At 39.4% G+C, this 72,089-nt stretch overlaps 3 protein-coding genes, 1 long non-coding RNA gene and 1 pseudogene across 5 annotated transcripts; 2 read left to right on the forward strand and 3 right to left on the reverse strand.

Annotated features, from left to right (window-relative positions):
- Positions 1 to 2,000: 2,000 nt before the first annotated feature.
- Positions 2,001 to 5,269, reverse strand: LOC145484728 (uncharacterized). The gene is made up of 3 exons (XR_014049066.1): positions 4,565 to 5,269; positions 4,010 to 4,045; positions 2,001 to 3,452 (listed from the first exon to the last, which is right to left on the reverse strand). It is a non-coding gene; the product is annotated as an uncharacterized LOC145484728 (long non-coding RNA).
- Positions 5,270 to 8,845: 3,576 nt separating this feature from the next.
- LOC145460296 (uncharacterized) lies at positions 8,846 to 9,508 on the forward strand. The gene has a single exon (XM_081445088.1). The coding sequence runs from the start codon at positions 8,846 to 8,848 to the stop codon at positions 9,506 to 9,508; it is 663 nt and encodes a 220-aa protein (XP_081301214.1).
- A 34,075-nt stretch (positions 9,509 to 43,583) lies between these two features.
- LOC145484737 (forkhead box protein A4-A-like) lies at positions 43,584 to 46,408 on the reverse strand. Its single transcript, XM_081463374.1, has one exon. It carries the CDS (start codon positions 45,800 to 45,802, stop codon positions 44,825 to 44,827), a length of 978 nt encoding a protein of 325 aa, XP_081319500.1. The 5' UTR covers positions 45,803 to 46,408; the 3' UTR covers positions 43,584 to 44,824.
- A 14,905-nt stretch (positions 46,409 to 61,313) lies between these two features.
- LOC145463115 (synaptotagmin-1-like) lies at positions 61,314 to 68,005 on the reverse strand. 2 transcript variants are annotated; one of them, XM_081446839.1, is made up of 4 exons: positions 67,974 to 68,005; positions 64,745 to 65,916; positions 64,009 to 64,129; positions 61,314 to 63,746 (listed from the first exon to the last, which is right to left on the reverse strand). In XM_081446839.1, the coding sequence occupies exons 1-4, from the start codon at positions 67,993 to 67,995 to the stop codon at positions 63,430 to 63,432; spliced, it is 1,632 nt and encodes a 543-aa protein (XP_081302965.1). In that variant the 5' UTR covers positions 67,996 to 68,005; the 3' UTR covers positions 61,314 to 63,429. The 2 variants fall into 2 exon arrangements, with proteins under 2 accessions (XP_081302965.1, XP_081302956.1); XM_081446830.1 differs by lacking the exon at positions 67,974 to 68,005 and adding an exon at positions 66,353 to 66,631.
- A 1,962-nt stretch (positions 68,006 to 69,967) lies between these two features.
- LOC145484746 (uncharacterized) overlaps positions 69,968 to 72,089 on the forward strand; it is a 3,724-nt pseudogene continuing 1,602 nt past the window's right edge.

The following is a 72,089-nucleotide window of genomic DNA, read 5'->3' on the forward strand; positions in this document are numbered from 1 at the left end:
TTCTTCGGTTCCTTTGACGCACCATGATTCGAGAGATCTTGGATTGATCTGTTTAGTAAAGAAACGCAAAATCTGTTTTCGGATTCTTTCAGATTTAAGAATCCAATCTTGGATTTTCTTAAAGAAACGCACTCTAAATGATTTATAACACTCGTTATTTTGCAGGTTGAGCCAACAAAACCTCTTGGGCCATAGAATTGTTGCTCTCTACCTATGCCCGTGCCGGTTCGAGAGGCATTGCAGTCTAGCCTGTCGCAAACAAAAAATAAAATAAAATGAAATAAAATAAATCCTGGCTCGAGCTCAGAGAGAAAATGAAAATGCGCGCAATATGCTCAGACTAAAGAATACGACAAAACTGACGTTTTTTTCTTTTTTCAGAAAGAATCAATAAGTCAACAAATTTTTCATTAAAATACTTATTTTGAAACCGGTTCATTTCTTCCCAAGCACGTGCGCATGAACTTAGACACGAACCCCACCCTCCTGAGAAGACTGTAACGTTTTACTGGAAGCATGCAGCTTAGAGTCCAGCTGAATTTGTGGATAAACAAACGTCTGAGTAAAAAGAAAACAAAACAAAACAAACCGGAAAAAAAACCGCTATTGGACGTTTTCCACATAATTGGAGATTGGTTTTTGAAAAGTCAAAATATTCTACACTGTATTACGCTTTTCGCTCAGTTTAGAGACAAAGTTTCATCTTTAACGATATACACAGATATTGTCTAGTTTGTTCATCGAAAATACAGATTCTAAGTCAATGATGCATTTCTCAAGTGATACTGATTCTACTGTAACGCATGTTATCACGGTCAATGCAATGTAAAACAGAGACAGACATCATTATATTGTCGGGTCATAAATAGGGTGTTTATCAAATCAACACGTTTCAAATAGCTAAATTTATGTACCATCATCATAACAACCTTTTGCCTCCATTGTTTTTCAACCTGTTTTTTTACAAACAGTCAAATTCACGTCTTTAGCACCAGAACAGCCATTAATTATCGCGTGCATCATTGCCGGACTGATCTAAAAAAATTCACAATTCTTTACCAAGGTCCAAAGATCTGGAATTCCCTTCCTGTTACAATCACTTCATTGTCAAGTTTTCCCAATTTTAAGAAAAAATGAAACTGCTAGAGTTTTTAATAAAATAATTACTGAACTGGAAGAGCCGCACACTGTTGCAATATTTATGTAATCATATTGTTACGTACAAGGCGGCCTCAACTAAAAGCCTGATGGTTTCTAGAGGTCACCTCGCCTCATATTAAAATATTTATAAATACTGGACATCAAGTAAAAAGGCAAAATAAACAGAATGAATGAAGGAATGAAAAGGATGGCAAAAATCAAAGATTTTGTTCACAGATAGGGTAAGGGTTTGGGAAGTGGGCCGCACACCCTCACCCAACTTTTCTGGAGTACCCCCCCCCCCCCCCCCCGCGCCCGGGCGTCGATACTTGCCAGATAGTCAAGACACAGATTAACAACTCAAAAATACGTGAAGTAACAATGGCATCGAAAGGGTTTAGCCGATAGTCGTAGAACCAATCGGTCAGAAAATCCTACCAGTGCGCCTATCACAGAAGTTTCACCGGCGCCCCCTAGGGTCCAACTCTGTTGCTATTGCTGCAGCCGGTTTCCTGCAAAGCTACTAAAACCAAGCACACAGTAGAAACAGAAGAAAATGGCGATAAGTTGTAGAGGAATCGCTAATATAATGCTACTGCAATCTACAGCGGAGTAGCGGTAAAATCGTCGTTGTGGATAAATCTGCATATGCCATTTCCATTTTGTGCTCGACGCTCAGCATTCTTGCCTAATATAAACCATGGGAAGTCTAATAGCTGAGGTGATGACAACGAAAAGAAAAATATAACATTTCAAAGTGTTCTCCATGTTCAACTCAGTGTTACTTCGGCGTCGCTAAGTGAGCCCAGCGTTCTTTGCTTACAATAAAAAGAAAGTTATATGTGCCTTCGACAGTCGACAAACTCCAGGTTTTGGCTGGTTTTAAAGGCAAGTTTCCGAGACTGATAGACAAGTTGTGGGTGTCAAAGTGATTTGGGTATCCCTGTGTTTTGGGAACTCATTGTTAACAGCTTAAACGAGATCTAAATACTATAATGGGCTTGATTATCAGCTCTGTTGTTCTTAGAAATCAGTGATCCTGATAAGTTTTCACCGACTTCTTGCTTCTTTGTTTCACTTTGTTTCACTGTCAGCTGCGCCAGGCCCTGAGAAACAAAAGTGTTTACATAGGCAGAAAATAAGTTGAACTGATCCAAAACCGTACGCACTCTTGTATATAAGGTAATTTTAATTTCAATTTTATATCCAGCCTGCAGATTCAACAGTTATAAATGCAGTGGACTAACTCAATGAAACCCTGCGATGATCCTACATAACTTTCATCACCCGTAAATTCCTACAGTTGCATATTTCAATAACTATAATTTTCATATATATTGGTTTAGTATAATATTATCGTTATTGTGGTTTAGCCCAATTAGTCTGAAGTTGCTATTTAAGTGGCATGATTTCTTTGCTCAATTTAAGCTTTACTTACAAAAACCATCTTACATTAAACACGGAAATTATCTTCTGAAACAAACATAGGTACTCAAGACCTGCAAAAGTCAATTTCTGAGTGAGGGTGGGGGGAGATGCAAAAGAAAATACTGGATGTTTGAACTTTACAGAAAAAGAGATTCACACGACTGAGTTGAAATTGTTGTGAAGTGGACAACAACAGAGGAAATAGTGAACTAATCTGTATTTTTAACACGGAATTAAGGAAGTGTAAACGGTCACCCTATCTATTTTCCTTACTGAGGAACCGCTAGGCGGGCAGTTCTTTTTGCTCACCCTTCAGTCCATGGCTTACATTTGCATTTCAGAAAAAAAAAAAAGAATGGTGCTACATTGTCAGGTATTCATTAGCGCTGCATTTAACTTGATTCCAAGTCAGGAATTTTGTCTTCCTTCGAATGGTGTTAATAAATTCGTTCACGCTGTTAATCTCAGAGTTCGTCTCTCTTAGACCTGACACAAGTTTGGCTTGTTCTTCTGTATGTCTTGTTTCACCATCACCCTTTTGACTCTTTCCTACTTTGGCTTTTCTCTGTAAGTCCTGCATATCCTCCATTGACGGCAGTTGAACTCTGGTATAACCACTTCACGATTTCACTCACTGTTCTCAGCTCGTTTTTGTTCAGAAGTCTCTCACATCAAATTCGACATAAATGAAAGCTAATCTTACCATCTTTTGTCTGTGCGGTCATTTTGAATTCTAAATAACGTAGTCAGTTAGCGAGAGACCGTCAGCGCTAGCTGTTTTTTAAGTTCCAGAAGTTCGGATGAGGATTAAGCCAAATGTCCATCTTCAGTAATTCCTTCTTGATCTCTCTTTGATCTGTATCGGGTGCCGGGTCACGCGTTTTCTCAGGCCCAGTTCATACGTCGCATTTCTGCCGTGTCGAATTTAATTCAATTAAGTGCGGCAGAAATGCGACTGTGGATTCATACGTCGCACTTGTGTCGCACTTAATTCAGAATTTATACTCTCGGGTATGTTGGCCAGCGGAAAATGTTTTAAACGTAGAGTATTCAATGTGGCGGACGAAATTACTGAGCGACGAAGGACTTTAATTTTGCGAAAAATTGTCCGCCTATGGAACGAGAAGGAGAAGACTGACAACGGAGCAGTATGTGTTGCAATATGTTCAGGTTGCATTGGGTCGAGAATGGCCAAGTTTCTCCTTTTTCTTTGGCGGGAAAACATGTACCCATGCTCAATACATTAACATAATGTGTGCATTAGATTCGATACGGCAGAAATTCGACGTCTGAATCGGTGTCGCATTTCTGTCGGATAATGCGACAAGACCAGTCGAGCGTGCGGCAGAAATGCGGCAGCCGATTTAGACGTTGAGTTTCTGTCGAATTTAATTCAATGAACTGAATTCGACACGGTAGAAATGCGACGTATGAATCGGACCTCACAAAGAGTCTGGGATTTCATCCCTCAGTAGCGCTACAAATTAAAGAAAGCCAAAATATAAATCTTTAACTTAGTACTGAACTCTTTAACAAATTTAACTTTAACTTTACAAATTATTATAACTTTAAACAGGTTCCAAGTATGCGGAACTTATTAAGCACGGTTAGACCTCGTTATGTCAAAGTCGGTTATTCGATCGAATTCCATGCTTTCTCGAATTCAGATCATCACCCTGGGTATACTTTCGTCAGTCATTTTCTATCGATAGGCTAGTGTGAACCCCGTCCTGTTGAACAATTTTTCGTTTCTCCCATTAGTGCTGGAGAAATTCATTGGAGAAGTAGTCAGCATGCATACTATACCTACATGGCATGCATGCTGGGTCGATGCAGGTTTTTTTTTATACCAGTTTCTTAGATTTCTCTTGCCGTCACCATTACGCATTTCTACAACTGGACGGATACATGTTTTCAGTTTGCAATAGCAAATAACATGCTTAATTAATACACCTAGTCAAGAATTTTCTCTTGACCTAGTACAGTCATCACTTACCGGGTGGGTTTATATCGTCATCATCGGTAACAGCAGCGTGCAGCAGCAGCAGCAGCAGCAGCAGCAGCAGCAACAGCAACAGCAACAGCAACAGCAGCATCAGCAGCACCAGTAGCAGGAGCAGCAGTAGCAGCAACAGCAACAGCAACAGCAGCATCAGCAGCACCAGTAGCAGCATTAGCATTAGCATTAGCATCATCATCATCATCATCATCATCATCATCGCTTCTTTGTAAGGTATTGTATGGAACGTTTACAGTGATGCGTTAAATAATAGAAAACAAAAATACAAATAAGTACCGCTCCGTGTTGAAGATAAGATGGTAGTAACGACCCTTGATTTATTTTTGCTCAAAAGGTCTTTTTAGTGGCGTCATGAGCTACAGCTCCAACAAACGGTCTAACTTAATATTGTGCGCAATCAGGTTGCTGTATTTCATTGGGTTTCAACTCCAACTCTGAGATTGTTGCGCGTAACGTCAGTGCGCGCTGTGTTGGAGGACTAGAATCCTTCCGGGGAGGGGAAGCGGTGACAGACTCCAATATAAAAAGGTCGCGGATGCTTGTCGGGACATTTGAATTAAACGCCCAGTGTTTCAGCCAGAAAATTTTCCTTGAGGGCCAAAATGACCCCTGAAGACCTTTTTTAGGGGCCAATTTTTTAGGAAAGGGGCCAATAAATTGAAAGCTACAGAAGGAAAAATGCGTCAGGGTACCAAGGGAAAATAAAGCAGTTTATTAGGATTTAGAATAAAATTTAATATTAAATGCTTTTTGCTTCTACTCAATAAATTTCTTTTGAATCAGATACTATGATCCGTGCATTACAAGATAACAGTCCTTAGGCATACATGACATAGTCAATGATCAAGGGTTTGCAATGCATTATAGGCGATTTCAAACTTGGAAGTTTTCCGATGTGAGATAATCAATACAGCAGAGCAAAAAGATGGATTGACTTCTTTCCTTATCTTGAATGTTTTAGAAGCAAAGATCTTTCAATATGATTGTCTAGAAGGACATAATGTGTGACAAAATAACCGGATTGATCGTCAACACAGAGAAGTGTAGTCGCCATTATGGTGACTAAACCAGAATTTTTGCCGAATTTTGGTCACCAATGATGAAATGTTAGTTACATTGGTGACCGTATCAGTCGCAATTTCGAGCCCTGGGATGGCTTTTAAAATACTACGCCTGGTTAAGCCTGTAGTCTTGTAAAAGGAAAGGGCCAAATTGGTCCTTTCTTCGTTTTTCTGGGGGCCATCTCTGATTGCAACGCGGGATTCCCGCAATGGCGCGCTCTTGCGCAAACACTGACGCCTAAAGAAGACCAACATAACGGGATCAATTACCAGTCGCTGGTCAGGAAAGGAGCGCGCGCTAGTGGACCTGACTTGAGAGAGAGCGATGGAAATCGAGCCTAAAAACGGAAATGAAAACGTTTTTAGTATCGTTTCTCCGAGTGCCCTCACAAGGATAGATACTTTGACAGCTAAAATTAGTGGCGTTCCGTCATAAACACCCCAAGTGAGACCAGAATTCTTGATTCATATCCCTAAGCGAGACGACGAGAATCAACGACCTTTCCACTTGAGACTACTTCTGTAACATTGCGGGCGATGACATAATTTAACGGGTATCCATAGGCCCATGCTTCGATTAAAATGGTCTTTCACAAGCACAGTTGGCGATCTCAGAATCCTTCGAATCTCATTAATGTGACGTCATGCATGTTCTACCGACAACACTGACGCGAGGGTTCGCGGGAGTGTTTCTAGTCCAAGAGAGTGGAAAAAGAATTTCAATGGCCACGGATAAAGGAATGATCATGGGAGCATGAGAATAATCCCTTGGTCACGTCACTTCCGCCGGAGAGTGTAGGCGTTCTTGCCGGGTTGTTTGCCTCATAGTGAGCTGACAGCACACAAAAATGGCAGTCATCAAAGTTGAAGTGAACGACATTAGTTTAAGCTGTGCTATGCGTCTAGATTGATCACTTGATGATTAATGGCACATGGCGACGCTCACTTCTGGATGTTAAGGTGAGAAGAGGAGCTGATGTTGGCAGTGACCATCATCTTGTCACGGCGTATGTTAAGCTGAAGCTAAGAAGCACTGGTCGAAAGTCATCTTGCAACCAGCACTTCAACACAGACGACTTGAAAGAGTCATCAGTGAAGAATGCCCTCATCACTCAACTCAGAAATCGATTTCAATCCTTGGCGGTTCTGTCTGATGAGCCCGAACCTGATGAAGTCAACAATATATGGAAGCAAGTGTCTTTCACTTTCACAGAGAGCAGCAAGGCATGTCTAGGTTTTAAGAAGGCAGTAAGGAAGAAGAAGTGGATAAAGCCAGCAACCTTAAGAGCCATCGAGGGCAGACGAAATCTGAAGAAGAAACTACTTGACACCAAATTAGAAAGGTTGCTGGAACGCTATAAGATCCAGTACAGAAAGGCTGACCGAAGTGTTAAGAGAATGGCAAGAGCCGACAAACGCGCAAATATTGATGAGCTTGCTAGCCAGGCAGAGAATGCAGCTAACAGAGGAGAGCAGGGAAAGGTTTACAAAATCACAAAACTGGTATGTGGCAAGTATGGGGGCAGAAAGGTAGCCCCTGTTAAGTATTTACAGGGTAGACTGCTTACCACCGAAAGAGAGCAGGAAGCTCGTTGGGCAGAGCACTTTATGGATGTCCTCAACACACGCCCACCCACAGTTGAAGCTGACATTCAAGAGGCTGAGACCGACCTGGATGTGAACACAGATCCTCCAAGCAAGCAGGAAATCATTGCAGCCATAAAAACCTTAAAAAAAAACAAAGCCCCTGGCCAAGACAACCTGAATGCGGAGCTTTTCAAGGCTGGCCCTGAACTTTCAGCAATGATTCTACAGCCCCTGTTTACTGCAGTATGGGAGCAGGAGAGAGTGCCAGATGACTGGACCAAAGATACCATCATAAAGATCCACAAAAAAGGTCCGTTAAGCGACTGCAATAACTGTCGTGGCGTCACCCTCCTATCCACCCCAAGTAAAATCCTGGCAAAGATTATCATCCAACGAATCTCCAGTGCAGTAGATCAGCAGCTCAGGCAAGAACAGGCTGGATTCCGCAGGGGTAGGGGTTGTGTAGATCAGCTATTCACACTGCGTGACATCATTGAGCAATGTACCGAATGGCAGAGGCAACTGTACATAAGCCTTTTAGATTTCCAAAAGGCTTTCGACAGTATACACAGAGACAGCTTGTGGCACATACTTCGAGCCTATGGTGTTCCTCAGAAGATTGTCCAACTTATACAGAGCTTCTATGAAGCCTTCACTTGTAGCGTAGAGAACAGTGATATCAGTTTTGAGGTAAAGACGGGCGCCAGACAGGGCTGCGTGATGTCTGCACTGCTATTCAACTTAGCTATCGACTGGGTGATGCGCCGTACTACGGAAGACCATCCCAGGGGCATCAGGTGGACCCTCTTCTCCAACTTAGAGGATCTAGATTTTGCGGATGATTTAGCTCTGCTTTCTCACACCCACAACCTATATTCCACATTGTGTGGTAAAAGAACAATTCTACCTATTTTAGACTATGGTTGCACCGTATGGGGATTTTGCAGCAAGAAGAACTCTGATTTTTTAGAAAGGCTGCAAAATAAGGCGATGAGAATAATTTTGAGAACAAATCGCTTAACGTGCACACAGTTTATGAGAGAGAAGCTTGGTCTGTTAACCTTATTCAATAGGCGGCGTTATATACGTCTACAGTTAGTTTATAGAATCGTGAACGATCATAACTGTCCCAGGCAACTACAAGGCTATTTTGTATTACGATCCGACGTCCGTGGTAAGGTCTTGAGAGACAACAGAGAACTTCATCTCCCTAGAACTAAAACTGCTACGGGCCAGTCCTCATTCATGTACGCTGCTGCCAAGGAATGGAATGAGCTCCCAAACGACCATCGAAACTGCAGTAGTCTGAAAATTTTTAAAACTAAACTTTTTAAATTTTTTAGTGATTTAGACAAGACTGATCATAAATGTAGTGTTTAGATTTTTTTTTTTAGTATTGTTTGATTGATTATCGTTTTTTACCATGTAATTTATAGATACTGATCATCGGTTTATACCAGCGTCTTCCTCCTGGACTTCGCTGATCGGTCTTTCAGTTTTAAATAAAGCGGCTTTTATTGTTATTATTATTATGCAAGAGAAGACCAGCTTTTTAAGTAAATATGCACACCAGGTGGGACTAAACATCAGCCTCACCAAAACAGAGGTCATGGCCCTTAACATCTCTAACCCTCAGCCCATCAAGGTGAATGGAAAGGACCTCCCAATGACCGATCAGTTTAAATACTTGGGCAGCATCGTCAGGCAAGATGGTGGTGCAGGCTTAGACATCCAGAGCCGGCTAAACAAAGCCAGAAACACCTTCAGGATGCTGAACAATGTGTGGCGGTCGTCACAGTACAGTACACATACCAAGCTCAAGATCTATCAGAGGTGTGTTCTTTCTACCCTTTTGTATGGGTCAGAATGTTGGCGAATGTTTGAAAGTGATCTGGGAAAGCTGCCAACCTTTCACAACAAAAGTCTGCGAAAAATACTCCGCATCTTCTGGCCTCAGACCATTTCCAACAAGGATCTGCTTTCGCGGTGCAAACAGGAGGACATGGGTACTATTATTATGCAACGACGCTGGAGGTGGATTGGCCATGTCATTCGAAAGGATAATGAATCCGTCACAAAGACAGCACTACACTGGACTCCCGAAGGCAGGCGCAAGCGTGGCAGGCCTAAGAACACATGGCGTCGCACTGTAGAGACAGAATTGAGGGGCTTAAAACAGAGCTGGAACAAGATCCAACAGCTATCCAAAGACAGACAGAAGTGGAAGAACTTTGTTGCTGCCCTACGTGCCAGTGGGCACCATGGGCAGTGAGTGAGTGAGTGAATGCGTCTAGCTACGTCACGACCCAATCAATCTACATCCAATTTTCCGCTTCACGATCAAGAAAGGACCGCGTGCAAACCATGTGGCGGTAACGATTTGTATTTTGAGGTTGGCTAATTAATCGATCTTTCGATATTTTGATTGAGCGGCACGCAAAAGTTTAAATGTATTCTATTATACGATCAACACAAACAAGTTCGACTAAGGATTGCTAGCCGGGCTCAGTTATATGAAGCTTTGATTTGTTGCACTGTCTGAGAGGCGTCGTTGGCCACCGTTTGCCGCCGTTGCATATATTTTATTCAGCCAAACATTCAAACATATTTCCTGTACTTGCCCACCAAAAGAAAAGAGCATCTGGATAGCAATATTGACGGTGGTGTCATTGAAATCAGTGAGTAAGATTTCAATTTCTGTTCTTGCTCATTCACAATATTAATTTATCTTGATCCATCTGTTCCTAACAATTCTGATATATTTTAGTGTGCTTCAGACACGCGTGAAATATTTGATCTATCTTTATTTGCATTATTCCGCTTTCGATCGTTTTTTCGTTGTTGAATTTCTACTTTTTCCGTGTTCCTCACCTAATGTCTCTATAAAGTTCAGAGTTCCTTATTCGATCATATTGTATTGCGTTTTTTTTCTGAGGCAATAAATCGCTGTGACTATATGCCGGCAAAGCAGCCTGGAACGGTCTTAAACTGTAGTTTCTCGACAAACCGGAATTTCCATACGTTTTCGATCGGCAGAAGGTCATATTTACACCTATCAAGAGTATTCTAGGTTTGTTTGGATTGCTAAGCGATTGCAAAAATCTATTTCATTTGGTTTTCTACTTGACGAATTGTCCAAGCTTGAGCATACTTTAAAATCGCCATGTTCTCGAAAAGTTATTGCCAAACTAGCTCACAATTTGAAACTATATGATTACAGAATTTCGACTTAAGATTAAGTATCTATGTTTAGAAGTGTTAAGTGATTCCGAAAGCTAGTTCCGTTGTTTCTGTAGTTGTCGGGCGAATCTTGTGAGCTTGGGCATAGCCCCCAAACTCCATGTTTTCATTTCACTGAACCAGCTTTGATTGCTAGGCATTTTGTGTAATTGAGGCCGTGCCGGTGAGTTAGAGTTCAGTTTCAAATTCCAAAACAACTTACTGTTTAAAACGAAAACACGCAGAACACGGTCCTTGGAATCGCTAAACAATTCTAAATAAAGTAGGGTGGCGAAACGTATAAAATGCGAGACGGCGAAACTAGCGTTCTTCTTTGCGTGCTCGAGACATTTTGACTTTTTAAAATGCGAGACCGATCGAGACTTCAAACTGTTTTTAGTACGAGACCGTTAAAGTCTCAAAATTCATTCATTCATTCGAGCCCCAGAGTGATGATGTACAGAGGTCTTCAGTCTTCAGTTGTATTAAATTGCTTAGCTTGTACGGCAGATTAAATCTGAGACTTTCTTACCCTTACAAAAAAACCCTCAAAACTCCGAGACAACTTTGTATAACGATCGAGACTTCGAGACGCACAGCTAGTAACCACTAAGGGAACGAGACTGTCAGACCCGTGAAATTTGACTAAAATTTTGCAGGAGCCATGCAGAACACATTTAAAAAACGAATGCGATTGTCTTATGGTTAAATCATTACTTTCCTGGCTGAGTTTTATTAAAATGGCTAAATGTAATTTGATATTGTTAATAATTTAACGGTGAAATAAGATCGCATGAGCTGGTAGTCCAGCACCTCTTCCACACCTTTATTATTGCTTTTGGCGAAACGAAAACAGCGATCCTTATAGGTGCTAGGCAGTTCTAAACAAAGATGTTAACTTTCAGGGGGCTTATAGGAGTCATTCCTTCGAAATTCTTCAACATATTTCGAACAACTATAGTCAATGTAAGACCTTTCCCGGCATAGGGCATATAGTCACTGCGTAAATAACATTATGGCTGTGTTCAAAACTCCGAGCTCACACTTCTGTCTTAATTTATCGCCGGGCTGGGAGATACGTACTCCTCGTTTCTCTCTAGTATCCCTAGCCCGTCCAGCATTCGAATTGAAGTATAATAAACTGTAATTGACTGAATTTTGTACCACATCTCTTTCACTGATAGAAAGAAAGGAAGGTATATAGGCTGTGCACAGAATAACAACGAGCGGCCATGCATGAATCAAGAGGCAAATAAAATTAGGGATTCACATGGAAATAGTGTGCGGAATGCATGAGGATCTTGCATGAATGTTTTAAACACTGGAAATGAAACTTCACTTTTACTGTCTTACAGAACGCATTTAATCATAACGAGTGCCATTGCCTTATGGTTAAATCATTACTTTCCTGGCTGAGTTTTATTAAATGACTATAACTGTACTTTGATGTTGTTAATTATTTAACGGTAAAATAAGATCGCGTGAGCCGAGCTGTAGCTTCGGATAGACATGCGAAGAAATGACGCAGGCTACAGAAATTCGATAGAAAGTCATATTAAAACTTGCTAAGAGTATTCCATGTTTATTCAAAAACACTATTAAGTGATTCCGAAAGAGTTTTTGTTTCTGTAGTTTTGGAATCTTCTTAATAGCTTGGGCATACCAAAAAAAACTTGCCTTGCATGTTTATTTCAAACTAACTGGTTGTAGGATTTCAACGCAGCCAACTAATTCGATAGAAAGATAGACAACTCTTAAGTATGAATGTATTCTTAAAATTCTCTGAACCACCGTTGAATGCTAGGCATTTAGTGCATTTGAGGCCATACCAGTAAGTAAAAATGTTTAGTTTCAGTGTCGAAAACATACCGCGTTTTATGATATGATTGAACTCGGAAAGTTCGCCAACTGCAAAACGAAAACAGCGATCCTTGTAAGTACTAGGCAGTTCTAAACAAAGATGTAAACTTTCAGGGGGCTTGTAGGAGTCATTCCTTCGAAATTCTTCAACATCTTTCGAACAACTATAGTCAATTTAAGACCTTTCCCGGCTGTAGGGTATATAGTCACTGCATAAATAACATTATGGCTGTCGGTGTTGAAAACTCTCACCGGCACTTCTGTCTTAATTTTCGCCGGGCTAGGAGTTACGTACACCCATTTCTCCCTAGAGTCCCTAGCCCGCCCAGCATTCGAATTGAAGTATAATAAACTGTAATTGACTGAATTTTGTACCACATGTCTTTCAGTAATAGAAAGAAAGGAAAGTATATAGGCTGTGCACAGAATAACAACGAGCGGCCATGCATGAATCAAGAAGCAAATAAAATTAGGGATTCACATGGAAATAGTGTGCGGAATGCATGAGGGTCTTGCATGAATGTTTCAACATATTTCGAAAAACTATAGTCAATTTAAGACTGTAGGGCTGTAGGGCATATAGTCACTGCGTAAATAACATTCTGGCTGTGTTCAAAACTCTCACACTTCTGTCTTAATTTATCGCCGGGCTGGGAGTTATGTATACCCGTTTCTTCCTAGCCCGTCCAGCATTCGAACTTGAAGTATAATGAAGTGTAATTTACTGAATTTTGTACCACATGTCTTTCACTGATAGAAAGAAAGGAAAGTATATAGGCTGTACACAGAATAACAACGAGCGGCCATGCATACCGGAATCAAGAGGCATATAAAACCAGAATTAAAGGGGGCGTCTTCTGGAACTGAATAAATGAACGATGCAAGATGTCTCGTCCTTTGAAGACAGCGTTGTGACCAAATGACCAAACTCTCGTTTTAATGGAGCATGTGAACAGGTGTGAGCCAAGGAGCTGGAACTCAATTTCCTATTGACAAACGTTGCAATTACATTTTTGCCTCCAACGAACATAGTCTAGCAGAAATCCTTCAGTGCGTCGTTTTATTACCGTAAAATAGCAATCAACATATATTTTACCGAAATATATATACCAAATCTGAGCTGCCAAACGTTGTTGGTCGATATAATTAAATGTGTAGTTAGATATGTTTAATTTGGTGCTTCTTACAAGCGTTCATAAATGAAGGCTAATTAGGGATTCACATGGAAATAGCGTGCCGCAATGCACGAGGATCTTACATAAATGTTTTAAACACTGGAAATGAAACTTCGCTTTTACTGTCATACAGAACGCATTTAAAAAAACCAAAAACGAATGCGATTGTCTTATGGTTAAATCATTACTTTCCTGGCTGAGTTTTATTAAATGGCTATAACTGTACTTTGATATTGTTAATTATTCAAAATAAGATAGTCTGTGCTGTTGCTTCGCACGGTCATGTCCTCCAAATATTTATTACCAGGCTGCCGAAATTCGATGGAAAAACATAGTAAAACTTGCTAAGAGTAGCTAGGAGTATTCCATATTTATCTAGAAACACTATTAACTGATTCCGAAAGATTTTTGTTCCTGTAGTGGACGAGTCTTCTTAGCTTGGGCATACCAAAAAAACCCGCCATGCATATTTATTTCAAACTAACGGATGTAGGATTTCATAGTCAAGCAGTAATCCTACAGTGCGTCGTTTTAACAACGTAAAATAACAATGAACAAATACTTTTCCGAAATGTATATCAAATAGCTACCAAATGTTGTTGGTCGATATTATTAAATGAGTTGCTAGATGTTAAATTTGATGCATCTTACAAGCGTGCATATAAAATGTGAGGCTAATCAACTCACAGCAAGCAGAGTGTCGCGACATATGACGATTTGTTTTAAACACTCGAAATGAAACTTGACTTTTTTACTGTCATACAGAACTTATTTCAAAACGAGTGCGAATGTTTTATGGGTATATCATTACTTTTCATGCTGATGTTTGTTTAAATTCCTGCTGTTAATTACTTAAGACACTCATTTCACAATATATGTCGATCGCGCCTCGAAGTGGCTTGATCATTGTAACAAAGAACAGGACGAGTTAACCAAGTCAGCCACATTTGATCTGTTAATTAAATTGTGTACACCAGATAATATCAGTCATACTATATAAACGCGAGGCTCCCAGCTGCAGAATCGAACGTAATCTTGCTAACATTGCAACAGTTGTTGTACATTTGCCGCTCTAAAATAGACATATAAAGTCAAGTGTCGCGAAACCAAGCAGCTTGTAGCATCTAACTGACAAGACGAGAAAACTGTTGCTTGTGATTCATTACCTACACGTGCACACGTACCTTTACTATAACAGACTCCGCTTTGGCTTCCTTTTCCAGTGCCAACTGCCCAGCTGCACCTACGTGGTCGTTCTATCACATGTTTATTCATAGACACGAGACAGCAATATCCAGACAACGCCCCATTCAAACTATGTCTGGTTGAGACAAGAGATTATGATCTTGGTTGACGGACTGATTTATCGTTGAAAGTTATAAAGTGTAGAACGACGGAGAGGTTAGTTTACCAACGGTTATTAAATTCTTCGAGTCAGAAACCCCCTTTCCTAGACGTACAAGTCTATTTATAACAACAACTTCACGCTTATCGAAACCCACAGATCTATAGACAAGCACCAAGCAACGCATCAGTGCTAACCTGCTCGTTAAAAGTCTACGATCCCATTCAGTACTTGCCTTCTGTTTACGTCACGTTTGCTCCACAGACATTTTCTTTAATAAGCGCTCCCAAGAATTTGTAGACTTTGTAGAATCACAAGAATGCAGTCCAATACCACCACGGAACACCCCATGCCATACGCTGTCGGCTGTAATGCGATTGTGGTGGATACTTGTCAATTAAGAAGACTAACAATGGCATCGAAATTATTTAGCCGATTGTCGTAGAACCAATGCAGCGAAAAGAAAAATATAACATTTCAAAGTGTTCTCCCTGTTCAACTCCGTGTTACCTGGGCGTCGCTCGTTCTTCGCTTAGTCCATGGCATTTTTTTTATACGATTGAAACAAAAGACGTTCAGCTTTGGACTGCATGTATGCGAGCCGGGCTCAATTTATGTGGAACTTTGTTCCAAGGCAAGATGAATCAAATCCTGCGCTGTGATTGGCTACCCGAGCGGGCAAGATGGAGCTATCTTGCCCGCTCGGGACTACCCGCCATGTCCCTCAAGAAAAATTTCCCCGAAAGCCATATAATAAATCCTTTATTGACCAAACTTGTTCGGTCAAGACGGCTTGATCTTGGCCTCGTTCTTTCTTTGCGAGGTTATAAACCTCGCAAAAAAAGAACTGGGCCAATATCCAGCCTTCTTGACCTCACGCTTGGTCAATAACCCATACATCTAGTAATCTCAATACAGTCGTTGGCACAGCTGTTTGCATATATTAAAGTGAGCCACATTTCTGTAGTTTGGCTCACTGGCAGAAAACTGAAGGGCAATCTAACAACAATAAGGACTGATTGTTAGTAGCGTCATTGAAATCTCGACAGTGAGTAGGAATTCAAGTTCTTTTCATGTTCGTTAGCAATATTGATTCATCTGTACTGCATCTGTCCCTAACAGTTTTTTTTATTTTAGCGTGCGCATATGTGATACACGCGAAGCTAGCTGAACCATATTCATGTAACAGTCTTTGACTCATTTTATTATTGTTGTTGAATATCTCCTTTTTTTCGGTACTTCTTAAGGCCGATTTACACGGTACGACTTTGACGCATGCTTACGACAGGCCTACGACATGATTTAGGACTATTTACACGCGCACGACATTTTCACTTACAAAATTAAATATGCAAAAGTTTGCATAGGAATTCGCGGAGCGAAAGTTCCAACAAACGGTAAACAAATATTTTAGCTGTCCTGCGCTTTGAAAAAACTTTCCAACGAGATGTTTTTCGCTTTAATCCTTTCAGTACTTTTCGAGAAACGATTTCATATGAATCAGTCAACAACAACTTCGTCCGCCATTTTGACGAAAGAAAACTTCTTCTTCGTCCCCTACTCAATAGAAATTTGTCACAAAATACGTCATTTTCTATCGATTTCGGCTACGATTGTCGCAGCGTTTTAAAACATGTTTTAAAATCATACGACAATTTTTTGACTTACACAATAGTCGTAAGCGAGTTGTAGGTTTGATTTACACGAAACAATTCTTGTCGTAGGCCGTAAACTTGTCGCATGCGACAAAGTCGTATCGTGTAACTCGGCCCTTACCTTATATTCTTCATACTAATTCAAGCTCCTTTATTCGATTACCCTGTAGTTGCGTTTGCTACCCGATTGAGGCAATAAATCGCTGTGACCGTACGCCAGGTAGCCGGGAACGGTCTTCATGAAATGAAAATGCCTTTTACTTTAAACGCATTCAAGGAAGTTGAGCAAGGCCAAAATCACATTGTCCACAAAATAGCTGGACACCTACAGTATAAAATGCGAGAAGGTGAAACTAGCAATTTTGCGAGCTCGAGACATTTTGTCATTTTAAAATGTGAGACCGATCGAGACTTCAAACTGTTTTTAGTTTAAAATGTGAGACCGTTCAAAGTCTTAAAATTCGAGCCCCAGAGTAAATATGTGAATGATGTACAGAAGTCTTCAGTCTTTCGTTCTATTAAAACGCTTAGCTTGTACGATAGATCAAATCTGACACTTTCTTAGCCTTACTAAAACCCCAAGACTCCGAGACAACCTTGTATAAGACGTATAACGATCGATCGCGAGACTTCAAGACGCACAGCTAGTAACCGCTAAGGGAACGAGACTGTCAGACCTGTGAAATGTAACTAAAATTTTGCAAGACCCATGCAGAGGTTTTGAAGGACTCTTCGCCAACCCTAACAAAGCTTTTAGGGGGCTTAATTATAGAAGTCGTTCTGTAGGAATTCTTCATCAATTTAGTCAATTTAAGACTTAGGCTATTAGGGATTCATATGGAAATATTGTGACGGAATGCACGAGAATCTTGCATGAATGTTTTAAACGCTGGAAATGAAACTTCGCTTTCGCAGTCATACAGAACACATTTAAAAAAACGAGTGCGATTGTCTTATGGTTAAATCATTACTTTCCTGGCCGAGTTTTATAAAAATGGCTAAATGTAATCTGATGTTGTTAATTATTTAACAGTAAAATAAGATTGCACGAGCTGGTAGTCCAGCAGCCCAGGGGGCCGTTTCTCGAAAGCCCGGGAAACTTTCGGGCCCGTGAAGCCATTTTTAGTTCATCTGTATCTAAACATGGAGAAGTGTATACGCCTGAGACTTCTTGTATGAAGGGAACCTCCGTTCATATTAAGATTATGTGAATAAAACAGCTCTGTAATCGTAAGGTTCGAGATATTACTATGGCTTTCCGGGTTCGAAAGCTTTTCGGGATCTTCGAGAAACGGATCCCAGACCTGTATTTTCATTGCTTCTGACGAAACGAAAACGGCGATCCTTATAAGTGCTAGGCAGTTCTAACCAAAGGTGTTAACTTTCAAGGGGCTTATAGGAGTCATTCCTTCGAAATTCTTCAACATATTTCGAACAACTATAGTCAATTTAAGACCGTTCCCGGTTGTAGGGCATGTAGTCACTGCGGAAATAACATTATGGCTGTGTTCAAAACTCCGAGCTCGCACTTCTGTCTTAATTTATCGCCGGGCTGGGAGTTACGTACTCCTCGTTTCTCTCTAGTGTCCCTAGCCCGTCCAGCATTCGAATTGAAGTATAATAAAGTGTAATTGACTGAATTTTGTACCACATCTCTTTCACTTATAGGAAGAAAGGAAGGTATATAGACTGTGCACAGAATAACAACGAGCGGCCATGCATGAATCAAGAGGCGAATAAACCTAGTATTTAACGGGCGTCTTCTTATCTGGATTGAATAACTGAACGATAAAAGATTTCTCATCCTCTCATCCTGACTAAATGACCAAACTTCCCTTTTAATGGAGCATGTGAACAGATGTGAATCGAGGAGTTAGAACTCTAATTTCCACGTTGCAATTAGATTTTTATCTCCAACAAACATAGTTAATAGCAGTAATCCTTTAGTGCATCAAATAGCAATGAAGACATACTTTCCCGAAATCTATATACCAAATATAGCTACCGAATGTTGTTGGTCGATATAAGTGAATGAGTAGTTAGATATGTTTAATTTGATACATCTTACAAGCGGGCAGAAATGACGCCATCATGACGTCCAAATATTTATAACCAGGCTGCAAAATTCGATGAAAAAACACATTAAAACTTGCTAAGAGTAGCTAAGAGTATTCCATGTTTATTTAGAAACACTATTAAGTGACTCCGAAAGATTTTTGTTCCCGTAGTGGACGAGTCTTCTTAGCTTGGGCATACCAAAAAAACCTGCCTTGCATGTATATTTCAAACTAACGGATGTACGATATCATAGTCAAGCAGTAATCCTTCAGTGCGTCGTTTTAACGACGTAAAATAGCGATGAACAAATACTTTTCCAAAATGTATATACCAAATATGATTTGTTTTAAACACTCGAAATGAAACTTGACGTTTTTACTGTCATACAGAACTTATTTCAAAACGAGTGCGAATGTTTTATGGTTATATCATTACTTTTCAGGGTGATGTTTGTTTAAATTCCTGCTGTTAATTACTTAAGACACTCATTTAACAATATACGCGCTTCGAAGTGGCTTGATCATTGTAACAAAGAACGGGACGAGTTAGCCAAGTCGAATCAGCCACATTTGATCTGTTAATCAAATTGTGTACACCTGATAATATCAGTCATACAAAATAAACGCGAGGCTCCCAGCTGCAGAATCGAACGTTATCTTGCTAACATGTACATTGCAAGACTTGTTGTACATTTGCCGCTCTAAAATAGACATATAAAGTCAAGTGTCGCGAAACCAAGTAGCTTGTAGCATCTAACTGACAACACGAGAAAACTGTTGCTTGTGATTCATTACACGTGCCCACGTACCTTTACTATAACAGACTCCGCTTTAGCTCCCTCTTCAACTGCACCTACGTGTTCTATGTATTATATCATATATTAGGCACCTTAAGATACCAGCACGGGAAGAGCTACGACGGCTACCGGAAGTAAATTGACTCAACCGGGCATGCGCACGAGAACTCTCGCCTAATCTCTCTGCCGTTCTCATCTCGTCGAGGACGCCATTTCGCCCGACTAGCCGTCGTATCGAAGACGTGAGTATTTTGCACTTGTTTTGCCCCGATAACTGTTCCAATCGACTTTACTTTCAGTTATATTGATAGAAATGTTTATAGCGTTCACAGTTTTCGTGATTGTAGTGTAGAATACTACGCTGAGATACGAAAATGTGAGTAAAAATATTCCTCGTCTGTTCGTTTGTGTTTCTGCAGCCACTGTGCAGACGCTATCACGAGTGTGCAAGCTCAATACAAACTCTATGCATTGAGAATACAACAGTGTAAGTACAGTTGATAAATTGTTGTAAGAATGATTGCCATGGAGCATCTATCGAGCAAATAAAATACACATTTTCAAACTGATGTTTAGTTGTTGTTTTTATACTACCCAGAATTTGATGCAACGTTTGTTTGATTTTTATAATGCTTGTTACAATTACAGATGGAAATTGAAACGTTCAACAAAAGTCAGGATTCTTCGGCGACAGAATTCCCAAACGCTTTAGTGGTAAAAAGCCATCTGAAGCAGGTCGATCAGATTGTTCGTTTAATTTTTTCATACGGAAATTATGGTTTCTCTATTAAAATATTGACAGATGTTTGCTTCGCTTATAAAGAAAAAGAAATTCAGCATCGCTGTTCACTATCGTTTAAGCCTAATAGGATAGGATTTCTATCATCTCTTTTATAGTCTAATGGATGTCATTGCTTCTGTGAATAGCTTGTACGAGGTTCCAATTATTGACGTCGCCGTCCTTTGCGAAAATGCACATCTTAAGCATTTTGTTTTTGGCGACACGACGGGACCGGCGAAAGTTTCCCGCGTCCACTGCCGTTGCCGTCCTGGCCTTCCCGTCCTCGTATCTTAAGGTCCCTATTAATTCATGGATATACATGGGTAAGCAATATCTAGACAACGCCCCATTCAAACTATGTCTGGTTGAGACAAGAGATTATGATCTTGGTTGACGGACTGATTTGTCGTTGAAAGTTTTAAAGTGTAGAACGACGGAGAGGTCAGTTCACCAACGGTTATTAAATTCTTCAAATCAGAAACCCCTTTTCTAGACGTACAAGTCTACTTACTACAACAAATTCTCGGTGATCGAAACCTCACAGATATAGACAAGCACCCATAAGCAGAACGTCAGTGCTAACCTGCTCGTAACAAACCTACGATTCCATTCAGTCTTGCTCCTGTAGACGTCACGTTTACTCCGGGGGGGAGGGGGGTATTCCCTTATATGGGCTATATATGTTTGGCGCTAAAGGGCATGGTTTTTCAGCCGTTTTGGTCATAAATAGGGTATGGTTTTAGCACTCTAGTCTTGAATTGAGTATGTTTCTTAGACGAAGCTACTTTTTCGTCATTATCAATAAGACGGTCAACAAAAGCCCTTTATAACTTATGTTTAGAGTAACTGTGCCAGCGGCAACGGTCATAAATAGGGTGTCGAAATTTTGGCCAGGTAGGGTAGCAAAAATCGCAGATTTTGGTCATAAATAGGGTAAGGGTTTTGGGAAGTGGGCCGCACATTGCCATCCATTTTTTCTGGGAGTACCCCCCCCCCCGGAACGTTTACTCCACAGACATTTTCTTTAATAAACGCTCCCAAGAATTTATTAACGCTCTAGAATCACTAGATTGCAGTCTCCGCGTTCTAAACATGAGGCCGAGTCAACCGTAAACCACGACCACAGAACAATATCAAACTCCATTTGTCAGTACCTTGTCATCTCTGCTCCGCTGTATTGTGCCGCTTCCTCTACAATTCTCCTTTCGACGCAAACAAACATTTTAGGTTCCAAACATAGTGGGTTATAAACCTGGTTATAAACGAAGTTGTATCCTACGTGATCTTTTGATCAGAACAAAGTTGCGTGACCGCATGCCAGCCAAAATGGCGCGACATTCACGCCACGACAAGGCTTAAGGTAATTCCTCTGAAATAAAAGTGACAATAGATTTTTGTTCAAACTTTGTCCACTGAATATTTGTCATATGATAACTTCAATTTTGAAATAAAAAAGGGGGGTGCCCATGCTCATTAAGGAGCAATGAGGCATTGAAAATGCCCCATTTTGGCATTATTTAATGCTTATCATAAGAACGCATTCCCAGTAATTGTAACATCTTTGTGAGCCCGGACTCATAAGAACACGCATTAAACTACAGTCAATACAATGTGTCGGACACAAATAAACGTTTTAAGTGTGATTCAGACGGAAAGCCAAATCCTTGATTAAAAATTTGAACCAAATTTCTTGACGTGGTTACCGACTGCAAAATAGAAAAGACCACAGTGTATCTGCTATTTTTCTTACTTATTCAATTTTCAGCAATAGAAATTAAATCAGTCTTTTCTCACGCAAAGCTTATGATTAGTTGATTACAATGACTGGAAAAAAAATTGGGGTACCCGTGCTCGTTGGTGAGCTAGAGCCATTTTTCAACTGACAGAGCTCAATATCAAGGCAAATCCGTCATGTTTTCAATGTGCGCGTGCACGAGCCCGCGCTAATGACGCAATAAATTATGCGCAGTAAGGATGCGCAATGCAAATGTGAGGAATGACCTTAATGAGCAGAACAATGGCTGTGCCTGTACGTTATAAATCTTTGTACATTTCTTTGCCGTCTACTGCAAAACAACAACGTGAAATAACCAAATTCTGCGTTATCTGGAGAACTTGAACCATGACGGCTAACTGTTTTTAAATTTTGGTTTCCCCGATGTGTCCCAATTTCGTGTAGCTTTGACAGTGATAAACAAAGTAAATGACTTCAGGGTAGAGTGAGATTCGTAAGTATAATCATAAAATTATTTTGTAATCGACGTTGTCCTCGGCGTCACTGTCGTGGTTTCGTAAGCTCCTAATAAATGAGGTCGTCTTTGGGGTTACTCACGCAACGCTCGGCCAAAGTGCCACAATAAGAGAATCAAAGGCCCTTTGGGCTGCCTCATGTCACTAGTTTTAGGAGGCTCTCTGTGGGTTTTTGGCTTTTAGGGCTAACGGTTCCAAGCGTTAAGTTAATTGAGGCGCAGCGCGAAACACAGCGATCGAAAGAATAGGGAAAAGAATTTTTTCGTCGCGCTTGCCCCTTATTTTTGCGCTCGCCATTTTTCGCGTTGCGCCTGAACGCCTGAAAGAGGCTTGCTGATGGTTAATATTTTGTTTTTATTTTTTTACGGCTAACGATTAATTTATTTTCTTAATTACGGTTTACCAAAATCTTAGAAATTAATTATCGTTGTTTTAAAGGTTTTATGAGCATTACGGGAAGGAGAAAAGATATTATCATAAGAATTGTAGACTATTAAAGCTTACACGCAAGCCGCGAAAAGAGACCCAAAAAAGTCTTGACAAGCGATCTTGACGATTTTTACGCCTTATTGCTTAATTGTTTGCTCGTTTCACGGCTTACAATTAACCTTATTGAGAATCTCCGTTTATAGAGTTGCGCCGGACATGTGGGCCAGTTCTTGGTTTCAGTTTGAACTCCATCCTTTGCAACTACAAAATAGCAATAGGCCATTTCCGAGTTGTCTTTTGCCTCAGTGTCAAACCGAGTCTTCGTGCGGAACTATCCGTATGAAAATGAGTTTGCCTACACGTTCATTTTCAAGCAAATCATTCTCATTTTCATATGAAAGGTTTCGCGCGAAGACTCGTTTTGAAACAGAGGCACAAGATAACTCGGAAATGGCCTAGTTGACTACACTTGTAGGGGGAGAACACCACTAGTGCACGGCCTCCCCCCTTCCCCCAGCTACTGGGTATACGCAAAGAAACAAAGATACACCGGTATTTTGAGGAAGGGTAATCGAGACAACATTTTGTAGACGGGGGGAGGGGAGAGGACATAGCTACCAGTTTGGGAGGAAGGGAGGAGAACAACCGTAGCTTGACGAGTAGCTCACAACTGACGAACAGCGGCAGTGAGAGATGTGGTGGGGTAGCTCATGCCATGATCACGTGCGAGCATAAGTGGAAAACCACCGGGAGTTTTGCCGTACGAATTTCTAGAGAGAAATATAATTGTTTAGTGTTAGACATAGCGATACCTATTCATAAATGGCTGCCAAGTTAAAATTCTTTTTTGTGCATTTAAATTAGCCCTACCAAACTCGTTTGAGAGTAAGGATTCTTTTGAATTATCAAATCAAAAATGAGGTTAGTTGGGCTAATTCTAATACTTACAAAATAGTTTTTAATTGACAGCCATTTGTGAAAAGGGTCTATTGATCCCGACCTATTGCACAGTCAGTGGCGTAGCCGTGCGTTGGCAGGATTATCCAATAATGCCTTTGATGTAGAGTAGGGAGCCAATAAATGGCATAAATTACAGTTTAAATGTTTAATTTCTAATTTTCGTCGCGTTGTGGAACGAGACGATGAGAATTTTTATTACTCATTCACCCACTTACGTCACCTATGACCATTGAATCTTGCTTTGAAGGAAACCTACAATCCCGGAAAAAAGTAGTTGCAACACTTGAGCAGAATCAAGTATCCCCCTTCCTCCCTAATCAATGTTGGCAAATATCGCGTTTTTTTTCCACCAAAAAGGGAAAAACTCACCTGATTATCATCATTGCCAGTGGGGGAAGGGGAGAACTTTGCTTGCTGTCCCAACCCTTTTGTCCGGGATTGTAGCAATAGCCCCGTAAAAAAATGCAGACCCAAACCTTACCGAAAGTTCTCATTACCGTTAATTAAGCCGAGCCCCACGCTTCAGCAGGCGTCAACATTTTTCCAAAGCTTTCAGTAATATCATATGAAAACGGAGACGTTAAGGCACCAACGTTTCCAGAAACAATTATCAGTCAAAGCGTGTTTAATCGGGTATTTTAATCCGGACCCTTTGACCAAGAGCAGGGATGTCGGTAAAATGATCCTATTAAAAAAAGTTCCGCGTCGCGTGTTTCGCCTAACTTATCTGTTTAATAAGGGAAACTTTACAAAAATGAATCAATAAACAAGCAGACGAACGAACGAACAAATCACTGAATAAATGAATGAATAAATGAATGAAAGCTTCATTGAAATGTCGATGTATCATCTTACTCGGATGAAAAACGTAAATCAGGCATATGACCGCTGTTTAGCTTTGTAGTTTTAAAGGAAGGAAGCCGTCACAAGACTGTACAGTGAAAACAACATTAGTTTTGGCCTGCCGCAAGATTGCCCAAATTCAATCAAAACTACAATAATTTCTGTTCAAGTACATCCGTTAATAAGCGATTTAAGTAACCGCTTGTTCGCGTGCTCAATTTGCCACAAATTGCACCCTTGCCGTCCACGGTCCAGTGTCTAAACCGCAAATTTGAATATAGCCGCTTTGCACGTATTGGTCAAGAAAAGCCAAAGGCCAAAGTTAAATTGCAATACATAATACATAAATGGGTATGAAACCTCGTTACAAAGACATTGGTAATGTGAAACATGTTGTTGTCCATTTGGGACAAATTTTTAAACCCGTGCTGTAGACACTGCACCCTTAACAGCTAATAACCACGGGTTAATTCCCATGATGGCATATGAGGCAAATCTGGTATGATTTATACTCTAGGCTTTAAGAAGACCTAGTAACTGTGAGTCCCTAGACTACGATACTATCTTGCCAAAAACCGTTCGGCAAAACATTTCGTGAGTTCGCGCGCGTAACGCTTCTGTGCTTGGTACGTGGATTCATATCACTGCACGTGCCCTTATTCGCCAGAGCTCTTTTGCATCGGGAAAACTTAACTATAGAACAAGTGGTGGCACGGCTTCCGACAAATACCACGCAATATAATTAATCTCTTTTTATTGAGGAAAACAATCAAATAGGCAGTCGGGAAATGCGCAGCAAGTTAAGCCTAATTAATCGCCAATGTCGCAGTGCCTTTAGGATATCTTTATTCTTCAGCAGTGCGGAAATTTACTGACCGCGAATTAAAAGAAAAAAACATGCAACAGGTCCTTGCATATGCGTACATGAGTCCACTACCATCTTCTCTGTTGTCAGTTACCTACAGGTGAGCTTTCCTATAGCTAAAAACTAGTGTGGAAACACTTTTGGATAATTTCTCCATTTTGGTTGACAATCGTTTACTTCGTTGTGAAAACTAACTAACCAATCAGTTCATATGACAATTGTGACGCACTTCGCACTTTGCTGGTTAGGCCGCAATGGCGGGAAATGGTGGCAAATGGGAAAGACTGACCAGCGAGCTTGCCAAATACGATCTTAATTTTTGTTACAAATACCCAATCAAAGTAATTTAGGAGATAGATATAATTAGAACTTAGTTCCCTAGAAGTGACAACTTCTCAGAACTTGTAGGTAACTTCCAATGTAGGTTGAGCTACCTTGATACTAGAACTTTGCAATTGTGAGTGCGGTACATACGTTAAAGAATAAATGTAATGAACTAACTACCGGGCAAGTTAGCTTCAGGAAATATAAGTCAAGAAACGTTTTCTTGTTGGATCGAACTTCAACAGAATTTCTTTGGGTAAGTTGTATTTCAAAAAGCCTTTTTTTGGTCAAGTCTCTATTGACTGACGCGACACAAAACGCTTTAAAAAATACAACACATGCTGGAGAGGAAGGCGGTTTGTGTGTTATTTGCAGTTGAAGTAGAACCAAGTCGACTCCTTTTAAATGAGTTGTATTTCAAAAAGTGTTTTGTGTAGCGTCTCAACTGAAGCTACACAAAAAACTATATGAAATACAACACACGTTCCGGGCAAAATTATCAGGAGCTTTCTAGGGAAAAGAGGCCCTGTAGAATGAAAACTGGACTTCAAAGAGCGGCATACTACAAAAGCTGGAATGGCGGGCAATGAGTGTTTAGCCCTTTGATTCCAATGTTTTTGTTTCGCGTTTCCAACAATTGAGACACGCTAATCTTGTTTCGCATTCTAGCTTGCTTCTTTGCTACTTTGCTTTCTTCTTTCACTTTCAGCTAGATTCCTGTCGACACCTTTGTCGAATTTCCAAGCTTGACGCTGCAATCAAGTAAAAAGAGAATCATTTTGCTACAAGGAAGCTCAATGACCTTACCATTGTCTTAATTCTAACAGTAGCAGATTTAGCCAAAAATCTGATTTTTGCCTCGTTTTTAAGTCGCACAATCTGCTATTAACCGAAAGGAAGAGTTGTGCAGTCTTGTTTGCTGGTAAAAATTGCAGTCTTTCAGTGTGACATTGTTTCCAGTGACGTAACAGTTGAGTTAATTCTTCATTAAAGAGTGCACGCGCTTCTTTCGAACGGCGGCGCGCGCGCACTTTACAAGTAATTGAAGATAAACAAAGAAATTCAATGACAAACTACGATTAAAAACAGGAATATCAAGGAACAGCAATCATATTCAAAGAAATCTATAGAAAAAAACACGAAATGGGTTCCAAAGAGATAAGCAAAAGTAATTCGAGCTGTGAATTTTTTTTAGCCATGACGTCACCTTTTCGGCCCTATTCAGTGACACCACTAAGTTGGAGTATAAAGAGGTGACCATTTGACTGGACAATTATAATTTGTTCCCAACATCTCTCCCTTGCATTGACAATACGCCGTTCTTAAAAAAAAACAGGATGTTCAGAGAACACAACTCGAGAACATGTCTTAAGGAATTGAGCATTATTAATTTGTGCTACTTGTTCATCTGACGTTCAAAGAGAATCAAATTTATTAGTTTCTACAGAAAAATACATTATTTGAAACCCTTTCGGAATATATAAAACCAGCACCTTTACTGAAAAAGGTTTCCTTGTCAAACATTCGTTCTTTTATGTTGCATTCAATGACTGAATCGATTGACTTTCAAATGCTAACCAATTTAACGTTGCGTGTTCTGGTACGTATTTCAACAGTATACTCAGCTTTCAATAATAGTTGTTTGGAACAGGGCCAAAAAGTACTAGACCACTATAACCTTCCTTCGTTCCAATGCAGCTTAAAAATGCGACATTTTCAACTTTATCATACCAAATAACACTCCATGTCATGCTGGGGACTTAAGTTCGCTTTAAGCGATAGAAAGGTGTAGCTTTATCACCCTAAAATACCCGCGAATTCTGAAATTTGGGACGTACATGAGGAAGATAAGTTGTAGTATTTCACTTTGCCTTCTGCTCAACGAAATGTACATCTTTTGTTTCTGTTTCGCGCCATAGACGCATTTTGGTAATTTTAATAGCTTCTAATTCAGCATTTCAACGAGCACGTTGAACGAATGCGGTAGGTCTCCTTATTCAAACGGAAAAGGATTGTCTGTCGTTGTAAGTGCCATTGTTAATTGTGGTGAGACACCGCGTCATCGAAATGATTGGATTTGCTGTGACAACAAGGACCGCACAACGTGAAGCCCACGAACGCCTTATGCTTGGCTCTGATAAACAAGTTGAGGATTTCTTGAATGAAAACCTAACCTGTTAATCTGTCTCAGAATTCTTGATTACAACTGCGTTTGTCCTGGGTTATTCCTTTCTCTTTGCCATCTCTATGGGTGATGCATTTTGTTGTATTTCAATCCACCAACTTTTTGACAACCGGACCTAATAGCTAATGTGCCAAACCTTCTACAAACAGTCAAAATTGACAGGGCTCTGTGTGTTGCTTTCAAATAAGGCTTTATAAGACATTAAAATGCTAACAATCCTTCCTTGTTGACAGACCATAAGTTTAAACATATTATTTGAGATGAACAGGTTCCAAATCTCAACCCCTTGCACTCTTGCAACGGAGTACACCCTTCAATTTGACTGTACTCTCGCAACTGGCGTGTTTCTGGCAAAGCATACCACAGAAGCTGAATTACTTGAATACGTGAAATATTCACAGGATGTTTCACGATTTCATAATCTCTCGGTAATTTTGTAGCTCGTGGTAATATGGAAATATAAAATGTGCGAGGTCAAAAACTTGATATGTCCCTCAGGGGCGGTAATCGTCGGTGGGAGATTTCTTCTTACGTGAAATTCAAAATGTCGGTCAGAACTGTTGGTGATAGAGAATATAGACTGTGGCTAAATGGGTTAGACTTTAAATATCGTATAACAAATTCTCTGCGAATAACTAAGCAATGTTAAGGTCTACAAGAACTGAAAATAATACAACAAACACTGAAAACCAGATGAGAGGTACATATGATCTTATAAAGATGACTCCAGACATGTACATAACAAGTTTGTTATATTTTTAGTTCTATTTCCGAAAGTGTCTTCCATGGATTAAATTATCATATGTCCTGGAAAATTACAGATGCAACTAAGATTTTGCTTACGATGTAGAAAATTCGTTAAGCACCGTAAAAATCAACGCTGTTGGCACTGCTACAGGCATGGCCATTCATAGTTCTTCGTTTACTGATAGAAACACACATGGAGAGCTTTCACGGCCACCATATTGAGAATTGGTGTTTCGAAACAATAGAAAATTTTTCCGTCAGAAAATAATTCCGATCTATTTTCCAAAACTAAGAGGAATGACTTTGTTTCGAGGCAGCCATAACTTTGATTATACTCGAGTCTCTAGAATGCCATTTTACAGACAACCTTGTTGTTTTCTCTTAGTCGAATGCGAATGAGGAACATACTTACACTAGACACGCGTGGGAGGAGACTCGACACGCGATGAAACTCGCGTGTCAGTATAATCACGCGGGAAAAACCAGCATGCGAAACAAGGCTCAATAAAATGCAAGCAAATTATAAGTGACAGCCAAATGGTATGAAGAGGAAAAGAACACATTCTAGAAGCTGGGTGTGGTGTTTTTCCCCATAAATCCTGGTATTCTTAGCCTATAATGGTAACATTTTCTTTAAAAAAAAAAAGCGTCATTGCAAACCTGCGCGCGGGAAGCAAACATTCGCGAGTGAAATATCGCACTGTTATTATTCATAACGAAAGCAGTTGATAAGTTCTTATTACTGAGATGTAGGTCTGTTCTAAATTCAACATATTACTGTGATATTTTGCGACTGGTGTTCCTATGGGCGAAAAATATGCGATGTTGCAGTCTATTACCATAACTTATGGCATTAGTATTTGACTGATAAGTAGGTTTGATATATCTTAGTCATGAGTTTATTTATGTACACATATTTTTGATCTGAACCTCAGATAACCCTGCATATCTAACTAACAAGAAAGCAAAATACACTGTTATCTCATGCAATATCTCGTGATGTGATTGAAATAATTATCATATCAGCACGCTCGACATCAATAGCGTTGTAAGCGTTTCCTTATTGCTCGAAAAGTAAAATTGTAGATCTTATTTTCTTTGTTATTTTAAGATCAATTTTATTTGGGATCAGGAGAAGCGCTGAAGCTGATGGTCAAAGAAACATATCTTGGAATTAGGATGAAAATATTTCTGAGCTTAAATGGGTTGAACCTGATACGTTTAGCGTTAGATTATAGGCCGTATTTCAGCATTGTTTAAGGACCTTTTGAACTTATCATCTCGTTTTGTTTGTAAAAATATTACGCTGTTAAAACCAGATTGAAATGGGTCACCTTGCTTACGCAAATCGGGTGAATAATTGAACAAAAAAATCTAATTTTACAGTTGTTAACTAAATTTTCTTCATATGATTCAATGTTTTTAAAATTCTCATAGTTAAATAATTCTTTAAAAATTTACAAAGATTCACTGTTACTCAGCTTAATTCAAATTCCCACTCATCTGTGATAATCATTAATCTTGCATGGGGTCAAAATGGTGCCTGTCGTAAAACGAGCAGTCAAAAGCGGTTTTAGCTACTTTTTCATCATTATCAATAAGACGGTCAACAAAAGTCCTTCATAACTTATGTTTAGGGTAACTGTGCCAGCCGCAACGGTCATAAATAGGGTATCGAAATTTTGGCCAGGTAGGGTAGCAAAAATCGCAGATTTTGGTCATAAATAGGGTAAGGGTTTTGGTAAGTGGACCGCACATTCCCACCCATTTTTTCTGGGAGTACCCTCCCCCCCCCCCCCCCATCACCGGACGTTTACTCCACAGACATTTTCTTTAATAAACGCTCCCATGAATTTATTAGCTCTCTAGAATCACCAGAATGCAGTCTCCGCGTTCTAAACATAAGGCCGAGTCAACCGTAAACCACGACCACAGAACAATATCAAACTCCATTTGTCAGTACCTTGTCATCTCTGCTCCGCTGTATTGTGCCGCTTCCTCTACAATTCTCCTTTCGATGCAAACAAACATTTTAGGTTCCAAACATAGTGGGTTATAAACGAAGTTGTATCCTACGTGATCTTTTGATCAGAACAAAGTTGCGTGACCGCATGCCAGCCAAAATGGCGCGACATTCACGCCACGACAAGGCTTAATGAGCAGAACAATGGCTGTGCCTGTACGTTATAAATCTTTGTACATTTCTTTGCCGTCCACTGCAAAACAACAACGTGAAATAACCAAATTCTACGTTATCTGGAGAACGTGAACCATGACGGCTAACTGTTTTTAAATTTTGGTTTCCCCAATATGTCCCAATTTCGTGTAGTTTTGACAGTGATAAACAAAGTTAATGACTTTAGGGTAGCGTGAGATTCGTAAGTATAATCATAAAATTATTTTTTAATCGACGTTGTCCTCGGCGTCACTGTCGTGGTTTCGTAAGCACCCTATTAATAAATGAGGTCGTCTTTGGGGTTACTCACGCAACGCTCGGGCTAAGCGCCACAATAAAAGAATCAAAGGCCCCTTGGGCTGCCTCATGTCACTAGTTTTAGGAGGCTCTCCATGGGTTTTTGGCTTTTAGGGCTAACAGTTCCAGGTGTTCAGTCAATTGGGGCGCAGCGTGAAACACGGCGATCGAAAAAATAGGGGAAAGAATTTTTTCGTCGCGCTTCCCCCTTATTTTTGCGCTCGCCGTTTTTCGCGCTGCGCCTGAACGCCTGTTTTTTTGCGGCTAACGGTTAATTTGTTTTCTTAATTATGGTTTACCAAAATCTTAGAAATTAATTGTCTTTGTTTTAAAGGTTTTATGAGCATTACGGGAAGGAGAAAAGGTATTATCATAAGAATTGTACACTATTAAAGCTTACACGCAAGCCGCGAAAAGAGACCCAAAAAAGTCTTGACAAGCGATCTTGACGGCTAAGACCGGGTTAAAATTAATTTTTACGCCTTACTGCTAAATTGTTTGCTCGTTTCACGGCTAACAATTAACCCTATTGAGAATCTCCGTTTATAGAGTTGCACCTGACATGTGGGCCAGTTCTTGGTTTCAGTTTGAACCCCATCCTTTGCAACTACAAAATAGCAATAGGCCATTTCCGAGTTGTCTTTTGCCTCTGTGTCAAACTGAGTCTTCGTGCGAAACTATCCATATGAAAGTGATGTTGCCTACAGGTTCATTTTCAAGCAAATCAAACTCATTTTCATATGAAAGGTTTTGCACGAAGACTCGTTTTGAAACAGAGGCACAAGATAACTCGGAAATGGCCTAGTTGACTACACTTGTAGGGGGAGAACACCACTAGTGCCCCCCCCCCTCCCCCTTCAGCTACTGGGTATACGCAAAGAAACAAAGATACACCGGTATTTTGAGGAAGGGTAATCGAGACAACATTTTGTAGACGGGGGGAGGGGAGAGGACATAGCTACCAGTTTGGGAGGAAGGGAGGAGAACAACCGTAGCTTGACGAGTAGCTCACAACTGACGAACAGCGGCAGTGAGAGATGTGGTGGGGTAGCTCATGCCATGATCACGTGCGAGCATAAGTGGAAAACCACCGGGAGTTTTGCCATACGAACTTCTAGAGAGAAATATAGTTTTTTTAGTGTTACACATAGCGGTACCTATTCATAAATGGCTTCCAAGTTAAAATTCTTTTGTATGCATTTAAATTAGCCCTACTAAACTCGTTTGAGAGTAAGAATTCTTTTGATTATCAACTCAAAAACGAGGTTAGTTGGGCTAATTTTAATACTTACAAAATAGTTTTTAATTGACAGCCATTTGTGAAAAGAGTCTATCGATCCCAACCTATTGCAGAGTCAGTGGCGTAGCCGTGCGTTGGCAGGACTATCCAATAATGCCTTTGATGTAAGTAAGTAAGTAAGTAAGTAAGTAAGTAAGTAAGTAAGTAAGTAAGTAAGTGAGTAACTTTATTTAATGAGGGTAAAAACACTTTACAGTCATTGACTGATAAACTCGTGGCCCTCCCTTAAACAATTAAAATATAAATCACAATGATTTTAAAAATATCTAACTATGAATAATAATAAGTATAAAACTGGTAAAATTACTAACATCAATAAAATGGACTAAAATCTTGTTGGTGCATGCGATACAAAGAGTTAGAGGACACTAAGAAATTGTGAAATGTTCAATATTTGCATACCCCGTCTTTATAAGCTTGACGCATTTCTCTTTAAAAACATTAATGCTATCACAGGATCTTATGTTAGGAGGTAGGGAATTCCATAGTGAAGTTGACGTAGAAGCAAAAGTTTTTCATCCTTCTGTCGCTCTGTTGCTCTTAGGGCATCGTAGCGTGATGTGACTATAACGCGAGGATCTTACCGATATGTCACTCACACGTATCAACTTACTAGATATGTATTCTGGGCATTGACCATGTAGACATTTAAAGATAAGGCATAGCTTATTAACATTGATTTCTTCATAGAAGGGCAACCAGTCCAACTTGTTAAATAAGTCAACAGTTCGTTCATCCCTTGCTGTTTTAACATCCAATATTACCCTGGCCGCTCTCTTTTGCAGTCGAAAGACTCGTCTGATATTTGCTTTAGATGTTATACTCCAGACTGCTCCGCCATACAGAAAAAGGGGCTTTATGGTTGCATTGTAGAAGAGTATACGCTCATTTAAAGGTAAATAATGCCTAATTGATCTCAAGATACCGATGCGCTTAGTAAGTTTCTCACATAAATGTTCAACATGCTCGTTAAAAGAAAGGTCCGGGTCAATATATATTCCAAGTAGTTTATAGCTTGTAGTAGTTTCCAATACATCTCCCTTGCTGGAACGGATTTCCATCTGGTCGCAGTGGTCCATCTTTGCACTCAGTCTAGTACCGGTTACGAACATGGATTTTGTTTTGGCCATGTTCAGCTTAAACCGGTTATTGCCTGTCCATTTTTCCAGTTCTACAGTACTTTGACATAGTCTGGAACAAAGTCCAGGGGTATTTGTGTAAGGTGAGTGTGAGCTCAGAGTCGTGTCATCTGCGAAGATGTCCACAGTAGTGGGCTGCGATACTGCCTCCGGGAGGTCGTTTATATGCACTAGGAAAAGAAGAGAAGAGAGTACGGATCCCTGTGGTACTCCATGCGTCAAAGCCTGGGGCGAGGATTGTGCACTCCGGATAACCGTGCGCTGCGTTCGGTTTTGAAGGAATGAACGCACAAGGACCAGGCTGTTGTCCTCTAGACCATAAATGCGCAGTTTTTCAATCAATATCTCATGGTTAACAAGATCGAAGGCCTTCTGGAAGTCGGCGAAAACTAAGCCATTTATCCGGTTGTCATCAAGATTTAACAGCATTCGGTCGACAATGTCTATTAAGGCTGTCTCAGTCGAGTGGTGTTTCCTAAAGGCAGATTGCAATGAATATAGGAGATTATTGTCCTTGAGAAAAGCAGATAGAGAGTTGTGCAAATGTCTCTCGAATATTTTTGAAAGTACAGAGTAGGGAGCCCATAAATGGCATAAATTGCAGTTTAAATGTTTAATTTCTAATTTTCGTCACGTTGTGGAACGAGACGATGAGAATTTTTATTACTCATTCACCCACTTACGTCACCTATGACCATTGAATCTTGCTTTGAAGGAAACCTACAATCCCGGAAAAAAGTAGTTGCAACACTTGAGCAGAATCAAGTATCCCCCTTCCTCCCTAATCAATGTTGGCAAATATCGCGTTTTTTTTCCACCAAAAAGGGAAAAACTCACCTGATTATCATCATTGCCAGTGGGGGAAGGGGAAAACTTTGCTTGCTGTTCCAACCCTTTGGTCCGGGATTGTAGCAACAGCCCTGTCAAAAAATGCAGACCCAAACCTTACCCAAAGTTCTCATTACCGTTAATTAAGGCGAGCCTCACTCTTCAGCAGGCGTCAACATTTTTCTAAAGCTTTCAGTAATATCATATAAAAACGGAGACGTTAAGGCACCAGTGTTTCCAGAAACAATTATTAGTCAAAGCGTGTTTAATCGGGTATTTTAATCCAGACCCTTTGACCAAGAGCAGGGATGTCGGTAAAATGATCCTATTAAAAAAAGTTCCGCGTCGCGTGTTTCGCCTAACTTATCTGTTTAATAAGAGAAACTTTACAAAAATGAATACGTAAACAAGCAGACGAACGAACGAACAAACCATTGAATAAATGAATGAATGAATGAATGAATGAATGAATGGATGAATGAATAGAGGAATGAATGAAAGCTTCATTGAAATGTCGAGGTATCATCTTTCTCCGATGAAAAACGTAAATCAGGCATATGACTGCCGTTTAGCTTTTTAGTTTTAAAGGAAGGAAGCCGTCACAAGACCGCACAGTGAAAACTACATTAGTTTTGGCCTGCCGCAAGATTGTCCAAATTCAATCAAAACTACGATAATTTCTGTTCAAGTACATCCGATAATAAGCGATTTAAGTAACCGCTTGTTCGCGTGCTCAATTTGCCACAAATTACACCCTTGCCGTCCAAGGTCCAGTGACTAAACCGCAAATTTGAATATAGCCGCTTTGCACGTATTGGTCATGAAAAGCCGAAATCCAAAGTTAAATTGCAATACATAATACATAAATCGGTATGAAACCTCTTTACAAAGGCATTGTAATGTGAAACATGTTGTTGTCCATTTGGGACAAATTGTTAAACCCCGTGCTGTAGACACTGCACCCTTAAAACTACTAACCACGGCTTAACAGTTATGATCGCATATGAGGCACATATGGTATGATTTATACTCTGTCCCTAGACTACGATACTATTTGCCAAAAACCGTTCGGCAAAACATTTCCAGAGTTCACACGCGCAACGCTTCTGTGCCTGGTACGTGGATTCATATCACTGCACGTGCCCTTATTCTCCAGAGTTCTTTTGCATCGGGAAAACTTATTTAACTTTAGAACAAGTGGTGGCACGGCTTGCAACAAAAACCACGCAATATAATTAATTTTTTATTGAGGAAAACAATCAAATAGTCGTCGGGAAATGCGCAGCAAGTTAAGCCTAATTAATCGCCAATGTCGCACGTGCCTTTAGGATATCTTTATTTTTCGGCGGTGCGGAAATTTACTGACCATGAATTAAAAAGAAAAAAAAAACATGCAACAGGTCCTTGCATATGCGTAAATGAGTCCACTGCCATCTTCTCTGTTGTTACCTGCAGGTGAGCTTTCCTATAGCTAAAAACTAGTGTGGAAATACTTTTGGATAATTTCTCCATTTTGGTTGACAATCGTTTACTTCGTTGTGAAAACTAACTGACCAATCAGTTCATATGACAATTGTGACGCACTTCGCACTTTGCTGGTTAGGCCGCAATGGCGGGAAATGGTGGCAAATGGGAAAGACTGACCAGCGAGCTTGCCAAATACGATCTTAATTTTTATTACAAATACCCGTTCAAAGTAATTTAGGAGATAGATATAATTAGAACTTAGTTCCCTAGAAGTGACAACTTCTCAGAACTTGTAGGTAACTTCCAATGTAGGTTGAGCTACCTTGATACTAGAACTTTGCAATTGTGAGTGCGGTACATACGTTAAAGAATAAATGTAATGAACTAACTACTGGGCAAGCCGAGTTAGCTTCAGGAAATATAAGTCAAGAAACGTTTTCTTGTTGGATCGAACTTCAACAGAATTTCTTTGGGTAAGTTGTATTTCAAAAAGCTTTTTTTTGGTTAAGTCTCTATTGACTGACGCGACACAAAACGCTTTAAAAAATACAACACATGCTGGAGAGGAAGGCGGTTTGTGTGTTATTTGCAGTTGAAGTAGAACCAAGTCGACTCCTTTTAAATGAGTTGTATTTCAAAAAGTGTTTTGTGTAGCGTCTCAACTGAAGCTACACAAAAAACTATATGAAATACAACACACGTTCCGGGCAAAATTATCAGGAGCTTTCTAGGGAAAAGAGGCCCTGTAGAATGAAAACTGGACTTCAAAGAGCGGCATACTACACAAGCTGGAATGGCGGGCAATGAGTGTTTCGCGCTTTGATTCCAATGTTTTTGTTTCGCATTTCCAACAATTGAGACACGCTAATCTTGTTTCGCATTCTAGCCTGCTTCTTAACTACTTTGCTTTCTTCTTTCACTTTCAACTAGATTCCTGTCGACACCTTTGTCGAATTTCCAAGCTTGACGCTGCAATCAAGTAAAAAGAGAATCATTTTGCTACAAGGAAGCTCAATGACCTTACCATTGTCTTAATTCTAACAGTAGCAGATTTAGCCAAAAATCTGATTTTTGCCTCGTTTTTAAGTCGCACAATCTGCTATTAACCGAAAGGCCGGGAAGAGTTGTGCAGTCTTGTTTGCTGGTAAAAATTGCAGTCTTTTAGTGTGACATTGTTTGCAGTGACGTAACAGTTGAGTTAATTCTTCGTCAAAGAGTGCACGCGCTTCTTTCGAACGGCGGCGCGCGCGCACTTTACAAATAATTGAAGATAAACAAAGAAATTCAACGACAAATTACGATTAAAAAAAGGAATATCAAAGAACAGCAATCATATTCAAAGAAATCTATAGAAAAAAAAGCGAAATGGGTTCCAAAGAGATAAGCAAAAGTAATTCGAGCTGTGAATTTTTTTAGCCATGACGTCACCTTTTCGGCCCTATTCAGTGACACTACTAAGTTGTAGTATAAAGAGGTGACCATTTGACTGTATAATTATAATTTGTTCCCAACATCTCTCCCTTGAATTGACAACACGCGGTTGTTTAAAAAAAAAAAACAGGATGTTCAGAGAACACAACTCAAGAACATGTCTTAAGGAATTGAGCATCATAATTTGTGCTACTTGTTCATCTGACGTTCAAAGAGAATCAAATTTATTAGTTTCTACAGAAAAATACATTATTTGAAACCCTTTCGGAATATATAAAACCAGCACCTTTACTGAAAAAGGTTTCCTTGTCAAACATTCGTTCTTTTATGTTGCATTCCGGCAATGGCTGAATCGATTGACTTTCAAATGCTAAACAATTTAACGTTGTGTGTTCTGGTACGTATTTCAACAGTATACTCAGCTTTCAATAATAGTTGTTTGGAACAGGGCCAAAAAGTACTAGACCACTATAACCTTCCTTCGTTCCAATGCAGCTTAAAAATGCGACATTTTCAACTTAATCATACCAAATAACACTCCATGTCATGCTGGGGACTTAAGTTCGCTTTAAGCGATAGAAAGGCCAAGGTGTGACTTTATCACCCTAAAATACCCGCGAATTCTGAAATTTGTGACGTACATGAGGAAGATAAGTTGTAGTATTTCACTTTGCCTTCTGCTCAACGAAATGTATATCTTTTGTTTCTTTTTCGCGCCATAGACGCATTTTGGTAATTTTAATAGCTTCTAATTCAGCATTTCAACGAGCACGTTGAACGAATGCGGTAGGTTTCCTTATTCAAACGGAAAAGGATTGTCTGTCGTTGTAAGTGCCATTGTTAATTGTGGTGAGACACCGCGTCATCGAAATGATTGGATTTACTGTGACAACAAGGACCGCACAACATGAAGCCCATGAACGCCTTATGCTTGGCTCTGATAAACAAGTTGAGGATTTCTTGAATGAAAACCTAACCTGTTAATCTGTCTCAGAATTCTTGGTTACACCTGCGTTTGTCCTGGGTTATTCCTTTCCCTTTGCCATCTCTATGGGTGGTGCATTTTGTTGTATTTCAATCCACCAACTTTTTGACAACCGGACCTAATAGCTAATGTGCCAAACTTTCTACAAGCAGTCAAAATTGACAGGACTCTGAGTCTCGCTTTCAAATAAGGCTTTATATGTCGTTAAAATGCTAACAATCCTTCCTTGTTGACAGACCATAAGTTTAAACATATTATTTGAGATGAACAGGTTCCAAATCTCAACCCCTTGCACTCTTGCAACGGAGTACACCCTTCAATTCGACTGTACTCTCGCAACTGGCGTGTTTCTGGCAAAGCATATCACAGAAGCTGAGTTACTTGAATACGTGAAATATTCACAGGATGTTTCACGATTTCATAATCTCTCGGTAATTTTGTAGCTCGTGGTAATATGGAAATATAAAATGTGCGAGGTCAAAAACTTGATATGTCCCTCAGGGGCGGTAATCGTCGGTGGGAGATTTCTTCTTACGTGAAATTCAAAATGTCGGTCAGAACTGTTGGTGATAGAGAATATAGACTGTGGCTAAATGGGTTAGACTTTAAATATCGTATAACAAATTCTCTGCGAATAACTAAGCAATGTTAAGGTCTACAAGAACTGAAAATAATACAACAAACACTGAAAACCAGATGAGAGGTACATATGATCTTATAAAGATGACTCCAGACATGTACATAACAAGTTTGTTGTTTTTTTAGTTCTATTTCCGAAAGTGTCTTCCATGGATTAAATTATCACATGTCCTGGAAAATTACAGATGCAACTAAGATTTTGCTTACGATGTCAGAAAATTCGTTAAGCACCGTAAAAATCAACGCTGTTGGCACTGCTACAGGGATGGCCATTCATAGTTCCTCGTTTACTGATAGAAACACACATGGAGAGCTTTCACGGCCATCATATTGAGAATTGGTGTTTCGAAACAATAGAAAATTTTTCCGTCAGAAAATAATTCCGATCTATTTTCCAAAACTAAGAGGAATGACATTGTTTCGAGGCAGTCATAACTTTGATTATACTCAAGTCTCTAGAATGCCATTTTACAGACAACCTTGTTGTTTTCTCTTAGTCGAATGCGAATGAGGAACATACTTACACTAGACACGCGTGGGAGGAGACTCGACACGCGATGAAACTCGCGTGTCAGTATAATCACGCGGGAAAAACCAGCATGCGAAACAAGGCTCAATAAAATGCAAGCAAATTATAAGTGACAGCCAAATGGTATGAAGAGGAAAAGAACACATTCTAGAAGCTGGGTGTGGTGTTTTTCCCCATAAATCCTGGTATTCTTAGCCTATAATGGTAACATTTTCTTTAAAAAAAAAAGCGTCATTGCAAACCTGCGCGCGGGAAGCAAACATTCGCGAGTGAAATATCGCACTGTTATTATTCATAACTAAAGCAGTTGATAAGTTCTTATCACTGAGATGTAGGTCTGTTCTAAATTCAACATATTACTGTGGTATTTTGCGACTGGTGTTCCTATGGGCGAAAAATATGCGATGTTGCAGTCTATTACCATAACTTATGGCATTAGTATTTGACTGATAAGTAGGTTTGATATATCTTAGTCATGAGTTTATTTATGTACACATATTTTTGATCTGAACCTCAGATAACCCTGCATATCTAACTAACAAGAAAGCAAAATACACTGTTATCTCATGCAATATCTCGTGATGTGATTGAAATAATTATCATATCAGCACGCTCGACATCAATAGCGTTGTAAGCGTTTCCTTATTGCTCGAAAAGTAAAATTGTAGATCTTATTTTCTTTGTTATTTTAAGATCAATTTTATTTGGGATCAGGAGAAGCGCTGAAGCTGATGGTCAAAGAAACATATCTTGGAATTAGGATGAAAATATTTCTGAGCTTAAATGGGTTGAACCTGATACGGTTAGCGTTAGATTATAGGCCGTATTTCAGCATTGTTTAAGGACCTTTTGAACTTATCATCTCGTTTTGTTTGTAAAAATATTACGCTGTTAAAACCAGATTGAAATGGGTCACCTTGCTTACGCAAATCGGGTGAATAATTGAACAAAAAAATCTAATTTTACAGTTGTTAACTAAATTTTCTTCATATGATTCAATGTTTTAAAAATTCTCATAGTTAAGTAATTCTTTAAATATTTACAAAGATTCACTGTTACTCAGCTTAATTCAAATTCCCACTCATCTGTGATAATCATTAATCTTGCATGGGGTCAAAATGGTGCCTGTCGTAAAACGAGCAGTCAAAAGCAGTTTTAGCTAATTTTATAAAAACAAACGTTTTCAGTGTTGCATTTCTGCCAGACCATTGCATGGAAAATTCGTTTAGCTTGTTTCCTTTGCTGGAGTGAACAGCTAAACAAACAACCAAAACTACCTCGTTAAACACCAGATGTTTTCTAAAGTTTTCTTTGAACAATTTTCAAGAAAACTTGTTCGTCTGTTTGCTGTCGTCAAAACAAACCGACAAAAATGATAAGAAAACAATCTGTTTTCTCGACAAATTGGAAACAGTATATCTAAAGTAAACCATTAAACTCCACCAAAGAAATGTATTTACTTTAACACACGGCGATTTTGCTTTAACCCCTGCAAAGCTTGAGTAACATGGGTTTTATGACATCTTTTCTTTGTTTTAGATAGGTGAACGGTGCCTTCACAATAGAATGCCAATTTTGGAAACTGATATTCAATGTTGCGGTGAGGAGGACATTTAATGAAGTCAAACAAAAGGACAGATTTTTATTCACGCCCAGACCAAACCCGAATAACTGACCACCATGTAAAAATTCTTTGTATCACTGCATGTGAGACAATTTTCTTTACAGATATCGACTGACAGACATGTATCTTTTTGATCAAACCAGACTGGGTGTCACTTTTGCTGGCGAAACCCAAAAAACGACCAGTCGCTGACTCTGCCTTTTTTATTAACTTCCAGTGGGTTGTTTAGAGAGAATGCTGAAGTCTAACTGACCTAACTCATATCATATCGATATAAACATGTCTTCGCTTATTGTAATCAGGTTTTGCCCTGTTACATGTTTGGAAGCAAACAGGGTGTCAGAGCAAAATACAGTATCATGACTCGAAAGATTAGTGTTGAATGCCAAAAGCAAATCAAAAAGCAAACAGTTTTCTAACATCGGCTAAGGAAAGCTCAAGAGTAAAATATGTCCTTACCATTTAAGTGATTGCTTCCATTTTCCTGCGTGCTTTAAGGTGAACAAGAACCAGGATATTTATGAAATCATTCAGAGATTGGAGACAGTCAAAGAGATGATACAGAATTAAAGCACACTCAGAAAGACCGGTGATATGGCAGTCCTCGTTTTAATTTTATACATATGTAGTAAAATTAAGTTGCATGCCTCTTCTAAAACGACAAAATGCTTCACTCGACAGGACTTCCTCATAAGACCCCATAAAGAGCCAAGTCTATTTTTTCCGATGACTCAAACCTTAAAAATGTCTGACGCACATTTCTAAGCGGAAAAAGTGCCTGTGGTTTGAATTGATCTAAATATAATTCTGCACAAGTAAACAACAGCGCAAGCCACTCTTGATTATGAATAGAGTAAAGTTCCGATATATTCCGGTGTGAAGTAAGTTAGGAAAATACGGTTTTTAACTGCTCATTACAGTGCTAGCGTATCGGCATATTAACTTGAAAAGGCTTTTTTATTACGTCATTCTTGGGGAAACATCGATTCAATATGCACTTGCGGCAAAGCAAGGTATATTTTTTCCCTTGTATTTTACTTCAAACATGATATTTCAGCATGGAGGTACTGTACATATTAGCACGAAATGAAATGTGCACAGAAAATAATTTCCGTATCGACCTCGGTCGTTGCCAGACCTGCATATTCACCTTCCAATACTGTAGATTTCATTGCATCTGTGTTCTTTGTCTTAATACCCATTCATGTATTAAAGAAAATTCCCGCTTATTGTAAATACTTGCTGTATCTAAGACGGTAGTTACTGATAAAACTGAAGCACAAGCACTGTCCGACTGGAACACTGACATCCGAATGGAAACAGTAATTAGCCTTTTTTGCGAAACTGGAACCGACACAATAGGACTTAAAGTATCTTAAATAAAACCTCAGTGGAACCTTTCGATCGAAATCTCGCGGTCGCGAGCATAAAAAGGGCTTATTCCATACCGTTGTTTTTTCAGACATTTAAACCGATTTATCTCCCAAAGCCGAGTCTCTCCTTCGTGACTTATCAACAACATCTGAAAGTTTCACGTGACTTGAAGAAAACATACCATGACTGTTGGTGTTAAATCGTGTTTTATAATAGTATCACAAGAACTTTAATCTCTCAGCATGAAATTGTAATATTGGTGAAATTGTGAGTGCATCTGGTTTACAGTCCTGTGAGCCATAATTAGGTATAAAAGAAAACTGCAACCTGCATCTTCAAAGTGTTATCATGTTCTACTGGGTGTGGAAAAACAGGGAATGCTATACGGGGTGAATACGCGCATTTCACCCGCAGCATTCACAATATAAAAACAGAATATTATAAGTAGATTAGCAAGCAATGGAAAAGTTATGAAAGCTTTAGAAAGATTAGAAATTAGAACATTATCAACAAAAGGAAAGGAGACTTTGAGGCATCGATTTTCTAATACCCTAGAAAAGAATTTCCTAACCTCTCGTTTTAAACAAAGGCTTTTCCGCCGAAAAATGCTTCCAGAAAATTGCCTCAGTCATCGGCCTTTTTTTCGGAATATTAATCCAGAGTTTAGTTAATCGCCTGTAAAAATAGGAGTTTCTCGTTTTGTTCTGTCCGGTACAGGGAAATCCCGATTCCTTATCTTTAACAAACATCTGAGAATTAAAAACGGGGATAAACTCACCCAGCTTAATCAAGCTCTAGATTTGCAGTGGATTATCTAACCTTTTAAAATGCGGTTATTCTTGATTTAATTAATGCGAAATGAAAACAAATTTTTGCAAGGAATGTAGCGCTCTCCGATGTTACAAGTGCAACTTTTTTTTTTTGTTTTGTTTTTTTGTTTTGCCCAAGAATTAAGGAATTTTGCTTGTAAACATGTAAAAATTATTGCTGGAGAGAACACTGTCTGTTCGCTTCCTGTTTATGGTTAGTTAGCTTGCTACACCCTTCCGTACAATCAACGCGGGCACAGATCATCTTTGACAAATGAAAAGCAAGATCGTCCTAAAAATAGATTCTAAGGCAAAGAGTCCTTTACTTGATTTAAAGTTGAGCTTTATTAATTCGCAATGTTTCCATTTGTAATTACACTTGTTGTTGTCGAAGATTCACTAAGGGCAGGTTTAGTTTAGTTTCAAAAGTTAATGGAGACTTGCTTGGCGAACTCAACTTTTAAATTATATTATTTCAAGCCATTAACATTAAGAGGGAGGGTGGATTGAGTAACGTCATAAAAATTCCTGAGGTTAAAGTGGTAGGTGCGTTTTGTATAACGCGAAGATTGCGGTGAGCGAACAAAAACTTGAATAAACTGTGATGTCCAGACTTCCTTCCTGCTCAGTTGCAAATTAAATTTTTTCGGGGCAGACAAATCCAAGATAGTTTTGGGTTGCAGAAATTATGCCTCGATTGCAATTGTATCGATTTATATCAATGCTCTGAGCATAACAGCTCGGAGGTCCGGAGAAACTGGGACACTAAATTGTAAATCATTAAATGAAGAATTTTAACGGAGAATGTAAAATCGCTTGACCTGTAACATAGCAAAATTCCTCAGCGTAATTCAGCCATCGACACATGTATAATATTCTCACGCAAACCGATTCGTATAAAAAAATCCCATCGAAAAGCAAACGTAACCTCAAACACTGATTTTGTTTGCTTTTTGCGGCCGGCTCGAAATAAATGTGAGTTAAATGATTGCTCTCCTAATCAATGACTTCACATCTATTGAATTCCAATTTGGAAAAACATTTAGACCGAAAGCTAAACCTAACCATGTCATTATCCCCACTAATCGTTCAAGTACTACAGATATATATATTTTTTTCTCTGCATGGTCTAATGATGAGAAAAATGCATGCAACACTGGAGATAATTATTTTAACACCTAACGTAATCGATTCTCTTAGCACGTCGAGCCCATTTCTGTACACTTAACAAAATTTACAGCCTACCAGATTGTCCATATACGCGTTTGTAACGATTTAAATAAAATTTTCAAACAGTTTATGGGGAGTGATTAGCAAATATTGCTAACGTTCTCCTGAAGTAATGACTTGTGAACAACAATTTTGAAATGTACTTCAAATGTTCTTTCGCTGGATCGATCGCGAAACGCGTTCGGTGTTTTTCAAAGTCTTTCTCTAGAGGCTTGCACAAGACTTAAGATGACCCTCTTGAGTGGTATAAACAGTCTCTCGGTGAAACTCACAAGGCGGATCTCACATCTTCTGGTTCTTCGGCAGCGCTTTCCAGTGGCTTCGACTCGATCAACTCTCTGATCATGAAGCTTCGTCGAGCGTTCGGGACGGGTTGAAATGCACCAACATGCACGTGCGGGATCTCCAAAGACCCATAGCGTGCGGTTGGACGAATAACACTCTGTGGTGTCGGGGACAATTGGAGATGAATTGGAGCCGCTACACAAGGTTCATTTGCAGTGATTCTCTGCGGAAAGGCGCTAAATTCACAGTGGGGCGGGAATTGCAAGCTACAAAACTGATGGCTAAATCCTTCGACGAACAAACTGAAGTGATGATTCGAGTTCACTTTGCGCACGAAGGCAGGCTCGTTCGGTTTTTGCGGAGGACGACACTTAAACCTCTTGGCTCGGCGTAAAAAGCTGCCACTTCCAAACATGTCCCCAGAGGCTGGATGCAAAGTCCAGTAATTCCCCTTGCCTGGTTTGCCAAAATAGCTTCGAGGAACTTTTATAAAGCAGTCGTTCAGGGACAGATTGTGTCGAATAGAATTCTGCCATTTCTGCTGGTTGCTGCGAAAATATGGAAATCGCGTCATGATGTATTCGTAGATTTCATTCAGTGTTCTCATGCGATATGGAGAGCTGTCGATGGCCATTGCTATCAATGCGATGTAGGAAAATGGCGGCTTCACTTCTTCGGAGAGGTAAGGCTTGCTTCTTGACTGCATGGTAGGTTTAGTTGCTATGTTGTTTCGCTTCGGCTCGGGGCTTTTTATATCGGCCGCAAAGAGCGAGGATTGGATAGACGGCTGATGAAAGTTTCCTGTATGGTACACCAGTGGAATATCAGAAGTTATTTCCTTGTGTCCGCTCATCGGAACCAGCATAGTGTCAGCACTCGACGGGCTTCCTGTGTCTATTCCTGTCTGTTCTTCAACGCGATCCTTCCCGACTGAAGCACCTCTCACGACCGGCAGCTCCATGAAAAATTCAATCAAAGACCTCTTGCACTTATCTAGCGGTTTTGTTACTTCCTAAGCTGTTTCCAGCAGTGAAATCCACTCAGGCCCGTGCGAGTCAGTCTACCTTGCAACAGTCAACACTGCAACTGATCCGAGAGCTGAGGTCTCGCACTTCTTCAGCGTAAAAGCTTCTAAACTCTTTTATTTTGAACCTGCCAGCAAGACTTCAGACCACCCACAAATTGATGTGCAACCTATGTTTTCACAGCAAACCTTTTGCGGCGCTAAATTTTGTACGCTGTCTTCGAGCAGACCAGAAAGTCCTCAGAATCATGTAATGCGGTCGAAAGGGGTGTGCTTTGACTTGTCAGCTCGGCTCATTTATATCTTTCTACTCATCATTTGAAGGCGGTCGGTCAGCCTTTGATTACTGCGGCACACATGAGGAATGCTACGGCATCTGGTGTAAATTAAAACTATCTGTCAACTCAACATCAACTCCGTTCTGTGCACATTCCTTACAAAAACAAAAGAGTTCTCAAGTTGTTTAGGGTTGTTTTTCGCTTTGTTATTTTATCTAATTTTATAACATGCGCGTTCAAAGTCCTCTTGAACTGCGGTCGTTAGCTTTAAATGCGACTGTTGAGACTCAGAAACTTTGAAAACTAGGAATTTGTACGTAATTCCGTGTATTGATTTCTATTTTAATCCACAAAAAGGACGTATTTCAGGAAATGCACGTAGCCTTTAACAAAGTAAACAACAGATTAGATCTAAAAACAAATTAGCAATTAAGCGGGCGATTAAAGCTAGCCGAGACGCGATAACAGATCGGCTATCACAAGTCCGAATTTAAATGGATTAAAAGTGATTCTTTTTAGCTTTGTGGATTTTTCTCACAAGGTTCTTTACCTAGCATTATTGTTCGAAGAAGCGTGTTTGGATTCCCAGGCGGGTTTAAGTCAACAGAAACCAGTTAGTGTCTCGAGAATTGTTTATAGTTGTTTTCATGCAGCATGTTTATTTGAATTAATGAGTGTAACACGAGCCGTTTATGGAAAAAAGTGCCCAGTCTGACGCGTGCTATAGACAGCTGGCAAAGGAAATGAGCGAATACCTTTGTAAAAAGGCGTGGAGTAACTAAACAAGTTTGCTTAAAATAATCTGGCAATTTCCATACCAATTTTAGCGCATTGTTTTTAGGTATTTTTGCGGCAGGGTTGTGTTTATAAACGGCTTCTAATGGATTTTCGTTGCATCCCGTCGTTTGGAAAAGCGGAATGCGTTGTATAAATAATCTGCAATGTGGATTTGCAATAAAGTTATACCAGCTTATTCTAAACCAGACACGAGCCATGCACCTCAGTAAGCAATTTCAACACTTTTTTTTATCAAGGCCGATCCCTTTAATTGTTGTCTACTGGAGCAGTGAAATTGGTCCAAGACTGCACTAGCACGTGCTTTTTAGCGTTCAAGCACAGCTTCCATCGCATAATTTCTTTTGAAGTTAAGTTAAGTAAATACCCTCCAAGAGAGCCATTATCACTGCCTATTGACGCACGAGTGAAATTACATGAACGCGCGCGCGACCTGCGGTCCAATAATTGTGTTACCACATGCGACAAGATGTTGCATACTTCTACTTCCTGAAAATCGAATTCCAGGCCCTTTTTCTTCCTGAAAATGGACGCTTCCTTTGTTTTGGGCAGTTTCCGGCAACTGCAGAGTTTTCCTGTAAATGTTTTCACTTGTAACCAAGCCGAATCTACCTTGTGACCCGTAACATCGTTGCTCTGAAAAAGATTATGGCCATCCACGCGTTACCTTTGCTTCGTGGTTCCATCGCGCGTGACCTCGCGTGAAAGGTGTCCTAACAGCTGACAACTGAAGTAAGTTTCGGTTTCTGAAGGCAAATATACATTAGATTTCTTTCATTTGTCGTCATATCCTTACTGGGGTAGATTACTTTGAAGTGGTGTAATCGCCACAAGAACTGAGTGAATGATTTGTTGTTTATTCGTACCCTCAAAACCATCAACATGGGGGATGAACGAATTATCAATTGTACCGTGGGGGCGAAGAGGAAACCTTGTTGTTACACCCTTGTCAGAAATTAAGCTTTAAATTCAAACGCCGAGGGGTTCCAAGCTTATTTGAAGTACACTTAAACGGGTAACAATGGCTTTTTCGATTGGCGTTTTAGTAAGACTTGGTACGTGACTCTAAGATGGAATGTTAGAGTTTGTGGTTTTCTGAATCGAAGCGGCACAAGAGCAACTAAACCAAGGTAACCTCATTTGTTATACATTTAACACACGTTCACCTTTAATCGCTTGTTATCGGATGTATATCAAAATTGAAAGTGAAAGTTTAATTGCGTTTGGACAGTGTAACTGCGACTCTACAGTCCAGGAGAGCTCTCGCTTTTTCACAAGGAATAGCAGAAAAGATTGTGGCGGAGAATTCCACAATAAGAGGATAGATACTCCTTACAATGTCTTTAACTGATTACAGATACCATATTTAATCAGCTTTGACTAAATTCTGGCCCATTTGGTGCCTCAAAGTCTCCAATTGTCGTATCGCTAAAAGGCTTTCGGAATCTGCAATCGATTGCCGGCCAAACTTCTAAGTTGATTTGAGTGAAAGAATTGAAATTACGTTATAAGCTCTGGTCTGAAAACAATGCGACCTCGGAAAATCCGAGGATTTGTATGCGATACCAAAAATCGGGTCGCTCTAGATAAGAAAACCAAGCTTAAGGTTATTTTGATGTCGTATTAGGTTAAAAGAAGATTGCGAGATAAAATTATGCTGATTTCGAATGATAATCGAAACGCAAAGAACTTTCCACGGTTTTGGAAATCTCTTTAGTATATTATTAAAACTAACATTTTTCATAACTTCCCGTTTGTTCTGTGTTGCCAACAATTTGGTCACATTTTGCAATTTGAGAACCTTTCTCACTAACCATGTAATATTTTCATCAACGATACACAGAAATTTGATGTGAAGTATGATTTAGCTTAAAGTTTCAAGTAGGCACTATGAAAGAACAAAGATAGGAAAGAATTTAAATTGATTAACAGACACATCGAAAATTACCCTTGATGTTTGGCGCCGGAAGAATTCTTTACTCATGCCGCTCGGACAGAAATGCTTCAGTTGAACAACTAGCTTCGGCAATGGTAAAAAACCGATTAGTATTAAAACTATTGTCAGGATTCCTCAGCCTTAATTCTGAAACATCGGGTTGATAAGAATTATTTTTATAATCTGCAATCAAACTATAGTCTGTTATTTTGTAAATTTACGAATTTTTGCATTGGTGTCATTTTCTATGATTGTTCATCAGCCATTAATGTATAAGGCTTATTGTTTTAAATTAAATTGGAATGGAGAAGTTGTAGTTAGACATACCAAATGATACCGCTAGTTAGCTAGGCTGTACTCTATCTGTAATATTTTAATTTTTTATTTAACTACACGTGTTTTTCCTGAAGCACTTTGCTAAAAAACCCTTAAAGAGGGAGGATAATAAAAACTACACTGAAGAAAACAGGCAAACAAAAACTGTGACAAGCAACAAACACAAATTGATTTAAATTTCGTGTTTTTATTGTTTTTTCTTTTACTGTACAATTACTCAGTCGTGAATTTCACTAGCCCCTCTGTAGTGCATGTAGGGCGATTTTGTTTCCTTCAATGTTGCACTTAGAGAAATGAGCTCATCAATTTGTCCGGACTTCATTTATATGTGGACTCTTCAAAAGATGATTCTATTCACTGTTGTTCACTGTTGGTCACTATTGAACTGAAAAGTTATGATATCTGCATTAAGCTACCTTTTCCCTCAAAACTGCCTCTGAAAGATTCAGGACTAGCTAGTAAGTAAGGCAAATTAAGTCTATTAATTTATTTAATCAAGTGCTACAGATTCACCTTTCCTTTCGCTTATGATAAGTTTCTATCTGCAGTCGCCTGTGATGAAAACGCTTGTTCCATCAACCTGACATTCAAATGAAATCAAAAGTTACTTAATTTATGAACTTAAATTGCTCATTGTCTTAATCGTTAACATAGCAATTTCAGCAGGTGAAGCAAACAATTACAATTAATATAAGTTCAGTATCATTGTCGTATTAAATTAAAACAGCAAATGAAATTTTAAGAAGACAACATAGCTGCATAAGTTGAAAGCAAACCAGATCGATCCATGCATGCTTTCATATCTTCGCTATTTGTCAAAGTGCCTCAAATGCAACTATTTATCTGGTTAGCCAGCATGGCTTGTTAGCAAGACTGGACAAAGTTAACTCTGATTTAGAATTTAAAGGCTTGTAAGAGTGTAGTCGCAGTTATTCAGTTAGCGAACAAAATTCAATAACAGAATGATGCTTAATATACGCAGTGCCCAATGTATTCACTTCGATCATTCAAAATAAAAAATAGGCAAGAAATTCCTGGGTTTTATTCAAGAAACCCGAGTGCTTATAAGATTGAATTACACATTCAAATGCTATTGTAGAAAACCGAGAGTTAATTTTAAATAATTTCGTTGATCTTGTTTGCTAAAGTATAGAAACATGCACTTCGCCTTTCTCAGAAGTTGAAAGACATAAAGGCCAATTTATTGTATTGCAGTACAAATGCACTCAGTGTCATTACTAAACTTATGAAATTTGGGGCCAGTTTTCACGAAGCTCTCCTCTAAGTTAAAATACATCCTAAGCATTGCTTCGTAAGAATAAGCTTTTGCAGTCGAAGAATACTTACGAGACAACTTAATCTAAAGGGCCCTTGTGAATCGTGGCCCCTGTTTCTGATCCCAAATCCGAACTAGTCTAATTACAAACTGCCTAATGTTAACGAAACAACCATAAAGTTTACCTTATTTTAAGATTGTTAGACCCTTTGAAACCGGCTGAGTCTCTCGTGAATACAAGATTTGCCGGAGAAAATCGATCGCTGTGTCTTCATTCTGAGAAATGTTAAAGTGAGGTCATGTTTGTAAAGTCTATTAAGATAGAAAGCCTTTTCATAAATCTATTCAGGCTGAGGAATTTAACCACAACAATAACTTTGTGTCCGTGTTTAAAAGGTTTTGGTTTTCAAGACACCTCCTCGAAGAATTGTAGTTCACTGTTTAGAGCGGAGGACTTTCGGAACCACTTCCAGGCTTGTGGTTTCGCCTGCCTGAAAACAAACTTCCTCAGTTGAGTTCGCTGTATGTTAGTCAGGAGACAGGAATAATCCATTCACGGACAAATGGTTTGGTCGCCGGGCACTAGATTCTTGATTGAGGATTTCCTTTCTTCACCTGAGGAAATAACCGAGTGGTGAGTTAACAGAATGAATGGATGGATGAAGCTCGATCAATTCGAAAGGCTATGACTGGCGCAAAACTGTATTCGATGGAGCTTTAGCTAGAGTGATGTTTAACCTAGAGGTCAATTGGCTTATGCAGGCCAGATTTATATAACTAAACTAGCCATAAGCAGTTAGCCAGTTCCATTCGTTGCTGGTTGAAGTGAGTCTCTGGGAGAAGTATTGAAATCACTCTTGTGTTTACGTCGACCAACCTTCCTTATCAATAAAGTTTGTCCTGGCAGTAACCGACTTCATGTGATTACGTAACTGTCACATATAATGTGGACTGAAACAAACATTACTTGATTAAAAATGTGAGGAACTAATACTAGTATAAGAACAATTTTATTCTAAGAAGTAGAATGTTTAAGTCTATATTGCCCACTATCAAGCTCTGCTTATAACCGACTGTTATGTTTAGCAAAACTGAATTTAGGTTGGCAATTGGAAATGGTGTGAGTTGAAACTGAAGAATTCGCGACCGCCGAATTAATGCGAGCGTTAGAGAACAGCTGTAGAGAAATTATGAACGGCCATGTATAAACTTTGTTTCGTTGTTTGTGGCCCTCGACGTCTTTGAAATCTTCAGGCAAATCTCTCTGCCCTTACATTTAGCTGGTAAGTCTTGATATATTAGTACGTACAATTGAGTACACCTATTTCATTTCTGTCATGCTGCATGTCTTGGAAAAATCAGTGAGGTGGTAAGCATTCAATGCTATTCCGAACTGACTTGGAATGAGTTTTTCCCCCAAAATTCTGCCTGCTAATTCAATTCGCTTGATCACAAGTTTATCACTCTATTTAAAAGGGTGTCATTTGGTCAAAGAACGTCAAAACGTTGAGCTGACACGCTGAATAACTAGTGAATTAAAATGTCCGTCTTTCATATTTGAAAAACGTCGAAGAAAATTCAATTCGCAGCCTCCGACACTCCAAAATTGCTTTAACAGATTACGTTTCCGCTTTCGGGAAGGCTTTGTTTTGATTTAAGTTTATAATTTCCAAGCAGAATAAGAGAACTTCTCTAAAACCGGGATTTTTCGAGTGAAATACTATTGTATGAATTGGTACAAAAATCTCGACTCCCCACTAAATTCGGCTAAAAACCGGGGCTGAAAACCAACTTGCTTAGGGATGAATAGAGAAGGATTGGCAAGGTTACACAGCAACAAGTCAACAAATTAAGGGATTAATCTACCCCGATGCAAAAGATTGCTACTTCAATTCCTTTAAACATTCATCGAATTCGAGCCAGTCTCACTACAATATATATAAGTAAACTGTTCTTCAAATAGTATAATGTGTTTTAATCTCAGAAATATAAAAAGTTCAGGATTTTTGGCCTACGTGACCATGTGGTCAGTTTGGCAGCAATGTGTTGACAAGACATGTTTTGGAAGCAGGCAGATCTGAATTTTTTCTTACGCAATCAATCGGTTGTTCAGTCTCGAAAACATTTAGTTCAAAATCTTACCTTGGTTTCTTGCAGAGATGTCTCGCTTCCGGAAAATTGAAACAACAAAGCGATCCATATCAAGGGGAACAGATCCGGGGAATATTTCTCATATCAACTGACATGTGCACGCGCGAAGGGAATACCGATTGTCCGAAACGGATATTTCGTGATTTCGTCGACGGCTTGATCGGAAGGGCGGGGGTGTTTATTTGCAAAAAAAGCATGTCAATTAGTTAAAACCGTATGTAGCAATTTGAATAGAGATTACTAAGAAGGGACCCTTGATATTGTTAGCTTGAAATGTTTTGAATATTGAGCTAAGAGGACAGAAAACAGACGGTGTTAACAAACAAGTTGCATGAAAATGAGTTTTTTTTACTTTTTGCGTGAAAAAGTACAAAAAGCTCCTTGTTGCCCAGACTTGTCTTTCCTCAAGGGTTAACATTTGTGGATCATAGAATATTAAGTTTCCTTCAATCCCCCAGTTTAAGTGTCAATAACTCTTAAATCCTTTATTTCTTTAGTTCCAAATTGTATTAAAAGGGCACTATGTTGCATTTTCAATGGATCGCTCGAATTAATGGGGAATGCTGCATTTAATACCAGTCAAATATGTGGTTTGTACACCACATTACAGCTTTAAGAAAGCGTTCGTTATGTTTCCATATAGACATTTATTTTTACAGGAGAGGAATTTGATGAAGATAAACAAGGCTTGTCCAAATGATTAATTTACAGACATCGTGACTATAATCTTGAGATTAATTCATTTACTCTTTTCACTTCTTGTTGATATGAGGCTTGTAAATGATCATTTAGGCTTTTTCAATAGTGCCAAGTATATTACAGTCTTAAGTCTGTTGTATGGAGAAACTTCTCAAAAATGCACCAAACGTCTAATAGTAAATTAAACCTCATAAGTACATCGTGAATTTGTTTAAATTAAATATCGATCGTATGACCTTGTATTGTTCGTGCAAAAATTCAGTCTGTGGTTTCTTGATATCACCCTCAACCCTGCGGCAACTGTGTAACTCCATTTCGATTCATCTAATTGCAAAAACAAACTCTTAAATGACAATTTATATTCTATGAATTATTTGTTCAAAAGACTTTGACGCGAGCCGGGGCAAACCAGCGCAAACAGGCACGCGAACAGTCTAATAACAAATTATAACTGATTTTGATATGTAATTAATTAACCTAGCGACCATTAGAAACATATGCTTTCTTAAAGTCAGGAATCAGCCTGCCTCAGGAATAATATCTTTTTATAAATACAAAGACATTATTATTCTGGTGGAATAACACAGCTTTCCATTGATCTTTCTGGGTTTTAAGGGGAGAGTATCGGTGAACAATCTCTTTTCGTACATCAATGTTTTTATTACTGTAACATGGATAAGTATTGTTCAACATTTAGACTGCATAGAAAGGTTCCTGTCGGGGTAAACCAAGAATTTTTCAGTGTTTTAGATATAAAGTGTGTCGTAACCATTTTTAATATAGGGGAATGGTTATGAAACTCGACAAAGTTCTTTGTTGTACGTTTTTGTTCTCTTTTTTGGCCTTGACCGTGCACAAAATACAATAGTTGTTTACTACTGACCGAAAAACTAACCAATAGAAACGTTTTGATTACGTAACTTATGCATAATGTATGAACGCAAAACAAAAGATTGTGCACGGTCGTGGACCTTCCAACATAAGTCTTGGCATCTTTGCTTGCTCCTTTGATGTTTGCCTGGCTTCGTAAGCATTCTCCTCTATTAACTATGGTCGCAACTATACACTTATTGATAATTTGATCGTTGATTTGCTGCAGTAATCCCTATAAATCTTGTTGATTCAACTTCCCTAATCTCTTTATTGTTTGCTTTTATCCTTAATTCTTCGGTTTTTCTACTTCTTCGTTTTCGTTTTAAATTCGTTTTGGCTCTAATCGCGAGTATACAAAATGTCTCGTTCAGGTAGTTTTGACATCTTTGTGAGAGTAAACACATGTAACATCGTCTGCAAAAAGAATAAGTGATACGATGTCAGAATTTCACCTTTAAAGAAGATTATATTCAAGAATGGGCCTAAAGCCTATTAAAGCAACCACGTTAAAATATTGCGTTCCAACCACTAACGACGTTTTAGTCATCTCCTGATTTTATCAGGCATTTTAACTCACATCGGCTCACAACTGCGTAAATTTCTTCTAATTTGAGCATTTGATCAGTTGAGTTAAGAAAAAAACCGTGACTTGTTTCAATCACACTTAGCAAACCATCCTTACAACATTTCGTTTATAATTATATTAATGGCGAGATTTTCTATAACAATAACAAAGGGTTGGCCTTTAGCTTTGAGGGCGAGTATTCTTACAATAGGGTCTTTGATAATATTATAAAATCGCAATGAAAGATTGGGAAATTCACTTAAAACTTAAATTTGCTTAAATGGAGCATTGAAGCAACGAATCGAAAGAGATAGACTTCAGTCACAAGGTGAGGCTTCCACGTTGTGTTCGGCGTTTTAAATGGGTTTGTGGTTCAGTGATTGGTTTGCATTTAATTGTAGCTCATTGTATCCAGTTGCATCTCTCCCTCAACAAGCAGGAAAGATTGTGCTCCAGTATAGTTTCTATACACTAAATACTGAGACATTTCTAAGCCACATACACTTACCTTTTAACCAATATGTATCATTAAGTCGCAACCACAAACTCAGAGCTATACATAGCTTTGTAAATGAGACTCAACTGAGGAACCCATCTCAATGCACATGAACTCGTTGTTAGATGGAGCACGAGCAAGCTGCTTAGGCACGGGCTACTTAGGTACATTTCAAGAGATAATCGAGTCGACGAGAGGTTTGCCAGGACAGAAGCCAAGACCAAAACCGCAATCTTTTATAAAAAGCATTTTTCTACGAGAGAAAATTGGAGCAATGGCCTTATCAGTTAGAAAGATTAAAAGAAAACGAATTGATGAAGTGGCAAAAATGTCCCACGCAAAGATCGAGTGGCTGGCGTCAAAATGGGGCACTAGCTCTGAACTCTGTCAATACAAGAATCTTGCGATGAAAAGGAAACGAGAGGTCGATTGAAATCATATGTGAAAAAGGCACTGATTAACCAATGTGAATAAGCCATGAAGAAAAGAAGAAAAAATTACCATTATTATATTATTTGCATAAAAGTTGTTGCTTTGTGAAGAAACACTGTCACGTGCCCATTTTAAATCTCGTTTTAACCACCCGAAGTCTTGACACAAACGCTCAAAATTGTATAGCTGTGAGAACAGCCGTTCAAGACAGCCAGATTGTGGTATCTGAAGTAATGAAAGATAAAATAACTTCTTTCATTAGGCAGATGACTTTATGGTAGTTGGATGTTTCTTTAGCTGCAGGAATATGTTTTGATCCCACGTTTGCTTTCCTTGGTGATAACATATAAATTGCATTCTGTTGTGTATATCAATTAGATGGCAGTTTAGATTTATAAGTAACTTTTTCGAAGCAGAAGAAGCCATATTTAACTGTTGTGCAATACGTATTGATATCTTACCCGACAGACATGAGAGAGAAGCGTGTTGAAAACTCAAGTTTTTCTGGGAGGAGTTGTGTATGATAAAATCCATCTGTGCCTTTTAACCCGTGCCTCCGTTCTCCAGGATTGATTGTTAACAAAAATGTGTCAGGGTTTCTGTTGACTAGACACTAATTAAATTGTGAATTTTATGATCCTTTTCAATGCTGACTTTTCGCTTAACCTTTTCCACTATTCTTGCTAATTTTAAACCATAGCTCCAGTTGGTCCCTTGTTGTTTCCGTCTTTTTCTTGTTAGTCTGCTTTGTTCGTGATACTCATCTTTTCAAAGATTATAGCGAATGGGAAAGGATATCTTTCAGACATTATAACTCACTGACATTTTATGTTTCACAACAAGTTTCAACGTTCTTGTTTTCTCGGTCACAGATTTCGGACATACCGGACGATAGACACGATGTAAGTAGCTTATTCAAGAATTGAACTCCCCCCGGTTGCGTTTACCATTTCTAGTTTGGAGCGAGGAAGCATTTCTTCGGTCAGGTTTGAGGATTGCGACAAAGAGACAGAACTCAGTAAAGAAAGAGAACCTAACAAAGCGCCGAAGGAACGTAGTAAAGCGCCGAGACAACCCAACAAATCGACAGAACCCAACAAAGCGACAGAACCCAGTAAAGAAAGAGAACCCAACAAAACGCCGAAGGAACGTAGTAAAGCGCCGAGACCGCCCAACAAATCGACAGAACCCAACAAACGCTGAGAAAACCCAACAAAGCGACTGAACTCAGGGTGCGTTCCTTTGGGATGATCTGGATCAGGATCAATGATCCAAGATCATTCGGATCATGGTGCATCAAAGGAACCGATGAATCCGTGACCAGAGTGGATTCGGCGGTTCCTTTGATGTACCATGATCCGAGTGATCTTGGATCACTGATCCGGATCCGGATCACCCCAAAGGAACGCACTCTCATTAAAGAAAGAGAACCCAACAAAGCGGCCAAACCTAGCAAAGCGTTAGAAGTCGGAACAAAGCAACAGAACACAACAAAGGGACAAAATACAACTTCACATCGCGGAAAGACAAGTCCCTACAAAACGAGTATGTAGATTCCAACAAAATGACCAAAACCAACGATATACTCGCAAAACTGAAGTGATCTGAACCCAAGAAGTTACGTTGAACCAGTATTTTTCTATCAGTACAGTGCTAGGTACAGTTAGCATTCTTTTAAATAAAGTAACTGAACCGCTCTCAATCTGGATTTAAACAGAGCAGGAGCCGTTGGATAGTGATACAGAAACTAGTCTTTCACCGCTGGTTGAGTATCTTTTAACGGCAAAGAATAGATGAAGCTGTTTTGATCACAGGATTTGGTAGGGCATTTTGACTTTGTAACATACTACTGAGAAATTAAACAATGGGGAATCTTGAAACAAAAACCTTACTCTAGTCATCTAAAACTCTTTTTCATTTTTCTGTGTTCTCATTTTTCATTCCACTCTATACAAGTGGCTTAATGACCTTAAAGTCTTCCACTCAATTTCAAGATGGGGTCTTTTCTCCATATCAAAGATTAAAATGGATTCACCAAGAACATACTTAGAAAAACGATCTTCAACTTTCACATCCTATTCAATGGCCCAATATTTTCCATTTTCATTTTCAGCCTGTTTGGCACTGTTATACGTGGTGTTCCCACTACACTTTATCTATAGTAAATACCGTTGTTTTTTGCTATTTTTCATTTCAACTTTTGAAATTGAAAACGACATCTGGTACATTGGTTGTAACAGTTTTCAGGGGCACAAACAAATGTCTCCACATCCGTCGATTAATTCATTGTGATTTGCGCTCTTGGGGGTAAAGTACTCTTGAGAAAAAATCTGGAAATTAAATATTTTACACCGATTTTGAACAGACATCATCGTGTCTCAGATCAAAAGCTGTTTTCATTAAGGATTGAATTTGCTAGTTCGATCAATGTCAGACCTCGGACCTGGGACCCCAGTGTATGAATTCGTTTGCATTATAATACCTTCCTTCCCATACGCTTCCTTCCTAATTTTGCTTCATCTGCCGGAGATAATTGCTTATTCATGGATTGTACACCGGTATCTCACCTTGTCGACCTGCTGAGGTATTTCGCGAGTGAATAAAGGGCTTGTCCCTCGATTATTTTTATCTTAGAGGTTTTATACCGTCGATATCTTCCCAATCTTATAAGAACCTATCCTTTAGTACATTTCACCGCCCCGTGTTAAGGGTCTATCAAACAATCGCCCCAAAATGCCAGAGATATTTTCAGCTGTTTTCGGTTGGTGGTATTTTCGCTTTCCACACTGGCGTGGTTTACCAGATGAAAATAAAGTCGGCTACAATTGTTTCTCTTTGTTTCAAAAGGGATCAACAGCAAACAAGATTCGTACAAAGACAATCTACTCATACGGGAGTCTGTATATACCAGTCAATAAATCAATTATTTCTATTTCTAGAAAGATAACATTTTCATTTTGAAGGGTGTGTAAGTTTATATCAGGAAAGATCATCACTGATCGGTCCGGCGTGCTTTCTTGTTTTTAAAATATTGACATATTCTTATCAAAACAAGTTGATTGAGAAACACCTTACAACACCCATTTATTGCGTGCGAGCGCATTTGTGTAAGGTTTTCTTTCAATGCCACCCTGCAATTTTGAGATTTTGAAGAAGAAATGCTTGCTCTCTTAAAACTGAGTAAATGAGTGCAAGGAAATCATTGTTAATGTGAAACGCTTATAAAACCATTACGGTTCGTCTAAATCCAATAAGATTTTCACGAAACGGAAGTTTGAATTATAAATCTTTTCTTTTGATTAAGAACACTTGACAGCGGGTGTTACAGTACAAAACCTTTTATCATGAAATACGTAAATACTATTTCATTCACGTCAATGGAACTATTTTTACCTTATCGGTAGGCCGGAAAACAAAGAATAGTTTGTGAAGATTGAGCCGCGCATTTCCTCTTTTAGACTACGTTTACAGCGGGAAGGGTCTAAAATTAGCCACGAAAATTAGGGAGAGGAAAATTTCTAGAGTTCGAGGGTGCAATTTGTTTACCAAGCTACAAGATTGTTTTAAACAGGAAAGAAATAAACATACGGTAGGCGAAATACGAACTACTCAATTCAGCAGAACAATCTTTGGAATAGAGAAGAGACAATGAAAGATTCAAGCACTGAATTTTCTAAGGGTTAGGTTTTGAAAACTGTGATGACAAAATGGCTAAAAGTTTCAAACTTTCATTTCTCTCAGAATCTGCGTTTCGATCTTCCATGTCCTGGGCATTACCTCGAATTATGAACAAGTGCTTTAGTAACTGAGAAAATTTCTTAATTTGTGCGGCATCTTAAGGATTTTAAATCTTAACCACATCAAAACAAATAAAATCAGAATATAGTCCTAATAAAAGAAGTGAAAATAAAGATCATCTCCCTGTCCCATTTTTGAGTTTCCTGTCGCGGCGTTTTATCTACGAGATGCCGTTTTCCAGCGCAATTGCACGTGGACATTTATTTACGGAAATCTTGTTTTTTTTTTCCTGGCATTTACGATACGATAATACACTTAGATTGAAACTGGAAGCTTGGGTAACCAATCGAAATAGTTCAAGTGCCCCGCACCGCCTGGGATTAACTGGAGTTTATCTTTCTTGCGGCTTTCCAATAATCTTTGGAAACTTCGTTGTCCCGCCTTTGATCATGGCCCTATGTAAACGAGTTGCTTTGTATAACACCCATCCCCCTCTTCCTGAAGACATCAAATTTCGAACAAAATATACAACATATCTTGTGAAAACCCACAAAAGACAAATAACCTCTTGAATAAAAACATCTGCGTCAGGGCATTGCCGGTTCCGCATCATTAGGTGACTAGGAGCATTTCTATCCCTTCCTTCTGGATAGAGTGGCAGTCTATCATAGGGTTACCTTCCCCGCTCCCCGCATTAAATCTACCGGTATCCATTTAAATACTTGGATCGAGCCGGCGGAGCACTGTGAGAGTAAAGTGTCTTGCCCAAGAACACGACACAATGGCCCAAACCTGTAGTCCAACTCAAATGGGCCACCGCGCCACTAAATTCTTAAACATTGTGACCATGGTTACAGTAACTTTCACATCACCCACAAGATCGACAGAAAAGGGTTTTCCTCAACAAAGCTAACATTGAAAAATAGACTATCAGTCCAAAAATCAAATCACCACCATGCGCTGAAGAGTGTAAAAGGCCCTTTTCAGCAAGGACGCTAAAAGTGTGACCGCTATTAATTTATTCACATTCTCGTACTATCCAATCAGAAACCAAGAAAAGCTATCTTCGGCCTCTGATTGGATAGTCTTAATACATGAAAGAATGTGAATTAATCATGTAAAAAAAACGTTCACACTTCTGGGCTCCTTGCTCTAAAACATTCTCAAGCAATCGTAGCACCAAAGGGCTTTTAAGTCTCTCATGAGAGTAATAAAGAAAAATATATTTCTCTCGCAAACAGGTGAAGAGCGGAAACAAGGCATTGAAGTAGACAAAATTTTCACCACGAACAAATGAGAGAAAAGTCGACAATTTCCATGCCAGCAGTTACCTTACATTCCGCAGGTAACAACTTCAATTCAACATATAATTCTCTTTATAAACTAAATAAATTGTCGCAAGTCGCCTTTGCGAATATTAATTAAAGCAAATTGTTTTGTTTTGTAACAAATTCTCCTAACTGACATTAATAAAGAAAGTATAACAGTTGGTTAGGAGAATTAACATTTTGAGAAGAATAATCAAGAGTACATTCACCCTGCAGCTGCTTCTAGGGATACAAATATTAAGAAGAATTCATTCCGAAACAAATGTCTTGGTAAATTAGCCTTGAAGGCAACAATCCCCACCCTGTCATGTGCGTAAATATTGCCTGTTTTACTTAACTTGATTAGCTTTCAGCTACAGTGAATAATCATATCTGGCACTAAATAAATTAGGCCTGTCCACACTACGCTAGAGGAATTTGAAAACGAAGGTTTAACTCTGAAAACACATCACATGCTTTCCGTCCACACTACGCCGGAGAAATTTAAAAACGCCATAATCACCGGTCATTTTGATTTCTGTTTGAGAAAAACTCGGTCAGGGGAATCACATGGTTATCGTGACACCATTATTTTCGAAACTCTGCGTTTTCAAAATGTTTTCCATCCACACGAAAACGAAACGCCGACGTTGAATAATTCCGTCAGTTTGAAGAGCGTTTTTGAAAAGCTCCGTTTTCGTGACGGATTGGTATTGACGACACGCCTAATCGTAGAAATAAAGCTACGTCTTCAAATTTCTCCGCCGTAGTGTGGACTGTGCTAGCTCATTCATTAGTTCGTTCGTTCATCCATTTATTCATTGTGGTAAAGTTTCCCTTATTAAACAGATTAAGTTATGCGAAGCATGCAACGCACCTCTTTTAATAGGATCTTTTCACATGACATCCATGCTCCTGGTCAAAGGGTCTGGATTAAAATACCCAATTAAACATGCTTTGCCTGATAATTGTTTCTGGAAACATTGGTGCTTTAGCGTCTCCGTTTTCCTATAATATCGATGTTTGAGGCTCAGCTAAATTATCGGTAATGAGAACTTTGGGTAAGGTTTAGGTCCGCATTTTTTTTTGACAGGGATGTTGTTAGGTTTTCTGCTTTCCTTCCCCCCTCACCCCGCATCACGTTTTTTGTCCACACTACACCGGACACCAGCAATTATCGGTCATTTTGGATTTGTGTTTGAGGAAAACTTAGACAGGGAAATCACATGATTATCGTCACACTATCGTTTTCGAAAAGCTCCGTTTTCAAAATGTTTTCCGTCTACACGAATACGAAAAGCTGGCGGTTTCAAATTTCTCTCGTTTGAAGAGCGTTTTCAAAAAGCTCCGTTTTCGTGACGTATTAGTGTAGAATACGAGTAGTCCCTCTTTCACTTAGTTCGTCGTGCGTGACGTGAAAGGAAATCGTGAGAAAAAAATGGCCGCGCGAACTCCCTGCGAACTCCTTTCGCGCGCGTCCCGCCCCCAGGATTTCACGCGGCCACTTTTTTTCGCGGTTTATTTACGTCTTGCTCGACGGACTAAGCGAAAGAGGGACTACTCGTAGTCTAGATTAGGGTGGACGGTAGAACTAACCGCATAAATAAAGCTGCGATTTAAAATAATTCCGGAGTGTGCCTCATACAGTAAATGTCAAATATAATGTAAATGAAGTGTATGTTGCTTGCCACAATTTATACAATCTATGTCAGTTAATTGACTCTCAGGAATTAAAGACACATAATCCAGCAAGTCATCTTTGGTCCCATTCTTTTGTACTCTTTCTACAAAATTAAGTGACCTATTTTCAGCACAACTGACAAAGTGACATGGCGCTGAAAACGTTTACCCTATCTACAGCTATCACACATCAAGAAATAACTCTTATAATTGCTGTTAGCGCGAAGGACGAATGACGCTTGGTAATTTTTTTTAACATCCTGGGCTGCCACGCCTAGCTGGAAGCCTTGTATTGGTATCAGTCCTTGTTGCTGGCAACCTCTTCTTGGTACCAGTCCTACACTGTTATAAACAGTTCTCAATAAATCCCCGTATCTCATCAATAATTACAGTTCTCTGAGAGGGTTTTTCAATTCCACACTAAAAGTTCTCTATCGGCTCGTGCTCAGTACTGTCGATTGAGAGATATTCTATAGACTATGAATCATTAGAGCAGTTTTCAAATGATGTTTTAGAGACGAGAAAGAAAGAAAAATCAGTGCTTGCAGTATGTTATATACCCGCTTAAAACAAAGATTCCTCTTCAGCCAACCATAATCAATCGTTACTTTGTAAACGCGTTTTTCCCGCGCTTAACACGGATTCCATATTTCCAGCGTACGCCACCAGTTTGCGAGTCTTCCCGCCATTACGTGCCACCACTTCTTCGTTTGCCTACGCTTGTTCCTGGCCCATACTTCCCACTTTTGCACCAGTTAGACGTCTTCCTGTGCTTGCCATTGGTTACAAGTTGTGATCAGTTTATCTCCTTACTTGTGGCTGCAGGTATTGATCAGTTTGCGACAGTTGATACAGAATTAAACTGCTATAAACGAGCGAAATAGAGGCATACCTGTCGAAGTTAATCACCTTTTTCGTAAGGAAAAAAACTACAGCCTAACTAATCAGTTATAAGACAATTCTCGTAAGAACAATTGAATTGCCCTTTTCAAACCTGAATTTTCAGTACAGATCTTTGTGCAGTTTGTGCCATTTTTCAATGTGTCTGCTCGGTGATTCAATCATTGACTTCCACTGCTCCTGCCCAGAATCAAACGAATCAAATCCAAGAATAACCGTTCCCAATCCCCCACCGCCAACGTTGATCTCGGAATGATTGACAATCTTGAGCACTACGGTAGTAAGAGATATCTGGTCAGCGGACACATTGAAGTTGAACTTTTCATTGAACACCGGATTGAGGCTGCGTCTTTTGACACGTGTGTTGGCTTTGGATAAGCGGACGCCATCACAGTACAGGGCGAGCTTAACGTAAGGGTCTGCAGAAGGAAAAGCATTCAAAGTTAAGTTGGCTCTCACTTATTGCACAACCATACCAACTTTTCCTATGAACATTGGCACTGGATTGTAAAATGGAGAAAGTCTGCAATTCGTTATCGATCGTTATGTGACTTGTATTTTTCACCATTTATTGATTGGGGAGTTATAAGTTATCTTATTCTACATGTAGTTTTACTTTTATTTTTATTCTGTTTTTGCTTTTTGAAATCAATGCCTTCGTAGGTGCCCGCAGTAACTTACCTGTGCGGTCAGCCGTTGCCTTTGGTAAGCCGCGAATCTTCGTGACTGTTACAATGAGTCGGCCGCTGATTGGTCGAAAGCATAAAGAAACACAAAGCTCTCCAAGGTCGTCTGCCTCCATCTTGAAATTTAAGAGAATAAAGATGTGGGTTTGTGAGATTAATATCAAATCTAAGAAATGATTTCCGACGAAAAATTTTGAGAAAAAAAAAAAAAAAAAAAAACACGTAAAGAATCTGAAGGACAATTTACCGGGTTTGTCAAAGGTCGCAGGCGCGAAATTCAATAATTTTCGTATTTTACAAAGTGGTTTTAACTTACTTTAAGCGCAATCTCTGTTTTTCTGTAAAGATCTACGAACGAGAGGCAACAGGCAATTAACAGAAAAAGCTGACTACGGTAAAACAAGACGGAACACAAGGAAACCGACTCGTCCCCAGTTTTTGCACGGCCGAATTTCTTCGGCTGGCAGTCTTAGTGTGAATGTCACCGATAAATCATCCCCTTATTGAACAAAACTTAAATTGAAACGGACGAAGATAAGTTTTGACAATAATTTGATAAACAAAGCGTAACTGAAATGGCCACAAGACAGTTTCTTCCTAATAGTTCGCATACCCAAAAGGATAGAGAAGCATTGAGAGGTAAGCCTCTGCCCTTCCCTCGACCGTCCTTTCTCAACATTTTGAGCCTTGCATTCTCAGACCCTTGCTGCAGTGTGATCTAGTCAACTTACCCCGTAGGGATGCGGAGGTGCAAGATACAGCCATTTGGTGATTGAGAACGAGGCTCTGTTTTCCATCAACTTCAACTCTGACAAGGGGAAAAGGATCTCTCCTATGACGTCATCACCATAACGGTCTTTCAATTTGTCGTGAAAATTCACCACCCTGAACTTAAGCTCGTATTCTTTGATTCTGTCTTTTGAGAAACCTGAGATGACAAATGTCTCGTTAAAAATAGGGTCTGGTGTTCCTTCGATGATCTTGGTGCGTTGCCAACAGTATTGCTGCGGGAGCAGGGATATCTTCACCAAAGGGTTGATACCTTCCTTATTGTCAGCTATGGGAAGATCGACCGCTTTTATGATGTTCACTTGCAGTTCTGTCTTAGCGACATTGTAGTGAAGCGCGAAACGAATCTTTCCAAGTTTACCATCTGTATTGTCAGGCGAAGGTGTTCTGTCTTCACCTATGAAGCCAACTTCATTTAAGTTTATCTCCCTTGAATTGCTTTCTGGTAAATCTAATCTCTTCTTTTCAGGCGTCGCTGGAATATTAGCGCCAGAATTTGCTTTCTTTCTTTTCGCAGGGCTGTTTTCATCCCCAGAAACGCCAGAATCCTTGTCTTGTGTAAAACTTTTCTCTTCTCTGTCGACCTCCTCTTCAGTCTTATCCAAATTATCCTCAAGTGACGCATGCGTACTAGAGTTAGAGTCTTCAACATCCGGGGCACTCACTGGAGATTTCTCACGTGACCTGCTATCTGTCTCTTCCCCGGATAGGGAGCTTTCGTCAATGTAGGTTTTTGCATTACCATTCACAACATCGTTAGAATAGCTACATAAACGATGATAGTAGTATTTTGTCGGAGGAGGACAACCATAACTACGATTCTTCGTCTCTTGAACGTTCAAAGAAACGGTTTTAGGGAAGGACGAATCCACGACTTTGTCTCCCATAACAACTTGAATCTTTTCCGATGCTTCCTTCACCGCCTTTTCTCGTGAACGTTTACCCGTTAAATTCTTGTACGCGCTGACTCCCAGAATTATAAACAGGTAGCCGAGAGCGAGGCCAATGAGAATTGGCAAAACCAGGATGCCAAAGAGACATAACAAACCCGTGTTGTTAGAGGCAAAACGCGTCATAAAATTACCTGATTGTGGCTTACTGCGAGGATCAAAATCTAAAAAAAAAAAGAGAGAGCAGAAAAGTTTGTGCGTTAAATATACAATAAATATTGGGATTCCCTCAACAATATTTAAATGTCGGTAACCTATATTATATTTCATATTTACAAAGTGTAAAGAGGTTTTTGAAGTTTTTACAGTTTTTGCAAGCTGCTATATATATCGTGATCGGTCAGTTCAACACGAAAATAAGCGATATAATCGCACAATAAAATGGCTATTTTATTCCTACTGAGATTATAAATCAAAATATAGTTTATACCCACATTTACCAACCGACGCAACCGAATTTGCAATTCCCGGACCAATTATTTGAAGAGGGCTCGTAAAAAAAAAATCAAAGCGACTGCGAGAAAATTCAAAGGACCTAAAATGACGGATGAAAAGATGACATTGAAACGGTTAACTTAATTCAGTAATGAAATATCTTACCGCGTGTTTTTCTGTTATTGTTTTCTGCTCTGGCCGATTTATAATATCGCTGTGAGCTCGACAGAAGAGGTGCCATGATATTTTCTGGAGTACACACAAGACCAGTCGAGATCAACACGCAGTTTAGCCTCGCACATTGCCACTATATCGCATATAATTTTAGCCTTTGCGTATAAATTCACTTCTCTCTTATCAATTCATGATCGAATCTCACTCGCATTTTCATAAGACCAATTTTCAGCGGGATGCTTCACAATTTTACACAATTTACGTTGTCGCATTGTGAATAATCATTTACATTTGCATATGAAAAGATCAACGTGTCTATTTTTGTTAGTTTTTTCGGCCGAGGCAATTGTTTTACAGTTTGCACAGGTGGAATGCGGTCACTCATTGCTACAATAACACGATAGCCAATACAAACACTTGTGAAACTGTATAAGTATGTTCACATCAGACCAGGAGATACATGTCAAATGAAATTTTCTACCCTTTTCATTGGAAAATATATTCGAAAGTAAATTGTTAAAATTAATGCTCTGAGCATGCATGCAGGAGAGTTCAATTGCTGTTGCCAAGTTAACAACATACATTAGCTTCGGAAGCTGTCAGATATAAAGGAAAAAAAACAGCCCGAACTAACACAAATTTCTGTCTCAACTTTTAATTTCACCTTCTGGGAAGACCTTTAAAAACACTCTCCTCCCATGTCCTCCGACTAGTATTGGAAAGAATGATAGAAATTAAGTGTGTGCCAGGATGGCTTCGTAAGTCATATTTCCTCAACGTGTATTTTTAACCGTTCTTTCGATAACAAAATATTATTCTTAACTCTTTCCGCCACTAAAGCGTTATTTCTATTAGCGCCATCTACCATTCGCTAACTTCATAAAATCCACTTTGGCGCCAAAATCGAGTAACTCACTATGATTGGTCAGTATGTAGTGAAATGTTTTGGCAGTGGCAGACAGACTTGCTACACTGCTTCAAATCGAGACTGCTACAGCTGATTTCGAGAGCTCAGTCAGACAAAATTATTTTCTCCGCTTAATATTTCATCTTTGAACTATGCCGCATTTGGGCTCAAATTCATTTGGAAAGCATTCATTCCGTACTTCAACCATCAAAACTATGACAACGCTTGTATGAAAAAAAGGTCTTAGAGTATTTTCAATAACTGTTTGTTGAGAGTCAAAGATTGGCGTCGGCTTCATAAATTAAGGAAACTTTCCTCTATAAACTTAACTGCAGCACTTCATATAGTATAATTAATAATTCCCGCACAAAACGAACAAAGGCCAAGCAACAAAACGATTAGAGATCAGTAATACATTACTTTAGTGTCTATTTGAATTGTTACTCAAAGTCTCAAGTAAATATCTGTTTATGACTTCAGAACTATCACAAACCATCTCCTGAAAGCTGGTTTTCAGCGTATCAAGAGAGGAAAGTAAAGAATTAAAATTATAATTCATTGCTGGTTTAACGCCATATTTCTTTGTTTAGAACTAAATTAGTCGCCGCTGCAATGGTTCTGCAAAACTCTCTGCAAAACAATTATCGCTAACTAAATCAAGCGTTCTAGAATTAGCTTTAGCTTGCTAAATCAAGCGTTTCTTACCCTTAAAAGTAGGTAGCGTCATGCTTGGGGAATCTAGAGATTGCCGCCATTTCATCATGGCGTCCAAACAAAGGAATCGATCCTCTTCCACAAGAAGTGACGTCATCATGGCCACCGGCAGTGATCTGCGGGTCCTGTCGCTTTCATCTCAAGCGCAGGAACGTAGCATGTTACAAATATGTTATAAAAGTGCACTGAAATGCGCCAATACGATGTGGAGGGTGTTTCCAAGATTTACAAAGCGAATAGAAACCGGTGCTACATGAACTAACCTAAAAAGCTTTAATAACACAGGCTTTACATATTACACGTTGAGAGAGTTGAGAGCAACCGCACTGAGACACATACAAATGCCTTTAGACTTAATATACAGTCCAAGTTAGTCACTATCATAAACCGTACGGAAAACTCTGCGCCTAGGGTCCAATTTCCTCGCGGTGTTAAACATGATCTTCTTTGGCTCTCATATTTAAAAACGCATGAAGCGTGCTACCGAAAAAAAAGCAAACTTCAAATCACCACTTAAACAATTAAACAGAGACAGGTGGATCTATTTATTTCATTTACACTTGCTTGTGATGAAAGATCACACGATTTCTGTCTCTAGAATTTCAATTATCTTCGGAAGAGACACTAGCAAAATCGGGGACAAGCGTCTCTGTACCAGAGAAGACTGAGTGAGCAAGATACTTTTTGGTGCTCCTTTGGCGCGGAAACGATGGAAATGAAAGCAAAGTTTATGACGTCACTGTTGCCATAACTACTCTGAAGTGCCTTTCTCACGCCACGCGCGACACGTGACTGCTGGGGTGAAGTTCAAGTGGAAGATGCTGGAGGAGGACGGCGGAAATTTTAACGGGGTGTTCCCTTTGGATTATGGAAATACTGTCAAATGGAACTAAACAATACGCTTTGAGTAAGTATTGCTTAAATCTTTTACTTCGTAAAATGTTATGAAAGCTATAGGGGTACATAGTTCGACCTAGAACAACGTTATATTCATTGTAAAATTTGCATCCCATACTGAAAGAATTTGTCTGTGCAAATGCTGCTTGAACTTTTGTTCCACCTTGGTTGGACAGTTAAGTTCCTTTATGTAAGTTTAATCATTTCTAACTTAGCTTTGCATGAAAGGTTCTGCAAGCTTTCTGCTACAAAACAGAATAACCTGCAATGGAAAATTTCACATTTTCTTCAGGGTACGAGAGTTGTACGGTTACAGCAATACATATGTTTACCTTTCGAGTAACTATTTTCTGAGACTAAACAATTTGGAGATATGGTGCTAAGCGACAGATTTGCTTGCAGATGTTTAATGTGAAAAGCATGTTAGAAACAGAACAACAGAAATACTATTATTTTCTTTGTACATTTGAGCTTTTGCAGCTACGCCCTGCATGGGATGGTGTTTCCCAAAAGGGCGGCATTACGTACAGAACTGAATTGGTTTACCTTAGATTTCTTAGGCTTTATTTACAACTATAAGCATTCGGTTATATATGACTTTTGACCATTTTTATTCACCTCTTTCATGCTGTAGCTCAAACAATTTGCAATTACTTGATTTACGAAATAAAAGATTTCGTCCTGACAATTTTTGTGCCGTTCTGATACGGCAGGTGGAGTGACAGGTGGCAACCAGCCGAGTTATGTTTCGGGTATAACAATCAGATGGCTTTTATTTTAAACTATCATCTAATTAGCAAATTTCAATATGATCAGGAAAACACTTTTAGATAATTGCTAATTGCTGATCAAAAATATTTAAAACATTATATAGCCTGAAATGAATTGATTTTAAGCTCAGGGTAAATATACCCGGGAACTAATATTTATTTTGAACCCTCTAATATGTAATTGTTACATGATTGCTGCTGCTCTGTGAAACATAGAGTTTAAATATTATTACAGAACCATTCTAATGCTTTTAAATATAAAGTTAAAATATAAGACTTGAGGAAACCTGTATTTCCAAACTCGGTCCATTTTGCTTCCGTACAATCACGTTATGTTGTATTCAATCAGCTGTGGTTTGTAACATGATATTAAAAACGTTATTCTATACTTAATAATATCATCTAAATATAGGCAAAACAAAGACAAAATGGAATGCGATTATTGGAGTGATTTATTTTAAAATTGAATGTTTCCTCTAATAAAGTATTTCACCGAACTTTTTTTTTTACAGATCTCTCGGACCAGTCCCCTGACGAAGCTGACGTCATAGCACAGGAAAACTCGACTGACGTCACAGCGTTTCTTTTTCCCGCCATTGGCGCTGTGCTTATGCTCATGTTTGGTGGGTTATTGTTTTCAAGCGGAACATCCTTCAGTAAATCTAAAGCAATGTCCGACCACAGGTTCAAACGAAAATTTGAACAGCAGTATGGACGAAGGACAATACGTTTTCATAACATACCAGACAAGATTGCGAAAGAGCCGTCGTCTGTTCTACAACAAGAAAATAATGACGTTGTTGATGCTGTGATGAAAGAATATCAAGATTTACCGCAGTACCAACCGCTCAGTGGATTAGCTGGCAATATGGCTGGATTACGCAGGCAAACATGCGCAGTAAATCTTATTCGACCAGAAGTGACAGAGAGGGGAGTAAGTCCGATCCATTTGACGGCAAGAGAATACACTTCGGATTACGACAATCCGTCGTATAAAGATAAGGACAGTGAGGCGGAACATGAAGATGATGTAAACAAGAAAAGCTCGCTTACTATTACGCTTCAAAACAAGGATATTGTCGTTGAAGATGATTTTACGCAACGAAATAGCGCTACATCTAGTGGCATTGGTACAAACTCACCAGACAGCTACGAAATTGATAGTTTAGAAGAATTTCCTGCTAGTAACAACGATTCTCTCGACCTTGCTGAAGCAGAGTTTCCTGGGTTACGAGGCGGAGCTCCTTTAAATGACGGCACTCGCCTGTCTGTACATGCTTATGACCGTGGGGTGTACGGTGGGGGGCGATTAAGTGTGCTGGAGATGGAGAGAGCGCCTAGCTCCATGTGTTTAAGGGGTTGTAGCTGTCCCATGCATAGAACAGAGGGTGGGAGAATGGACACCAAACGGAAGGATGCTCGAACTAGCGATGAGCGACTCACTTGGGGTGATATTGCACTAAATGTAAACGGTAATTTGACCTTGGAGAACGAAAGTGACGTTAGCAAAGCGTGTGGTAATATGTTAAGGCTCGCTACTCCATCAGCAGAAATATCAGGTCCGCTGACTGCAGACAACATGCGAGAGATGGATCAAAGTCCGTTACGGCGAATGGATTTGGAGAAGTGGCTTCACGATGTGGAGAAGTCCCGCAAAACAGGCGAGGTAGTTTACGGTGAAACGTTAGAATTCCCAGATGCGAAAACAGACAAGCGTCGCAGAGATTACTTGACCACACAAAAGAAAGAGTTTGTGCCTAGTCGAAGGAAAATGCGAGCACCACTTCAAGAAAGTTTACAGCTGTTGAAAAAGTTGCAGCTTGTTGCAGACAATGATTTGGTTCCAGCGCAGAATCCAGTCCACCTCGGCGGTCGCGCAAGCTGCTTGGACACTGTGAGAGCACCAAGCTCGCTATGCCTTTGTGGAGGCCAATGCAGCGTGCATGGTCAGAATGAGATAACCTCTGACCAGTGTAGTGCGCCAGTGAATGTAATTGAAGATGACACTGAAACTGATGAGAGTACTGAAGTTGCGAAAGGCAGCCATCAGCTTAATTCAACAAGAACAGAACGTATCACAAAAGGCGGAAGACAGAGTACTTTGAATCTTCTTCGCGCGTCAAGTGGAATGTGTATTCATGGCCCTACATGCACGGTTCATTGCCACAAAATGGGAAATGCTGAGTCATCGATACCAGAATCTAGGATTGAGAGTGGGAGAAGTCAAGTGCTTACTCAAAAGCAAGATACACATTCCGAATTAAAAGAATTGAGAGGAGCCAGCGTGTTTGGTGAATCGCAAGTTTCACTCACTTACAACACATTGAATAATCAAGGAATTGGCGATTGCGCACAAGAAGAAAGCGTCTCTATGACAACGGAGTGCAGTGAAAATGAACAGCGTGGAGCGAGCTCCTTTGGAAATTCACGCTCATCAAAA

Source organism: Orbicella franksi, chromosome 1 (assembly GCF_964199315.1).
Source record: "Orbicella franksi chromosome 1, jaOrbFran1.1, whole genome shotgun sequence".
NCBI lineage: Eukaryota > Metazoa > Cnidaria > Anthozoa > Scleractinia > Merulinidae > Orbicella > Orbicella franksi.

Excerpts from the sequence above, each read along its gene's own strand:
- LOC145463115 (XM_081446830.1), bottom strand. The coding sequence starts at position 66,428 with ATGGCACCTCTTCTGTCGAGCTCACAGCGATATTATAAATCGGCCAGA. Across the intron at positions 65,917-66,352 it reads CAATAACAGAAAAACACGCG|ATTTTGATCCTCGCAGTAAG; the intron begins GTAAGATATTTC and ends TTTTTTTTTTAG. Across the intron at positions 63,747-64,008 it reads GGCAACGGCTGACCGCACAG|ACCCTTACGTTAAGCTCGCC; the intron begins GTAAGTTACTGC and ends TTCCTTCTGCAG.
- LOC145484737 (XM_081463374.1), bottom strand. The coding sequence starts at position 45,802 with ATGGAGCTGCCGGTCGTGAGAGGTGCTTCAGTCGGGAAGGATCGCGTT.
- LOC145460296 (XM_081445088.1), top strand. The coding sequence starts at position 8,846 with ATGGCCCTTAACATCTCTAACCCTCAGCCCATCAAGGTGAATGGAAAG.